The 72,089-nt window shown below is 42.8% G+C and overlaps 1 protein-coding gene across 1 annotated transcript; it reads right to left on the reverse strand.

The window, feature by feature from the left end:
- Positions 1–16,056: 16,056 nt before the first annotated feature.
- Positions 16,057–37,697, reverse strand: PLSCR5 (phospholipid scramblase family member 5). Its single transcript, XM_066347193.1, has 8 exons — positions 37,685–37,697; positions 31,988–32,151; positions 25,677–25,719; positions 24,145–24,365; positions 21,559–21,720; positions 19,274–19,435; positions 16,242–16,324; positions 16,057–16,158 (listed from the first exon to the last, which is right to left on the reverse strand). Exons 1-7 carry the CDS (start codon positions 37,695–37,697, stop codon positions 16,286–16,288), a joined length of 804 nt encoding a protein of 267 aa, XP_066203290.1. The 3' UTR covers positions 16,057–16,158; positions 16,242–16,285.
- Between the last annotated feature and the right edge of the window lie 34,392 nt (positions 37,698–72,089).

Genomic DNA, 72,089 nt, shown 5'->3' on the forward strand with positions numbered 1-72,089 from the left:
TCCCCTGTTCTTCCTGAGTACATGTATATATTTTTCAAATTCCTCAATATACATTGGAATTTCATTTTTCGAGTTCTTTTCTGTTTCCCTAGCTTATTATATTTGTTTTTCCATTTGTCAGTACTTTTTTTTATTTACCTTGAGTCATCTGGTTTACCGCACACCTGGCGGTCTTAGTTTGTTCATATTTAAGAACAGAAGACTGGTGACTGTCGTCCCCCTTCTCCACGCTTGTCTGCCTGTCTGTATGCCATCTCTCTCCCACCTGGAGGACCAGGACTGGAGGTCAGAGATGAACAGTGCTTCTCATCGTGAAGGTGAACAGATGGGGAAACCACTCTTGGAATGCTAAAATGGGGAGAGCATTACTCTGTAGCACTGGAAGCCATTGCAGCAACATCAAAACCTTATACTCGTGCCTGACCAGGCGGAGGTGCAGTGGATAGAGTGTGGGACTGAGATGCGGAGGGCCCAGGTTCGTGACCCCAAGGTCGCCAGCTTGAGCGCTGGATCATCTGCTTTGAGCAAAAGCTCACCAGCTTGAACCCAAGGTCACTGGCTTGAGCAAGGGGTTACTCTGTCTGCTGTAGCGCCTCCCCCCATCAAGGCACATATGAAAAAGCAATCAATGAACAACTAAGGTGTCACAATGAAAAAACTGATGATTGATGCTTCTCGTCTCTCTCCATTCCTGTCTGTCTGTCCCTATCTATCCCTCTCTCTGACTCTCTCTCTCTCTCTGTCTCTTTAAAAAAAAAAACACCTTATACTCATGCAGTTCATTTCTTCAGGAGTGCTATTTTGGGATGCCCGGGATATGAGGCTGGCCTGCGATGGTCAGTGCACATGGAGATAAGGAAGGGGCTGGAGATGAAATCAGTGTAGGGCACTAGACAACACAGTATTTCAGTGGACAGACTTTCAATAACTCGGGTTGGAAACATTCTTCCTAGTCTCACGCTGCACGACAGTTGTCTCTGAGCCAGGTGCCTCCATGGGGCCAGGGCGGTTTTTCATTAGAGACTGTTATATAAATATTGGACTGCCTTTTGCTGGTCCTGTTTTATTCATCATCCTATTCATTTGTATAACTTAATGAGGGACTTAGCAGAAAGGGAAGGTACATTTTATTTTTAGTTGTTTTCAACTGGAAGAGACATTTCTGAGGCACTTGTTTTAAAAAGTGATTGCATTGATTACATGGAAAATAGATTGTAGGAAGGAGAGACTGGTTTTAGCGACGTAAGTAATTGGGTTCAGAAATAGGATAGTGGCCGCAGAAATGGAGATGAAGAAAGAGAAGTAAGTAAAAAGAAGGTGAAATTTGTAGCATTTGGTGACTATTTTGTCATTGGTAGTTGTGTAGACACAGGAAAAAATAAATGCCTCCTTTTGCATGACCAATAGACATAATTATAATATAAAAAAATATGGAAAGCTCCAGGCTGCATGTCTCTTCAGAATTACTTTCCACCTCTATAATTAGGTTTTAAGTAATTCCAATTTCATCTGCTGACTTTAATTGACAAATTATAATTTCTGGAATCTAATACGGAGCCATGATGTCTGGATTTACATGTAAACAAGTATGGAGCAATTCATTGAAAATTGGGAGAGGCATAATTCTATATCTAGTTCTTCCTTTTTCTTCATCTTTTTCTATCAGCCCATAAAATAATACCCGAGGCTCAACCTTTTAACTCAGATTAATCAAATGTATATGCTTCTGATTATGAGGGAGGGGGCGGCTGCATGTTTGTCTGAATAGCAGGTGTATCCACCTGTCTTTGGAATATTATGTCACCTGAACTCGCTGTAACATTGAGCATGACCGATCACCTCATAGCAACCTCTCCACTCTTCATTTCTATAGTGTCACGTTCTGTTCTTCTTACGTCTGGTCTCTAGGCAGCTCTTTTCTGTCCTTTGCGGACTCTTCTTTCTCTTTCAGTTTTAAGTGTGGTGGCCTGAGGGCTCCTTCTACTTTTGACACCCTTCGCTTTTCATGCAATACGACTTGGGGTGGTTAAGCCAGGAACTCATGGTTTTGATTATGAAATTTAAACCTTAAAAAATGCATTGGGTCATATGGTAGATCTCGGGAAACTTGGTAGATATTTATCGGATGGACATTATGATAAATAACTCAGCGGGAGACTTAAAATAGATCTTCATCAAGATGAACTCATTTAGAATACAATTTTAAAAACTGGGAGTAATCATAAAGACAAGAGTCATTATTTTTCTTAATATTTTTCTATAAATTCAAATTTTTCCCTTGAGGTAAATCTGAATAATTGTTTTTGAAGATAGTTTCACTTTAACCAGTGTGTGTGTGTGTGTGTGTGTGTGTGTGTGTGTGTGTGTGTGTGATAGGTTTATTGTTGAAACATGTCAGAAATATAAAATGTAGCTATTAATTCCTGCATTATGCCTGTTCCAACTGTGAAATAATCACTATTAAAATTTACTTATAGATTCTACCAGATTTTTAAATTTAAGACTATACTATAGACTGCATAATAGAATGTATATGCAACTTACTTACAAAAAAGAATTGCAGTTCTTCATGCTTCTGCAAAGTCACTTGATACTCCTTTACCTACTGAGTATAGATATTTCCCTCCTCCCTCCCCCCGTCCCTCCCTCCCTTTTTTCTCTTTTAAATGCCTATGAGTCTAACTAATTATAAGAAAATGAAATTCTCTTTTCTGTATCAACAATTATTTATTAAATAATCCATATTCAACTAACATTTAGGATGTCTATTTTATTGTGAATATTAAAACAACGTTGCAACTAACGCCTTGGTACATACATCTTTGAAATAAGTTTTTGCATTTATTTAACATATTTATAGGATAAAGCCCCAAAACACAAAGTTACTTGCTCAACTAATATACACATGTAAATTTTTTACACCTAATACCAAATTTTCCTTTTGATTAATATCAACTTACTTTTCCATCAAGAGTGAATGGATAATGCCGCTTTTTTGAATGCTTAATAACAATGAATAATTCAAACTTTTGAATCTTTTCTAATCTGATTTATTTCCTTAATAGAAAATTGAACATAATTGTAGTTCTTCTATTATTATTTCCTTTTAAGGTGGATTTTATGTTTATTGCTATACCTGTTTTCTTTTAAAATATTTGTCTCACATATTGGTAGAAGCTCTTTGCTCAATATGAGTAAGCACTTTTCTTCTTTCGTCTTGGTCCACGTTGTTTTGCATAACAGAAAATTTGACTCTTCTAGAATTTTATGGTTTCTTTCCTTATATACCTTTCTGTGCGAGTGTGACCCTAAAACGTATTTTAATTTTTCTGAGTGGTTGTATCAAATAGCAATATTTTCAGCTTCATGTTACAATCTACTAGGGGACTAGTGGCTTAAGTGCTCAATGATTTCTTAACACATGTGTGATCTCACTTAAGAATTTTGAAGACAGGACGTCCAGGGACAGGTACAACGCTCTAATATGTCACCAGAGACCTGCTGTATTTCCCCATGTATAAGACACACCCTTTTCCGAAAAATCTGGGGTCTAAACACTGGGTGTGTCTTATACAGTGGTTATAGATATTTTTACTTGCATTTCCCACTTTTCACGCTTGTTGTTTTTGTGCTCATTGTTTCACACCTGTTACCAGTGATTTGTCATCAGACACAGATGAGGACAAGCTGATGGATGGGCGATTTGACAGTGATGAGCAGTTGTATAAATTTTATGATGAAGAAAACTGGAGTTCAAGAATTTTATTAATACATTTTTTTTTTTCCAAATTTCAGGCCCCCAAATTAAGGTGTGCCTTATGAATAGGAGCGTCTTATACATGAGACAATATGGTATATTGCTTCTATTCTTTGAGTTGTCATCTTTAGACTACTGGCTTACTGACTTATTAAGATCGCTGCTGTATCTCCTGACATCAATCATGTTCCAAGGAGGAAGTGGGCGGGACAAAAGAGCTGGCCACTTCCGCTCTTTTTAATAGGAAAGTGCTTTACTGGAAGTCCTAAGAGATGTCTGGTATGCTTCATTGATGAGAGCCCAGTCACATGGCAACCGCTCGATACAAAGAAGCTGAGACAACAGTAAGTTTTAAAATGACATGGATTTGTACAATAGACCTATTTTCTGGCTGTCTTACTTTTCAACATATATCTAAAAGCATTTTCTAGGGCTTTCATAATTATATGCCTGTGCTCCTGCTATATATTAGAAATAAGAAATTGAACCTCAAAAAATATTTTAACCTTTGCACTTCTCTCTCTTCTCTTTTTATACACACCCCATAAATAATTATTTTTGATTTTACAAGAAGTGATCCTATTCTGCATACTTTTGCAAAGTAACTTTGTTTTTCCTTTACCTGCTGTGATAAAGATATTTTCTATCTCCTTCGCCTGTATATTTATGTAGTGTGTCTATAATCTATCTGATTTAAAATCTAATTTTAAGAAAAATTAATTTTATTCTATGTGCAGACCATAATTTATCATCTATTTACCATTGTTGATGATTTTACAAATTTTTAAACTGTTGTTGTTTTTTAATGTAAACTCTGGTATGGTTAAAAAAAAAAAAAAAAAAAAAAAGGCCTGTGGACAGGAAGTAGAAGAAAATCATTCCATTTTCCGGCTTCTCATTTTCTAGAACTTGAATATATGGAGATTGTACCCGGTCACCTCTGAGGTTATGTTCCACTGAAACCCTCTGCTTTCTTGTGAGGCCTTGTGCACGGAACTGCTCTGAAGTACTCTATTGAAACGCACCAATGACGAGACGATGCCCCTGCTCTTACTGAAATGTCACAGTCACCCCCGCGCATTGAAATCTCGGGTTCAAGACAATCATCCACTAGGGACTTGCACAGGGTCCTCGAGGGACATGACTACACTTTCATGGGGTCTGACCACCAGGAAGTTTATAGAAGCAAAACCACAGCCAGCAGATTACTGAAGCTTTTCAAAGCCAAATTTGGATTTAGACTTAAAAATGCCGTTTATACTATTTTTTCAGCATTCAGTAGAAAGTTAATTACCCCACTGGCTGCCTATTTATATTACTGGGAAATCTTTAATAAAGAACTCAGTGGCCCAGGAGGCGTGGCTAAAGATTTTGACTTAATTTCCCCACAAATGGTATTTTTCAGATGTGATTTAAACGTATCACCTGGGTTGAAAAGTTACCCATACAAGATAAAATTGATTTCTCTTATATTTTACACGGCATTCCCCCTACTTCTGCTTCTCTCCTCCCCCCAGCTTTCTGACTTTCATATTCATTCTGGTTTTGGTGTTCCTATCACTTTACTATTTTAAAATGGTGGGGCATTTCCACCCGTGATCAGACCCACTTACCCTTGCTGGATGGCCTGGAATCACCAAAATCGGGAAGAAATTTGACTCCACACGTGTACTGCGGCTTTGCCTACGCATTTCCTGTGAAGATGGTCAAGATGCAATAGGCAAGTGACCAGAGCGAAGATATTTCCTGCATGATTCTAGATCATTTTAGTTTTTGTTGATTGACTATTTCGCTCCTTAATGAGGAACAGCAAATCAGCTTTGGGAATCTTACTTTCCATTGTACATCCAATTTTTACGGTTGCCTCTACCTAATATTCGATAAGAAATGGTTACTCAGTCTTTTTGGAAAAATAGGAAGCTATGCATTCGCTGAATTGATTGGAATTGGATGCAGTCTGGTCTTCGAAACCAGTGATTACTAAACCTTTATGTTGTGTATCATGGATCCATAAAAATGATCTGTTTTCTTGTTTGATAACCAATATAACATTAAATTCACCTTCCTACATACAAAATCAGCACGTTTGTTTTATTGCAGATTACAAAAAAGCAAAATGACTATTCCGTAGAAATTTGTATTTGCTCGCGTCTGCTGGTGCCCTTGCGCGAGCGGACCATGTCGCTGTTGTGTATGGCGTGAAGAACACTACAGGTGTGTTACCTACACACAACACTGGCTTGTGAGCAGCTCGGCTTATTTTTAAAAATAAGAACTGTTTAGTTTCTCTATTAGTCTATGTATTTTCTACAGTTAGCTTTAAGCATACTGAAAACTATAGTAGGGTGAGAACATTCAAAGTGCTTGTGAACGATATAGGTGCCAAAGGCAATACTGAGATGCTATTTATGATTTGATTATGCTGAAATTGATTTTGAAAAACTAATTATGTAGTTGAATAAAAAAAATCTTTATGATTTACTGATACAAGAAAATGTTTTATAAATATTTTTTGTTTGACCATTAAAAATAAACTCCAATAACATTTAAATTTTTTTCTCAAAAAATATTTTCCTTCAGGCTATTTCCCAATTAATCTGTGATATAGAATAGTAATTATACAAATACCCATGAAAATGACACCAAAGATATAATCAGTCAGTGGCTGAGATGTTTTTAGTTGTTTATATGTTGCTTTTCCTAAAAGAGAGAGTGATCACATTGATGAGAATATTACTCATTCAGGCCTAAAGGGGAACAATTCTCTCTTGTCCTTCTGAATTCTCATTCTATGTATTTTAAAAGTTATTTTTCCATTTCCTGTCCACTCATCTTCTCATTGTAAGAGGTAGCCCTAATAGCTCTGTAAAATTGGGTGAGTTACTTTAAGCCTCCTGAGCATTGGAGGGTTGTGAGCATCTGTGCTTGTAAGCTAATAATAATAATCATTTTGTTATGTTGTATTGACATTAGAAGAGAATTGTATGTGAGAAGCCTAGCATAATGTCTATAATGTGCTCGCTGATGTTAGCTTTTATATATTCATGGAACAAATAATTTCATCATGTCTTGTTTAGTTTCAGGCAAAATACCAGATTTTTATATTTGAAATGTCTTATGTTTCTATTGCAACTGATCTTAAAAACCAGATATTTATAATTAATTAGTAAATGCTCAGAAAATGCATTTCAGTTATTTTGATAATACCTTTTTTTGAAAGATAGTCATAAAATACTGGCTCAGTCCACAAAACCCAATAAAAGGGTTTCTCCTTTTTTTCTAGCAAAATTTTAATTGCTTTACTTTTTCTTTTTAAAATAAGCCATAGATTCCATAAATTATTTTATATAAATTCCTGAAATCTGTGATGCCTAAATTTAACACCTGGACAGTTGGATGAACTATAATACATGCCACTAAGTACAATGTTCACAATTCAATTTTTATTGCAAAAAAAAGTATTAGTACAAGTGGACAAAACCATTTGCATTTAGACAGTTTTTATTAAAAATATTTTAATCTAAAATAATCCACAGATTCCAAAACAACACGTTATAAGAAAAAAAATCAAAGTTTATATAAAGAAAAAATTGCTGAACTTGAGAACTCAAAATATTACAAATAATTTATTTTCCTCCAAATTTTAACAATTAAAGAAACTGTGTCAGAACTGTAAAAATAAGAATAAGAGGCCTGACCAGGCAGTGGCACAGTGGATAGAGCAATGAACTGGGACACGGAGGACCCAGGTTTGAGACCCCGAGGTCGCCAGCTTGAGCACGGGCTCATCTGCTTTGAACAAGGCTCACCAGCTTGAACCTAAGGTCGCTGGCTTGAGCAAGGGGCCACTCGGTCTGCTGTAGCCCCCCAGTCAAGGCACATAAGAGGAAGCAATCAATGACCAATTAAGGTGCAGCAATGAAAAATTTATGCTTCTTATTTCTCTCCCTTACTTTCTGTCTGTCCCTCGTTCTGTCTCTCTGTCACAAAAAAAAGAAAAGAAAAGAATAAGAGGCCTGACTGGTCGTGGTACAGTGGATTGAGCCTTGTCCTGTGATGCTGAAGACCCTGGTTTGAAACCCCAAGGTCATTGGATAGAGCGCAGGCTCATCTGCTTGTATGCGGGTTTGCCAGTTTGAGTGTGGGATTATCAACATGATCGTAAGGTCACTGGCTTGAGCCCTAAGATCATTGGTTTAAAGCCCAAGGCCACTGGCTTGAGTAATGGGTCATTGGGTCAGCTTGAGTCCCCCAGTAAAGGCACATATGAGAAGCAATCAATACACAACTAAAGTGGAGCAAATATGAGTTGATGCTTCTCATTTCTCTCCTTTCCTTCTTTCTCCCTTCCTGATTCTCTCTTTAAAAAAAAAGAAAAAGAGCAAATTGTGAAGTATTAAAAATTTATGTTATTTTCTTAGGTTTATTCTTATCTTGATTTAAAAAATCTAAAATAAACATATATAGGCTGCTAATTAAGGCTCAGATGAATCAAATTTTAGCCAACTGCCTGGGCGATACTCTTATTCTTCAGATCACAGCCATTCTTCTGGAGGAAAGCATGGGTGACTTACCGAACAGGTTTTAGTTCCTTTCCTCTAGGTTATTATAAATACATTCTCAAATATAAATATTTGAACAAACAATACCTGATGTTTGTTCACTGGTAGAACTTAATGCTTGACATGAGCACCTAGCATGTAATATGAACCTCACAAATATTTGTTGAATGCATCTTTAGAGTAGGAATTTCTCAGGGAAATATATTCAAGTTTATTCATTTCTTTTTTCCAATACCTGTCGGTTTCCTCAGAATCAGTTACTGAGTTCAATCTAGTTTCTAAATAAATTTCAAAGTACCAAGTCCATACGTCCAGGAGAAGAAGCTATTCACTGAATCACGATGTAGCGCTCCCACTCGGAGGAGACGATGTAGCGCTCCCACTCGGAGGAGACGATGTAGTGCTCCCACTCGGAGGACACGATGTAGCGCTCCCACTCGGAGGACACCATGTAGTGCTCCCACTCGGGGGAGACGATGTAGTGCTCCCACTCGGAGGAGACGATGTAGTGTTCCCACTCGGAGGACACCATGTAGTGCTCCCACTCGGAGGACACCATGTAGCGCTCCCACTCGGGGGAGACGATGTAGCGCTCCCACTCGGAGGACACCATGTAGTGTTCCCACTCAGAGGAGACAATGTAGTGCTCCCACTCGGAGGAGATGATGTAGTGCTTCGCTTCTGCTCAGAGGACATCATGTAGCGCTCCCACTCGGGGACACGATGTAGCGCTCTCACTCAGGGGACACGATGTAGCGCTCTCACTTGGGGACACGATGTAGCGCTCCCAATCAAGGGACACGATGTTGCGCTCCCACTCGGGGACACGATGTAGCGCTCCCACTCAGGGGACACGATGTAGTGCTCCCACTTGGGGACACGATGTAGCGCTCCCACTCGGGGACACGATGTAGCACTCCCAAACAGGAGACACGATGTAGCGCTCCCACTCGGGGACACGATGTAGCACTCTCACTCAGGGGACACGATGTAGCACTCTCACTTGGGGACACGATGTAGGGCTCCCAATCAAGGGACATAATGTAGCGCTCCCACTCGGGGACACGATGTAGCGCTCCCACTCGGGGACACGATGTAGCGCTCCCACTCAGGGGACACGATGTAGCGCTCCCACTCGGGGACACGATGTAGCGCTCTCACTCAGGGGACACGATGTAGCGCTCTCACTTGGGGACACGATGTAGCGCTCCCAATCAAGGGACACGATGTAGCGCTCCCACTCGAGGACACGATGTAGCGCTCCTACTCGGAGGACATGATGTAGCGCTCCCACTCCGGGACACGATGTAGCGCTCCCACTCACGGGACACGATGTAGTGCTCCTACTCGGAGGACATGATGTAGCGCTCCCACTCGGGGACACGATGTAGCGCTCCCACTCACGGGACACGATGTAGCGCTCCTACTCGGAGGACATGATGTAGCGCTCCCACTCGGGGACACGATGTAGCGCTCCCACTCACGGGACACGATGTAGCGCTCCCACTCGGAGGAGTTGATGTAGCGCTCCCACTCGGAGGAGATGATGTAGTGCTTCTGCTCAGAGGACACGATGTAGCGCTCCCAATTAGGGGACATGATGTAGCGCTCCCACTTGGGGGACATGATGTAGCGCTCCCACTCAGAGGACACCATGTAGCGCTCCCACTCAGAGGACACCATGTAGTGCTCCCACTCAGAGGACACGATGTAGCGCTCCCACTCAGGGGACACGATGTAGCGCTCCTACTCGGAGGACATGATGTAGCATTCCTACTTGGAGGACAGCTGGGGCACAGGTGCTGAATGCTCCAGAAGAGAGTCTGAACTCAGAGGCTCATCCTGAACCTGTGGGGTTTCTTCATTCGTGGTGCTAACTGTGATGATTCTCACCTCGATGCCCTTGTGCTGTGGGTGCTCTTGGCTGGGAATGTTCTCCCTACCATACATTTTCTGCTTTGACCCCATCTGGCCTGGGAGACACACTCTCATCTCACGTGTTACCTCCTCTCTCAGGGTTCTAATCTCCCACCTTAAATGCATTGAATGCTAACTCTCCTTGTGTCTTGGTGTCCTTTCTTTTGTCCTAGCAGCTGTCACACTGGATCACACCTGTTTTGGGGAGTGGCATGCCCACACTTTCAGGTTCCTACAGCGGAAACTAGAGCTTGAATTCCTAATGTCTCTGACATCCGACGTTCTATCAAGTGCCGGGATCGATTCCTCTTCCGATCTTACCTTGCAAGACTACATCTGCTCTGGCCCCTGGCCACTCTTCCTGCTACAACGCAAGCCTCTCTTCCTCTCGTCACTCTCCTCTGGCTTCCTCTTTCACAAACCGCCCATTACTCAGAGCCTTTGCACTTCCTTTCCCGGCCGCCTTTCCGCAATGTTGTATAAATTGCTGCTTCCCCCCTGCCACCCCTGCACTGACCTAACAGCATCTCCATTTCTATTTCTTTATCTTAAATTGCTTTTCTTTATAGTTTTGGGAAAACAAAGTTCTCATGCCCCTAGGAGAGAATCGATTGCTTTCTAGTAGAGCAGTGAGTAACGATCAAAACCAGCTTTAAACGGGTTTAATCAATCAGTGGTTGATTACGAAAGGGCACATGCTTCTGAATGGAAAGAAGGGATATTCCCTGCCATCAACATCAAAGTGTCAGAAAATCAGCAACAGCTTCAGTTCAGAGAACAGATTACAGGGCCAGCTGGGCTGCCACACACTCGCTGCCGTGGCCAATGTCAACACCTGTTGTTTGTTCACTGCTAGAACTTGATGCTCGACCTGGGCGCTTTGCACATAATATGAACATCATCAATATTTGTTGAGTGCATCTTTAGAGTAGAAATATAATTGCCACTAAGCATGGTATCCCTACTGCCTGTCACTGTGCCTAGAACATAGAAGTAATTTTATAAAACATTAGGTAATGAGCGAATGAATTTATATTGTCCATGCATGTTTTAAAATATTTGTTAGGGACATCCTTGAAGTAAACCAGTGGTTATTCAGCTACTCAGATCTCTGTGGGTTCATGTCGTTCTTATAAACTCTCTTCAGAAAAAAATTAGATGTAGCAGTGCTCACCTGCTTATTTGGAAGGGTTAAAGGCATTTTGTATTTAGTGTGTTTAAAATTGAACTCATGCTCTGCCCTGGCCAGATTGCTCAGTGGTAGAGCTTCGGCCCAGCATGTGGAAGTCCCAGGTTTGATTCCTGGCCAGGGCACACAGGAGAAGCACCCATTGCTCCTCCACATCTCCTCTTCTTCTTCCTCTCTGTCTCTCTCTTCTCCTCCCACAGCCAAGGCTCCATTGGAGCAAAGTTGGCCCCGGGTGCTGAGGATGGTTCCATGGCCTCTGCCTCAGGCGCTAGAATGGCTCCAGCCATAATGGAGCGTCACCCTAGATAGGCAGAGCATCGCCCCCTGGTGGGCATGCTGGGTGGAAGCCAGTTAGGCGCATGCAGGAGTCTGTCTCTCTGCCTCCACCCAGCTTCTCACTTCAGAAAAATACAAAAAACAAATGAACAAACAAAACAAAACAGAAAACCTGAACCCACGCTCTTTGCCCCTGAGCCAGACCCTCCTCTAACATTCTCTCTCTCAGTAAACGAGACGGGTCAGACATTCCCTTTCTCCCTTGAATCTCCGTTTTCAACTCAACTTCAAGTAATGATGATTTTACCTCCTAAATGTATCTTGAATTTGCTCACTTCTAGCTCTTTCCACGAGGGACACCTTACTCCAAGCTACCACTAGTTGTCACCTCAACTACTTTGCTAACCTACTAATTGGTCCGTGGGCATCCTCTCCTGCTCTCTCGCTGAGCTTTAATCAGTCAACTCTCTCCTTGTAAACTTTTTTTAGATGCTTGACTGACAAGACAGAGTCTAAGATCTTAACCAGGGTCCACAAGCCCCGAGGACCACATTCTACCTCCCTGTCTGAACTTCCATCACTGTCCTTCTTCCAGTCACTTGAGATTGTCACGTCTCCATTCCGGCCCTGCCAATGTCCCTCAGCCTGTGACATCCTTCCTTCTGCTCCTATTCTTTATTCACAGCTCCACATCCCTCCCTCATTCCCTGACCATGTTGAACATCCCTACCTTGCTTAGATCTTTGTCTTTTTCCTATAAATGCTTCTCATGCTTGAAATCTAACTTCTGTTTGTGTCATTACTGTGTTAGCGTAAAGGGCTTCAAGTCACTGTGGATGGGTAGAAGCTTTGTGCACTCACTTGAATCTTTGTGTTGTTGCCTAAGGAACACAGGACTCCTCTCGCTGGTAGTTCCCAGCTCCCGCACGCTGCGACCTAACTAACTGCATGCTCTGTGACCAATCCCTAACCTCCCTAGATCATATAAACAGGCCAGGCCGCCGAGATTGTTCCGGCAGCTGTTTGGACCTGAAGTCCCTGCCTTCCCAGGTTGCTATCGAGTTGATTCAAGACACTCAATCCACTCAGTTCTCCTCTCTGTGATTGGCTCGATGGGGATGGGCAACTCAAACCCTGGCTTCTTCTGGTAACATGAATTGCTATCTTTTTAACTAAACTGTAAGCTCCATGGGGGGGGGTATTTTTGTCATCTAGAAGGGACTCTATAAATATTAAATTAGTAAAACAGTGAATGAGTGACTAAATGAACGGAGGGCATTCGAATCTGGTCAGATCTCCCCAGCACCTCGCAGAGGGAACAGAGTTAGACCCTCTGTTCCGAGAGGTCCGTGGGGCCCAGGGAAGGCCATGATGCACAGAGGACCCCCCTCATTCTAGAAGAGCCGCTTTCTTGTCATTGAAAATTTCAGCCGTTGGCCTGGTGTGCGGGGGACCCGGGTTCGATTCCCGGCCAGGGCACATAGGAGAAGCGCCCATCTGCTTCTCCACCCCCACCCCCTCCTTCCTCTCTGTCTCTCTCTTCCCCTCCCACAGCCAAGGCTCCATTGGAGCAAAGATGGCCCGGGCGCTGGGGATGGCTCCTTGGCCTCTGCCCCAGGTGCTAGAGTGGCTCTGGTCGCAAAAGAGTGATGCCCCGGAGGGGCAGAGCATCGCCCCCTGGTGGGCAGAGCGTCGCCCCTGGTGGGCGTGCCGGGTGGATCCCGGTCGGGCGCATGCGGGAGTCTGTCTGACTGTCTCTCCCCGTTTTCAGCTTCAGAAAATTCCAAAAAAAAACAAAAAAGAAAGAAAAAAAAAAGAGAAAATTTCAGCCGGGTCTGTGGTGGCGCAGTGGATAAATTGTCCACCTGGAATGCTGAGGTCACCGATTCGAAACCCTGGGCTTGCGTGGTCAAGGCACATATGGGAGTTGATGCTTCCTGTACCTTTCTCCTCTCTCTCTCTTTCTCTCTCCCCTCCCATCTCTTCTCTAAACTGAATAAATAAAATCTAAAAAACAACAACAAAAAAAGAACATTTCACTGAAGAGTGAAAGTCTCTCTAGTTTCCCCCGGACTCATGTCCGGCGGGGAAGGGAAAAGGGGAATGTAAAAGCCACATCCAGGTGAATCTCACCTTCCCTGAGGAAGAGGAGACCAGTCGTAGTGTGGCGAGTCGAGAACAGAAAGAAGGCTTTGCGTCTTCCGGGCGTCTCTCTACCGCTAGGTGTTAAGTAGCGCTGTTCACTAGGTTTAGGGTGCCTCTGAACAGTGTTTCCAGAATCCGAGAGAGTTTGTCACAGTAAAAGGCAGCGTTCGTCAATGGTGTTTTCTTTCTCCAATTCTTGCCTCGCCGCACGTCTCGCTCGCGGCTGTTATGACCTCGGTTACAAAAGTATTTCATTCTAGAACTCCAACGTACAAGGCGAGCAAGAGCTAGGAGAGCAAGGTCGTCCCCCGGAGGGACCATGGGGCCACGAGTGGGCCTTCCACCCGCTGCCTGATTTTCCTGTGTTAGTCCCTCCCTCAGCTAGGCCACCTGGAACTAATTCATCGGCAGCACGGCGCCTGGCGGGTAACAAGCCCTCCGAAAATGTTAGCTATTTTCTCCCCTTTGGTTCGTGAATTCACATCAGCTTAGAGAAAAAACAACAACAACACAAAAATAAAAACAAAAAGGCCATCTCCCTTAGCCTGCTAGAAATGACTATACATCAGTCACTCACACTTCAGTTAGAGTAGATAAAGGGGAAAGGGAGGAATATTGTATTTGTGCTCCTCAACCGGACACACAGCTCTGCAAGGTGTCCCAACAGGGGACCCACGGAGGGGCAGACAGACCGCGTGGGGAGCTGAGGGAGGCCTGGCCGGCACACAGGTGACGCCCACGAGGTGCAGGACCCGAGTCCCGGCCCCCGACGACATTGTTCCCGAGTGCCCACGATCCCAGTTACACTGATGGAATGGACGGCCCGAGGGGGGAGAGGCTGCCTGAGATTCTGAAGCACGATGCTCTTCGGGTGGTCAGCGCTCGCTCTAGCCCCGCCCCACCCGGGGACCTTCCACCGTGGACTGAGGCCTGTGAGAGTTTCAGCGTACTGAGGGAGGGGCCCTCAGACCTCAGACGTGACGTAAAGTGAGGATGCAGAACGCGGAAGGGAACACCCGGGACACAGAGGCGAGACTTTCCCTGTCCATCTTACACAGCCTGAGGCCCAGAACCCAGAACCCGGAGCCCAGTGGGTATGAACGGACTCTTTGGGAAACTGAACGACCCGGTAGAATGTCATTTCTGGGCGATAGATTCCTAAGTCCACCCGACTCACTTAGGCACAGACGCCTGGACACACACATTCCCTCAATCAAGTGGGAGACGCCTGAAGTTTCTCTAAACGTCTATCACATCCGGATGGAAGTTTGCGTGGCAGTTGTGTAATTCTACCGTAGGGGGCTACGTGGCTACCTGGCCCTTTCCTTAAAGCAAATCGTTTTCCTCATCCTCAAAAGGGGGGAAGAACGATCGCGATGCGTAAAAAAGACATTTTCCTCTTGTGTGGACTCCGGAAATGTGTGGCTAAGTAGACGTAATAATCGGGAGGACTCTTAAAACATGACGGGGCAAGGCATCAAATGGACTTGACCATGCTCCTTGACTTCTGCATTTGCCACATTGATTCAAGTTTTAAACTTGCTTGTTTGGTCTACTTGTTCTGAAGTCACTGAGTTGTCCATTTTTCAGAGCCTTACAGTTTGGTTTGGTTTTTAACTGAAATTTCACTGCAAATAGATAAAGTTACAGCTCTATTCACTGGTTGTTGTTGTGTTTTCTGTTTGTTTGTTTTCTTTCTGATTTACAGGTCTATTAGTATGTTATTTAAATCTCTATCATGAGCGTGTTTTTCAAGTATACTTTGGCTCGTCAATCTTAGCGTCCTGGTGGAATGTCAGTGCGCCTTGTGCCCCGAGAGAAAATTGATTTAATCTATCTTCCTTCTCATCTCCAAACGTATTATTTCGCCAACTTTAACTTTCCCCGTTATAAAGTAAAAATGTCTGACTACAATGAGCAGACTAATAAAGTAAAAAAAAAAATGAAAAGAGTACTTATGAAAAAAATATTTTTAGAAATTCGGTTCTTTTGATTAGGAACCAGCCTTGGTGCCAGAAAAACTTCAAAGTGCTATCTAAACATTGAATTTCCATCAGTGACGCTGCGAGCCTCAGTCCGCCCCTTTCATGCTTAGCCATGCAACCACTTCAAAAGAATGAGAAGGAAGAATGATACTCTCTCAAAGCAACCTGCGCTCGGGCCCGTAATCTGGTTTTTAGCTGTCATGCATTCACGACCAAATCGTTGCCTCATGACAGCGTGCTTTATTAAATATATATAATAATTAGCATTTTGTTACACATGAGTAAATACCCAAACCATTCGGAGATGAAATCCAAGCCCAACGGTGTCTAGAAGGAAATGAAAAAGAATGAGCATCGAGCATCAACCTCTTCGAGGGAGAGAGATCATTTAAACTCGCCTTTCTACTTACTGAAATGTGTTCTGCATATTTTATTGTTTGTGTCATCTTGCTTGTTACAATCCAGCCAGCGAATGTTCAAAGAACATAAAATCCTGCAGATAAGTAAACGGCATATGAGTGAATTTACAGAAGGGCACGGATGTAAGATCAAGAGGCTCACATGGCGTCTTCAGTTACATAAAGCAATTATCTTTCCCCCGCGGTGTTCCAGCAGCATGTGACTCATCAGTGGGAGAAACAATATTTTAAAAAAAATTTGTATGTTTCATGACACTTGTGGTTCTCATTTTCAGAGCACAAGTAACTAGAAAACTTTATCTGAATCTGAACATGGTATCATCAGTCAAATTTTGGGTGAGTAAGATTTTGTAGCATTAGACTTAGGGGGGGCATTTGGGGCAGTGTAGGAAGATAACACAGACACTGACCTTTGAGCACGAAATAGATACATCACCACAGACACTGTGGTTAGTGACTCGTTAGTCATCTGAGGAAGTACTGAAAATTATACCAGTGGGAACTTGAGAGGCAAGAGGTCAGAGCTGTGGGCTGTGGCGCGGTAGCTTTGAACCACAGAACAAAAATTAGGATCTGCTGATATGAACTGTGTTATTTGCATCAGGGAATGTCCTCACACCAGTAGCTTCTTAAGGTCTCTTATGGTAAGGTAATAAAATGGAGACAGTGTTTAAATATTAAGAATGTAATTCTTCCTCTCAATTTAAATATGCAGGTAATTTATGTTGGCAATACGTGTGAGAAATTGTTTTAAAAGTTATGTTGGCAAAAAATGAAAGGGAAAATGTTTTATAAATTATAGTAAAAGGAAAAAAAAATAAACGGATGGGAGCCATTAGACAATTTCAGTGAGAATGTTTCTCCAGTAGACATTGGAGTTAAAAGGTATCATTCTGACTTGGAAGGTATTGGCTAGGTCAGTGCCTCTCCAACTTATAGGGTGCAGCAATAGCGGACAGTTCATCTCTGCTAACAGTCTGTCCCAGGAAAAAGGTGGGTAGGGCAGATTAAAGATGAGCTCTTTTTTAATATTAACATTAAGTATAAACACTATCAATAAGGCCAAATTAAAGTTTTGGGAAGAGGATGTGGGTGTGTCTGTGTGTCTCTGTGTATGCACATACATGTCTTACTCAGCAGGATTAGTGTGGAAGTTCAGAATGATCAAAATGGAAAAGGGGAGCAGAAGTTGCAGTTTTTTTTTTTTGTTTGTTTGTTTAGAGAGAGGCAGGGAGAGAGAGACAGAGAGACAGAAACATTGAGCTGTTCCTGTATGTGCCCCAACAGGAGATCGAACTGGCAACCTCCTCGTTTCTGGATGGGGTTCCAACCCGCAGAGCTATCCAGTGAGGGCTTAGAAATGGCAAATTAAAAGCCCTATCAGGTGGGTAGAGGAGAATAGAGAATGGAAGAGGTATTAGGTGACAGGAAGATTGACTGGAATTGGTTATATTTGTAGATGAAAAGAGGAATTGAGGGTAGGTGACTCCTTAGTAAGGATGAAAACCTTACTTTATATGTAACACTCTACACTTCTACCTTCTACCAATGATAGGAGATTGATATATTAAAAGAATTCCTTTTAAATTCTGAAGAAATAACCTTCCTCTTTCCATATATATATACATGTGTGTGTGTGTGTGTGTGTACTCATATATGTATAGTACATATATATATGTATGTGTGTATATATTATATATACACACACATATATGTGATATATATATGTGTGATATATAGATATACACACACACAATTATTTATTGTGCATTAAACTCTCAGTATCCATCATTGATGTCACCAGGGTACTCTTCCTGGTTAATATAGTTCCCAAGCATCTTTTCAAAGACTGAGTACAGAGGGCCTGTTCTTCCTCCCGCGGCAGCACCCAGCAATATAACCGTAAGATTTAGGATCTTAAAACCCTGCAAAGCAACAAGTAGTATGAGAGGCAGAAAGTAGGTTTGTTGTAAAATCCCATGGACGTTTGTGAGTGCGTTGACAGCGCTGGGCACCGAGGGAGAGACTGAAGGGGCCTTTGGGCACACGTGACAGCCAGTCCTTCCGCACAGGTATTACTAGACTTCGGTCCCGCCCCCAATCTCCACATCAAGGGAGGAAACGTTTGTAATGAAGATGGAAGTCGGAAAGGAAGGACAAAGACGAAATATCTTTGCAACAGGGAAACTGGTCCGTATTAATGCACATCCTTCACCTCCTGCATCTGTGAATGTATCAGATGAGCACAGGAAGGACATTGTGCGCATTCTGAACGTTAGGTTCAAGGAAGTGTGCTGTGGCTGCCAGAGTCTAACTCTTAGAAAAAAAAGAACAGGGAAGTGCTGACAAGGTCCCTGTGAGGCTGAGAACAAAGAAGGTCAGAGACCCTTATCAGAAGTTTATGTTTGAAATTCTCCACTGAGCTATACCCCACCCCTGTTGCTATGCCGGGCCCTGTTGCTATGCTGCGCAGGACCTCCCCAACCAATAGCTAACAGCCACATTTGCTTCTGTATAACGCTTGCTCAGCCTAGAGAGCCACCCTATAAAAAGGAGCCATTTTAGAAGCTCGGGGCTGCAGTGCTCCTTTGCGTGGGTTGCCTGCAGTCCCTGCGCAAGTCTGCAATAAAACTTATAAAATTCACTTTGGGTTTGCTGTGGCCTGTCTCCTGGGATGTAACACTGAACATCACTTCCCTGGCTGACCGTTAGGCAATGACACTGCCCCGCACTCTGTCCAGGATAAAATAACTGGGATATTTATGTTCACTTTTTTTTTTTTTCCAGTAAAAATAAAAATAAGCCAAAAATCTAAATTGCAGTTGAAAGAGCAGGGACCCACGCAGGTGTTGAGGCCATGATGAGAAGGGGAGGTTTGAGTCTCCCTCCTGAGGAACGGCTGGTCCCAAACCAACCCCCCCTCTGCCACACTCTTTAGGGGGAACACGGTGTGCTTGCAGCTGACAACAGAAAAGGAAAAGGAGAGGGGCCCCCCCGGCCACCCGCGCTGAGACCCCACTCACGAAGAGAAAGCAGGCACCGATCAGTGCGGCTTTGACCGTCACGTCCAAATCCGCCGGCACGTGGATGCCGAAGTTGTCCGCGTTGGTGAAAACGTTGTTGACGAACCCGGACCAGTACTTGGAGATCTTCCCAATGGTAAGCTTTTCATTAATGGTCGTCACCTTTAAAAAGTAAAAGAAGAGATCTGAAATCGGAAGGGGAAACAAGATGGTGTCAGATTTCTTGGTACGGACGTCGGCTTCCTGAGAGAGAGGAATTACAATACTTTGACCGCCATCTCTCGAGAGCAAGATGACTTCCTTCCTTCCTGTACATAAGCGTCAGGTGGCAGATGTGCCTGTCCAGTTCGCTCTTCAGAGATTCTGCTTTTCTGACAGGTTTCTAATACAGCATAATTCTTTATTTGTATTTATTTATATTTTTTATTATTATTATTATTATTTGGTATACAGATGGAGAATATAACAGCAATCCATGATCAAGGCCAGCCCACCACAAGATGGCAGCAAATTCATAGTCTCAATGATGCCGTCTAACCAGGAAGGTAATTCTTTTACTGAAGGTGTAGAATTTAAACCTCCATCTTCACTGAAACAAACAAACAAACAAACAAACAGGCAAGCAAACAACCACAACAAAACAAAGAAAGAGAGAAAATGTCTTAAGAAAGGTTTTACCCCTAGGTACAATTTGTTAACTTAAAAAAGTGGGTTTTTGTTTGTTTGTTTTTGTTTTGTTTTTTTTTGCTGAGGTTTTATAATTAGAAACACATATAAATATTTTTAGTCATTGCCGAATCTCCTTTTTATGTTAGATGTTTACTAGCTCATTCCTTTATAACCAACCCTAAGTCCTATGTTTTACATTAAGAATCCCTAATATACCCCACAGGAAATTCAGATTTATAGGCTATCGAAGCTCTGCGGTCCTCCTCAGCCTGAAGGAGTCCACAGTTAAATGTTACCAGTCACTCATTTGCTTCCCCTGTTTCCCATTCAAAGGCTGAAAGTGATTCAATATAAACCTTCACTTCCGGTACGTCAGTGGAAGATAGAGAATAGAGACAATGACTTAGGACACCCCTACACCGGGAATACTGAAACTCTTATGTCTAAGTTCTCCTTGATCTTAGGACATATATATTTTTTTTTTCTGAAGCTGGAAACAGGGAGAGACAGTCAGACAGACTCCCGCATGCGCCCGACCGGGATCCACCTGGCACGCCCACCAGGGGGCGACGCTCTGCCCACCAGGGGGCGATGCTCTGTCCATCCTGGGCTTCGCCATGTTGCGACCAGAGCCACTCTAGTGCCTGAGGCAGAGGCCGCAGAGCCATCCCCAGCGCCTGGGCCATCTTTGCTCCAATGGAGCCTTGGCTGCGGGAGGGGAAGAGAGAGAGAGAGAGAGAGAGAGAGAGAGAGAGAGAGAGAAGAAAGCGCGGCGGAGGGGTGGAGAAGCAAATGGGCGCTTCTCCTGTGTGCCCTGGCCGGGAATCGAACCCGGTTCCTCCTCACGCTAGGCCGATGCTCTACCGCTGAGCCAACCGGCCAGGGCAGGACATATTTTTATATTTTATTCTTTGGTGCACCATTCCAAGTCTTCCTGAGGTAGGGTCGAGTTAGGACAGCTCATTTTGCAAAACTTACATTGTACTCTATGTGGGTGGTGTTGCTTCAAGTCCCCACAAACTGAATGTTCTAAGCTAAGTGGATACACATGAATAAATGAATGAAAAATATACAATTTAAATCGTCTCCTCCAACTAAGATATACTTATCTAGGAGAAACCATTAAGACAGTTCACATTGATACAGATTGAATTTACAGCTACTTCTTTCCTTAACATTCAACTTACACACAGACATTTATGTGAGAGTAGACTGTTTAATGAAACAAAGTTTAGCGAGTCTTAAGAACATAACTTTTATATCAGTGATATTTTAATGGAAAGTGCTTGTGAGATCTGAACTGAGGTATGTCACCACCAGGGCACAGATACAGACGTGTTACATGACCCTAAACTACATATATTTGCTTTACACCATGGGTGCTATACTTCCACATAAATCCAGTTTTTGTAGGATACCCTTGGAATTCAGATTTCCAAAATTATCAGTCACTATCGGCACGTACAATATTGGCTTATTACATTACTTCACAGACGTACTATTTTCTAAATGTATGCCAAAGATATTTCATGATTTGAACATGCAAAAAAAAAAATTGAATTATGTTGCAAAAATCAGGACCTAAGTAAGAACTCCCTTCATCTTGTCAGTCATACCTCAAAATCCACATCGCCAAAACAGCCACAAGTCCCACAAGGACCGACAATTCTCAAAACGTCTTCTTTGTTTGCAGTTTGGATTGTGAACTTAGGCAGGAAGGGGTCCCACTTCTGTGCAACGTAACCCACTACAGTACCGGGTGGGGCTTGGATTTCTAACTGGAAGAAGAGAGAATAATGAAATAAGATTTTTCTCAGGTTACTGTATTTTAATTTTATTGTCATATAAATCAACTTTGCAACAATATATTTTTATGAAATTATTTTCATAGTCTACAAATCACCTGAAGTATCTTCTTCTAAGGGAGAGAAGCAAGATTTTTTTTCTTTTTTTTTTTGTATTTTTCTGAAGCTGGAAACGGGGAGAGACAGTCAGACAGACTCCTGCATGTGCCCGACCGGGATCCACCCGGCGCGCCCACCAGGGGGCGACGCTCTGCCCACCAGGGGGCGATGCTCTGCCCCTCCGGGGTGTCGCTCTGTTGCAACCAGAGCCACTCTAGCGCCTGGGGCAGAGGCCAAGGAGCCATCCCCAGCGCCCGGGCCATCTTTGCTCCAATGGAGCCTCGGCTGCGGGAGGGGAAGAGAGAGACAGAGAGGAAGGAGAGGGGGAGGGGTGGAGAAGCAGATGGGCGCTTCTCCTATGTGCCCTGGCCAGGAATTGAACCCGGGACTTCTGCACACCAGGCCGACGCTCTACCACTGAGCCAACCGGCCAGGGCCTTTTTTTCTATTTTATAGAAACTACGAAATTCACTCGTGAGATCCATGTTGGGCTCTCTGCACTGAAAGTCCATGACTTTGTTTTCACTTCCCTGAAGAGAATCTGTCTGAGAACTGTCTTCTGACCCCGGGAAGCTGGCTTCTTTGCCATTTTGTTCCAGGTACAGTAGGTTACGTATGGGAGCTGTTTCCTAGGAGGGACTTAATAACTGCTCTGTTTCAGTCGTTGCTACAACACACATTGTTTTTCTAATCCTCATTTCTCAATTAGGTATGCATAAAATTTTTTCTCTTCAGCTTGTTGACTTCCAGCTTCTCTGTTTCAAAGTAAACGCTTCTGCCGGGTTACCATTGTTTCACACCGATATAATCACTGTTAACTTCTTCCAGAGTGCTTAAGACGAGCGATTTCATTTTCAAACTGTAATATTTGCCCATTCACCCTTCATTCTAATTTTTTTCTTTCCCATCATGTTGTATTTTAATAAATTTATGTAGCCATATTAAATCCTTTGTAAAATAAGATGGAAGTGAGTGCAAAAAATGAAAATTGTTTGCATTTTAATCAAACTAGCTCTCCATCACCAGATCTCTCTTTATTTTCTTACTTATGAAGTTCATAGTTTTATGTGTATGTCTACAGTGTTCCTGGATAGACTTTTCAACAAGACTGCTTAGAATTATATAGAATTGTTCTGGGGTTACTTTTAAAATTACTAGTTTGATTGTGACCAAATTTTAAAAATCATTAATGGGTATCAAGACTCATCTTATGTTTAATTTATGTTTTACTGGCCACCATAAAATTAAACGTCAATTATCACAAATATTCAAATAGGCATATATTCTTTGATTGGGCTGACTGTGCCATGTTGGGGAATGTTAGACCTAAAGTATCTTCAGTAGGAGAATGGAAATTCTTGGGCTCCATGGATGAGTACCCTAGCCACCTCATCACTCAGACAGGTGGTTAGCTACAAATAGTTGGAGAATTCATTGGAGAATAAACTTCCCTAATTATCCTCCTTCCATTAATATTTATTTTCATCATGCTAAGTAGAGTACTTATACACAGGTCCTTCATAGAAAACCTTGGGCTTGAGTAAGAACACCTGGATCAAGTCCCGTTGATGATGTTACCCAGATATGTGATCGTAGGTAAGTCACCTCCCCTCTCCACTGCAAAAAATGTGGACAGTAAAACCTATTCTCTCTACCTCATGGAGACGTCATGATATCAAAGACATCAAAGTCACCAAACATTCTTTACCACCTGTATTATGTCCATGAAAGTTTATTATTACATGTCCACGAAACAGTAATGGAATCTATTATATATTAAAATAAACTAATTTAACGACTCCCTCTGGAACAATGACATTCCTTTTCCAACCCTTGATGTTTGTCATAAACGAGTGCATGCCATGTGACATTCTGCACTAAGTAATACAACCTAACCAAGAGAGCAGACCTTACAAGGGTTTAGTAGCGGTTAGCACTTCTTGAACTTTGCAAGACAAAGCGGCAAAGGGTAGATTTAGTTCACGGTGGAACTCGTAGTATTACGATTACAGGATAACACCAAGATTCAGGAAGATGTGTCTCATTCCCATGATACCTGAGTTGTCTTCACCAGTGAACATCGCAGAAGCCACTATCAATTATGGTTGGAAAGGGAAAAAAAAATAGTGAATGACCAAAATCCTCAAGCTGTTCTGATTCTAAAGGAGCAAACGTACTCATTCAAACAACGGGAAGCTTCATGGCCTCCGCAGCTCCAGGTGAAGGTCATTTATTACAGAAATCACTGCTCCTCTTTCCAAAGGGAGGGGAGAAAGCTCCCCAGAGGCGAGGACTGACCTCTTGGAGGTAGCAGGGGCACCAGCAGCTGTTGCACCTCAGGGGCCGGTGCACTGTCATCACCTCTCGCCCCGCGTTGTCTGAGATCCTCAGAGTGCAGGCCCGCAGCGTGGAGCAGAAAGTCCGGTTGAAGCAGACGCTCTCCTCCACGGCGAAGTATATTCTCTGTCCCAGGCCGTTTTTAATCTCATATTTGTTCGAGGTCTCAGTGCCAAGGATCACTGATGGAGCAAAAAGGAAAAGTCACGAGAATCATGCGAGTGCTTACTATCATACTTGTAAATAAGTAAAAAGGACCATCTTATTAAAAAAAACAAACTGACATAGTGACAGATCAGTTAGGAAGACTATGGTATCTGCTTCACACAAATCTACTTCCGTGATCTAAAAGTTGAGGACTTCTCCATGGAAATCCAAGTGAACATTAATACATTTTGATATCTAGCTATACGATCTACTTGGAAACATGCAAGACCACTTTTCAACTCAGAAAGCAATGATGTCAAGAATAATCTAATACTCAATACTTCTGTTACATTAGTTTGAAATTTATTGGGACAACTCATATGATAGTTAAGAATTTGTCTGATATCTCTGGTAATATATCTACAGCTGCGCCTGCTATTTGAATTTTTACATATTTTAGAAACAATATATTGATGACAAAAATAATCCCTGGCCAGTTGGCTCAGCGGTAGAGCATTGGCCCGGTGTGTGGAAGTCCCGAGTTTGATTTCCAGCCAGGGCACACAGGAGAAGTGCCCATCTGCTTCTCCACCCTTCCCCCTTTTCTTTCTCTCTTTCTCTCTCTCTTCCCCTCCAGCAGCCAAGGCTCCATTGGAGCAAAGTTGGCCCGGGCGCTGAGGATGGCTCCATGGCCTTTGCCTCAGGTGCTGGAATGACTCTGTTTACAATGGAGCAAAGGCTCCAGATGGGCAGAGCATCGCCCCCTGAGGGGCATGCCAGGTGGATCCCGGTCGGGCGCATGTGGGAGTCTGTCTCTCTGCCTCCCCGCTTTTCACTTCAGAGAAATACAAACAACAACAAAAACACAAAATAAATACTCAAGTAATTTGCAGTTAGTCATACTTGTAAATTTGTTTATTGTTAAATGATTTGCCTATTTGATGAATCACTGATGAAATGATAAAACAGTAGAATTTTGTTTTTTTGGATTTTTAAAGTTTAGTCTCAAACTTGATTTCCGTTTCTGGAATGATTAAGAAAATGTAAAGTATTAGCAATCATGAGAATGATTCCATATTTTTTATTATTTTAAGATTAAAAATAATAGATTCCTAATGGCAATAGCACCAAAGACTTGGAGATTTTTATACTTTTAGGTTTATTTTTCATCAGGTTAATTATATTACTTTCAATGTTTATTTTTTAAAAAATAAAATAAAATAGTGCTATTTTGACCAAAAGCTATTTTAAACATTTCCTTGATTCTTTATAAAATGCTTAGCTATAAAGAAACTTCTAAAACCCAAAATATTTCTAACGTTTTAATAAGTAGAGAATACACTTACTTCCCAGGAGCTCCACCTGCTGGTGTATAATTATCAGGTCTAACTGTGAAAGGAGGACAGAAAAGAAATTTAAAACATTGTATCACAACACTTTCAAACAATTATGGAGATATTATTAAGCTGCTTACTCAACTCTATGCAGTTAGATGATTTCCATGTTCTCTATTATCGAAAGAGTTGAGTGCAGCTCATATTTTATATTGGAAAAGAAACTGAAAATTAAAATAAAAAGTACAAGAACGCTGAAAACTCCGAGGCAGAATTGCCCAGAATACCAATAGAAACAGCAGCTCACTCTGTGCTCCGTCTGTGGTCATGGGATACATGGCGTGACTGTTGGAAACAGCACTTGGAGGGAATTTGTAAACAATCTCGGAATAATCATGCCTATGAAATTTTAAAAGTCATGCTCTCTTCTTCTCCTATTTTTTTTTTTAAGAAAATGCAAACAAGGAGGATCTGGGCATCGGGCCCCTCCCCTCACCCTGCCTGACCTGACTCCCCCTTTTCATGCAGCAAGTCATTCCCCAGAGTGATGTCTCTGTGACAGCTGAGAGGGCCAATTCTGGCAAATTTTCTCATTCACACCTTCCTTCGCTCTAGAAAAAAAGAAGACCCGGAAACCCTGCCGAGGTTGACGATACATCCATTTAAGCAGAACAAGAGTTCCGCGGCTAAATGCATGACAACAAAACCTGCCTTAGGTAATTAGGACGGAAGCTAATTTACAGGAAGAAAGAGTCCGCACCATCCAGAAACGACTCATGAAAAAGCAGACACTAACAAATGGTTTTTTAAAGAAAATGTTTTTAAAAATGTCTTGTGAGAATTAATTAGATTTGTGTGCATTTTAAAATTGACCCCCAGGACTTGACGTCACAAACGTCAAATGGCCACGCTGCTCATTTCCTTTTCTGATGCTTAAGAGTTTCTATCTCGCCTTTCAATTTCCTTTACTCTCCTTCCATCTCAGTAAACGGACCAGCACCCGCTCAGCTGAAGCGGTCGTCACTAATATTTGGCGTGGACTGGACATAAAAAACCCAGAGAATCGGCGGATACGTGGTCCCTTTCTTTCGCTTTGTATGTACTGCTGTGCAGGTAAACTAATATTATCTCTTTGATTCAAATCTTGTTATTGATCACAGAGTGCACGTGGCCTCTTAAGCTTCACGAAAAGATATCTTTCAAAAATAATTTATGATTTCAGATATCCTAAAACCTATTTTAATGACTACGGCAATTAAAAAAAAAATAGAACCAACCTGGTGGGAGAAGATGGTTGCAAATCAAAGCTCCACAGGGGATTAATGTACAAAATATATAAGGAACTCATACAACTCAACAATAAAACACCAAACATACGATTAAAAATATGGGCAGGAGACCCAAGAAGACGTAAAAATAGTCAACAGATACGTGAAAAGACGCTGAACTTCACTAACTAGTAGAGAACTTCACTAACTACCACACCCTGGTAGAATGGCTGTTATTAACCAGACAGGCGATAACAAGTGTTGGAGAGACTGTGGAGGAAAAGGAACCCTCACTCACTGCCGACAGAAATGTAAACTGGTACAGCCACTTATGGAAATCAGTATGGGGTTTCCCCCCAAATGTGAGAATAGGATTACCATATGACCCAGCAACGCCTCTTCTGAATATGTACCTGAAAATTTTTGAAAACATTTATTCTCAAAGATATCTGTACTGCTGTGTTCATTGCAGCATTATTCACCGTAGCCAAGACATGGAAACAACTCAACAGGTGCCTGGATAAAGAAGACGTGGTACCTACATACGATGGGATACTACTCGGCCATAAGAAAAGATGAAAGACTGCCATCTGTGACCGCATGGATAGGTCCTGAGAGTATCATGCTAAGCCAAATCAATCAGATGGAAGATGTGAAGAATGATACGATTTCACTCATATGTGAGATGTAAAACTGAAAGCAACATATGAACAGATAAGACAAACAGACACACAAACACACTTAGGCACAGGCAACAGTCTGGTGGTCCCCAGAGGGAGGGAGGTAGGGCATTATTAGTAAAGGGTGGAGGGCGTGGACTCTATGGTGATGTAAGGAGATTTGACTCTGGGTGATGGCCAAACAATGCAATCTACAGATGACGTATCATAGAATGGAAACCTATCTACTTTCGTTAACCAATGTCACCCTTAATAAATTTAATGCAAACATTAGAATGACTGTTTTGTCGTGGACTGTTGTTGGTTCTGGTCTCCTCTTTCGAGAAAGATAAAGGGTTTTGGGGGAGGAGAAGACATCAGCCTTGTGGAAGCTGTCCACGGTGATGTCGCAGGCGGATCTGTGGAGAAGTAACTTAGAGATGGAGAAGAACCGCGGGGGTAAGACTAAGGTTTGAGTTTAGAACTTGGGACATTCGTGTCATGGATCAAGTTTTAGCTGTGAAATCGAGAAACTATCAATTAACATCACCCCCACAATGGAAAAGGAAACTGTATCTCTGTAAGGTTTAAGAACAGCAGCTGTTTATTTTAATGAGGACACTGAGGTAGTCACTGGGCCAGATATTTTGACATAGTGTCTGATTTAGTTCTCACAAGAACTCAGAGAGAGGTACCACTATGTTTTACATGTAAGGAGACAATCCCAGGTAGATGAAGCACTTTGCCCAAGAATTGCAGTTTGTGAACGGGTAGGCTCGGACTTGAATCCAGGCTGTAGTGTAACCAGCATTGAGCTTTCCATTCTTGTGTACCGCCCTCACTAAACTCATCTTAGAAACTAGGAGACACAATTCTTGAGTGATACGATGGAACTTCTGAATATCTTCTCTACTTTGTATTCACCCCCATCCTCTGTGATAACAATCAATTTGATTCGACCTATCTCTGTGAGACACCCGCCTGCATTTGAGGGTCTTGGTATTTGCTTGTTCTTGTAGTTTCACTTTATTCTTAAACCATTTCTCAACCGCGGTCCAAAGGAGCCCTTTGCACCCATTGCTATGAATCGATGAACTGGGAATTGTTGACAAGTTTTAAACTTTAAACTTTATCTAATCATATATTCAGGTGTCCGGACGAGGAAAGCGCCCCTGAAGCCGTAAAAGCTAAATGGATATCTAATGACAACGTTGGACATATAGCTTAATACTAAATTCTTCTGCATAATTTGTCAGGTTTACAGGGATCAGTAATTGCATTTAAGATACGTACAGTTGACTCTTGAACAAGTCAAGTTTAAATTGCATGGGTCCACTTACGTGCTGATATTTTTCAGTAAATACTGTAAATATGTTTTCTTCTTATAATTTTCTTAATAACATTTCTTCTTAGCTAGCTTACTTTCTTGTAAAAATGCAGTATATTGTACATAGAACATACAAGATTTGTGCTAATTGACTATGTTATCAGTCAGGCTTCCAGTCGATAGTAAACTGTTACTAGTTATGCTTTGGGAAAGCCAGAAGTTACATGTAGATTTCCGATTGTCCTTAACTTCTGGGTTGTGGAAGGGTCAACTCTACTTCAAAATAAACTAAACCTCTACATGGTTTTTGTAGACTTTAACTCACTACTCTTATCTATAGACAACTAAGTTATAGTAATTATCTTCTGACACTTGTGGAATAGAACGTTATTGATTGACTGTTGTGAACGTGTTTGTCTAATCTGGAAAGAGAAGCAATTAGTTTTATTCTTAGATTTTAACATACACACAGAAAACACACACACACATATATATACACATATGTAGATACACACACAAACATATACATTTATATATGAATATATATATTTACATACACCCCTGAGAATTTATGTACAAATTATTAATGGAAAAAAGATATTCAACAGTGATTGGACAGACCTGACTAAAAGAGACGCAATGATTTTTTAAAATTTTACTTCTATTTTTTTAATGTAGAGAATTTTATATATTTTTGTGTATTTTTGTTTACTGAAGAATGTACTATTTCCAACAGTTCATCATTTTCCGTAACTCTATGGTTTTTAGGTAACAGTTAAGGTATAAAACTTCACTCCATCTATGTCTCTTCCAGACTGGTGGGTATAAAGTTTTTCAAATGATCCCTCATCCTGTTACACGTGCTCCGCTCTCAAACGAACACGTGTTCTTTTCAGTATAAAGCAAATCAATGATGTACCTTTGAAGCAAACTATTCACCGATTTGAGGCCTAGCTGTGCCTCCTGTAAAAGATTACCAAAGGTCTGTTTTTGGAAAACTGACTTTGCCTTAGCACCGAAGTCAGCGCGTTCGTTTCTCTATTCATTGACTGTGGTGGTGGAAGGGAGGGGAGGTGTATTCCCGTCCAGCATCTGGCTCGGGGCGCGTCATCCTTCACGGGTGGAAGAAGACCATGTGATGACCCTATGGGATCCTCGAACCTCCGCCCTCCGGCACCGGGTATCGCTCCTCGGAGCAATCTTGTCTGACAAGGTTCCCAAACAGCTTGCGGCGGTTAATCAACCCCCGCCAGCTGCCACAGCCAAGCCTTTCGGCAGATGGAGGACGCTGGGTCGGCATTCCCAGTGCTGTTGACCCGTCTCCCCGAGCTCCCTGGTCTCCGAAGCCCGTGTGTCTGCCCGCGCGTTCCTGGAGGAGGCGTCTGCAATTCTCAGCGTTTTCCCAGGAACCTGTGCGGCGCGCAGCTCCCGCCCTGCCGGGCACAACAGGAATCTCTGGTACCTTCGGGGGACGAAACCCAGAGATTTGATTTTGATAAAGGAGAGAGAGACTGGAGGGTTTGCAAGGATGTCCAACAAGCCGGACCGGGCGGCCGATGTGCTGACGCCTCAATGTTAGTGTAAGTGGATTTCTCATCTGTGATGGGAGAAGATGCCGCAGCAGCGATCATAGACAAGCGGTGGAATCGCTGTTCCCGTGTCCCCGCCACGTGGAGGAGGATGTTTGGAGGATGTTTCCTGGTTGGGTTAGGGTGCGGCTGGAGGCACTGCGCACCTACCCACTCAGAACGACTCGTGACTGGATCTAAGGACGAGACGGGTGTCCAAATAAACTAGTCTTGGAGAGGCGACAGGGTCCTAGACAAGATCAGCAACTTGGCAGTCGGCTTTCCCTCTGATGTCCAGCCGCCTCCTGAGATGCAGGTGAAGACACGGGCCTCTCAGCTCAGGGCAGAAGTCCCTCACCGAGTCCGACGCCGTGGTCCCTCCGGACACCTGCCGGCACCCATGCCTGTCGCGGGCTTCTCGGGCTTTCAGACACAGCCCGGCACCCTGCGTCCACCCGTTCTGGTCTTTCCCGTTAGGTTGCAGAAGGTTTGGGTGAAAGGGACCAGGTTTTATGCTTTTTATATGCCTGGATTACAGCAAGTACACAGCAAGGATTCCTTAATTAAATAAATAGCTGTCGGTGTCTAGGCATAAGCACAAGAAGATTCTTTGAGGAGAAATTTGCTGACGCCTTGAGCACTGTGCAGAGAAAGAGGATGAATGGGCCAAGCAGCTCACTGAGAAAAGTTTAGTCCCGTTCTGCTGTCAAACAAATAAGGAAACCAGAAGGGCCATAAAAGTAAACATTCATTTCTTCCCCTAAAATAGAAATATATATATTATATATTGATATATTATATATATACACATTAATATATCAGTGTAATATATTATATATTTATATAATATATTACATTGCGTATATATATATATATATTTTTTTTTTTTTCTTTTTTGTATCTCTCTGAAGTTGGAAACAGGGAGGCAGTCAGACAGACTCCCACATGCACCCGACTGGGATACACCCGGCATGCCCACCAGGGGGCGATGCTCTACCCATCTGGGGCGTCGCTCTGTTCCAACCAGAGACATTCTAGCGCCTGAGGCAGAGGCCATGGAGCCATCCTCAGCGCCCGGGCTGACTTTGCTCCAATGGAGCCTTGGCTGCGGGAGGGGAAGAGAGAGACAGAGAGGAAGGAGAGGGGGAGGGGTGGAGAAGCAGATGGGCTCTTCTCCTGTGTGCCCTGGCCAGGAATCGAACCCGGACTCCCGCATGCCAGGCCGACGCTCTACCACTGAGCCAATGCATATATTATATATGAAAGTTTATAATATATTGTATATAAATATTTATATTAATATATATTAATATGAATATTTATTTATATATAATATATTTATATAATATATATTTATATAATACAGTATATATATATTAATATATATATTAACTTCAGCATGTTATTTGTTGAAGTCCTTCCACCTTGTTTGGAAACCAAAGAACCAAGTTTGTCTTTCCCGGAAGGGGAAACATGTTTAGAAACAGAGAAAGAAAAATACCTGGCTCAAATATTCCAGACCGGGCGGGGGGCTGCCTGGCGGAGGGCGCCCTGGCTGACACGCCTGGTTCTCGGGCCGGGAAGGCGAGGCACGCAGCCCGGGGGCCGGGGCCGTCGCCCTGGGCAGGAAACCGGGCACGCCTCCGCTTCTTCCGTTCTGCGCATCTGCGAAAGAAGGAGAAGCCAGCTGGTAGGTGGACTTAGGCCACGACATGTGGTTTTTCTTACAGTATTTATCACTTCTTAACTCGGTGGGTAGAGTCTCTCCTGCTGCCTTTTCGTTCTTTTTAACCCTGGTCACCGTCACCGCCGCTCCACCCCTGAACCCGAGGAAAGGGATGCGGATGATTGCTAGTAGTCGTCGTGTGAAAAAGGTACAATTCGGGAAAAATACATGATTTTAGAAAACATATTTTTTGAAGCCATGAAAAACTTCTGTTCAAAGAGCTAATCTATCTATATCTATATATATTGATATTGATATAGATATATATAGATATAGATACACTGCTCACAAAAATTAGGGGATATTTTATAGCTTCATATTCATTTTGAAATATCCCCTAATTTTTTTTTTGTGTGTGTGTATATATATATATATATAATATGTGTGTGTGTGTGTGTGTGTGTGTGTGTGTGTGTGTGTATAGTGAATTCTCAGGTGAGCTAACCCTGCCAGTCTGGTGATATAATTTGATCACTGACAGTTTTATTTTATACACTATGAGAATGTTCATAACTAATTCGTGAGCTTTGTAAGGGCAACACAACATTTAATTTAGCTGAGATTTCTCAGTATTTTGTATAAAATCATTCAAAAAACTTTTTTTGAAAATATGAGTCCTTCTGTAGCTTACCCAATATTACAAAGAGAATCATTACAGATTTCTATACTGTTTGGCGTTTTTTTTTTTTTTTTTTCAAAGAGACTGACCCATTTTGTATATTACTGCTGGGTAACAATGGTACTACCTCAGTGATCTCTTGGATTGAAGTTTGGAGATTTGCTATTTACCCTGCATTAGTCTGGAGCCAGTGTAAAATTATGCAAAAGCCCTAATAAGTGGTGCATGCAACTGTATTCTTCTCTGTTAAAGAATATAATTTACTCTTTCTACTATTATTTTTCCTTTTCCTTCTTACACGGCTGCCATTTCAATACCTCTCTCAAGATATACCTTTTTTTTCCTCAAAGACTATTAGTGTTTTTACCTCTTATCATTATCAGTCCATTAAATAGCAAGTTCTCACATGTGCATTCATTTAGTTTATCAACACTATGCAGTTTTAGAATGAGTGTAGGTGTGGACTAAGATTTGTGGCAGGTGTTTTCAGATATCAGAGAGGCCATGATAAAGAAAAAATAATTCAGACTATTCCAAAGACAGATGAATGGGAAAGACAAGGAAACTGGTTCTGGTTTACAATCAGAAGGAACTGTGTAACCATCACACAAAGATTTGAACAAGTACTCTTGTACATCTACTGAAGTTAGAATGACCTGTATATAATTCCCAATGAATTAGAACGGTCTCTCTTAAGCACTGACACTCAAATTCATGTAAGTTGTGTGTGTAGGGGGAGGAGTATTTTCCTGAAACTTTTAAATCCCTAAGAAATAAATTTAGAAATGAACTGAGTTGTCTTTGGAGATAGTAAGTTCCTGTTATTCAGAGAACCCAAAGATAGCTAGAAGGAGCACTTGGATAGAAGTTAAAACAAACAAGCAAACAAAACTGTCACTGGCCAGTGAGCTTAGCCAGTTAGAGGGTCATCCGAAAATAACAAGGTTTCAGGTTCTATCCCCGGTCAGGGCACACGAGGGAAACAAGCAATGAATGCATGACTGAGTGAAACAACAAATGAATGCTTCCTTTCTCCCTTCTTTCTCTCACACTTTTTTTTTTCTCTGTCTCTCTTAAAAGCAATCAATCAATAAAAATTAAGCCCTGGCTTGATTGGTTGGAGTGTTGTCCTGAAGCATAAGAGGTCGCTGGTTCGATCCCCAGTCAGGGCACATACAGGAACAGCTCAGTGTTGCTGTCTCTCTGTCTCTCTACCTTTTGCTAAAAAAACAAAACGAAACAAAGCAAAAGACTGGTGAGGGCACACAGGCATCCAAGGGATGGCCCTTTGGACACTGGCATGGGCTGTTTCTAGTGATGGTAGACTCGCTGAGGCTGAGTGTAGATGTTGCACACAAGAACACCGTCTTCAACTCCTCTCAGGTCTGGGCAGACCCAGAGGATACAGGCATTAGAACCAACTCCTGTTACTCTTGGGGAGGAGCCTGAATATCACCCCAAGAGGTGACCTGAAAGGAAGACAACGTAACACCAACGTCAGATTGGGGAGAGGAGCTCGTGGCCGGTAGAGCAAAAACAGCTGTAAAAGACTAACGTGCAACAAACATTTTTCCCCCTGCATTCGTGCCAAGAGCGCTGTGTCATTGACTTTCAGAGAAACACACAGGCACAATCGTGACCTAGGGAAAACTAGTTCATAAGGATAAAATTCAGAATAGTGCTTCTTTTTGGGAGTGGAGGTACGTGGTTATTGACCGGAGCGGGAACTTTCTGAGGTGTTCTATGTCTTGACCTTGGTGGGAGCTATGCAACTGCATCCTTATTTAAAAATCACAGGGCCGGCCCTGGCCGGTTGGCTCAGCGGTAGAGCGTCGGCCTGGCGTGCGGGGGACCCGGGTTCAATTCCTGGCCAGGGCACATAGGAGAAGCGCCCATTTGCTTCTCCACCCCCACCCCCTCTTTCCTCTCTGTCTCTCTCTTCCCCTCCCGCAGCCGAGGCTCCATTGGAGCAAAGATGGCCCAGGTGCTGGGGATGGCTCCTTGGCCTCTGCCCCAGGCGCTAGAGTGGCTCTGGTCACGGCAGAGCGACGCCCCGGAGGGGCAGAGCATCGCCCCTGGTGGGCGTGCCAGGTGGATCCCGGTCGGGCGCATGCAGGAGTCTGTCTGACTGTCTCTCCCCGTTTCCAGCTTCAGAAAAATACAAAAAAAAAAAAAAAAAAATCACAGGGCTGAAGTTGGTTGCTCATGATGCACCTTGCTGTTCCCATGTTATCCTTGAATTAAAAAAAAGAAACACACGTAGAAATCAATTTCCAATAATAGCTGACAAAGGAGTATTAGAGTCTCTCTCATCATCAATTTTAGTTTAAAAAAGATTCGCAACTCACTCCAATTTCACTGTGTCAGTGATGTCCGCCGTCACAAAATGCAGGAAGCTATTGCGTGTGTGGGAAGTGGCTCTATCTACATTCCTGACCCGGGTCTGGAGGTCCTGAGACCTCAGAGCAGGTCCAGAGGGATCCATCAATACACGTGGGGCCCACAGCCTCAGCAGGAGCGGACTCAGTCGGATCCCTGTTGGGATCCCCATTCTGAAGTCACTTCTCCTTCTGAGGATTTCTGTTCACATTGGAGCAGCCGGTAGAGATCGATCTTGTTCAGTTGTGATCACCCTGGGAACTCCTGTACTTTTCAAACTTTAAAACAACGTTTGAGCCTGACCTGTGGTGGCGCAGTGGGTAAAGCGTCTACCTGGAACACCGAGGTCGCCGGTTCGAAACCCTGGGCTTACCTGGTCAAGGCACATATGGGGGTTGATGCTTCCTGCTCCTCCCCCTGTTCTATCTCTTTCCTCTCTCTCTCTCTCTCACATACACACACACACACACTCACTGTCTCTCTCTTCTCTCTCTAAAAATGAATAAATAAAATCTAAAAACAAAACAAAACAGCATTTGATACCAATCTGGTCTTACATTGCGTTTGTTTACACTAAACCACACAAATATTTCTTCTGTCTTAATAGCCTCAGTATTCAGAATGCCCTTTGGTTTAGTGGCACCAGTCGAACAGCCTACATACACAACGTGTGAAGTGTCTGATAAATCTGTATTTCCTGGGGAAATGCTCATTGCCAATAGAGTGTCGTGGGACAGAGAGCATTCACAATGTGATCAAGTATGTCTTTGAATACAGCTAAAGAAAACAGTCCACAGAAATGTTTAAGGAAAGAACGATGATCATCTGACCTGTCCCCTCAAATGTGATTTCTAATTCAAAAGGTAGCGTTATTCTTGCTCGTTTTAAATACTGTACCGGGTCTCCGACAGATGTTTCACCCAGTTCATGTGTAATTTTGAGTGGGTTGCAGAAGGAGCGTTAGTTCTCCACCCAAAGTTTCACCTCTAAGTTTACTGTTGAACACTTATCATTAATGAACCTCACTGCTTTTTCGGTAGATTAATCAAATTTTGATCATAGTATTACTTTCTAGCCACAGGTTTCTTCAAAGCCTCAGACCACCACATAAAGAAGGAACTCCTTTGAATTTCCACCTGGCTTTGAATTTCTATCTACTATTTTAAAAATGTATAACCAGCTTATAAATATTTCAAGTTCTCTGCAACTCTTTACCTTACAGGCGATAGTTGCTCTGTAACTCTTATTTTATAGTGATGAAATGTTTTGAACTAAGTGTTAGTGTCAGTCTTAAATGAAAGGAAAGACTTGTCAAGCTTTTTTTGTTTGTCTTCAGTATAAAAATGAAGCACCCATATTAAAATGAATGATTTTGATGTTTCATATCTATATTTTATAATTTGTTTGAGCCTTTCTCAAGGAGACTCAGGGGCTGATCTACATGAAATGTTGATGAAAAAATGGAAAGTTACCTTGATCCTTTCATATTAAATAGCATCCAAAGAGTATTTTGATAAAAGGAGAAAATAAGCATGTGTATGTATCTGAATGGATCATTAATTTAATTTAGGATATTTTAAATTAGTGGACTCTATTATCCTATTTGAAATTAGGTTAGGTTTCTACTAATTATACTAATCATAATTCTTAATGATAAAACTTTTCATTATAGCTTAGAGTTTAATGGCTTGTTCTCGTAATGAAATTAAAACACATTATAATTTCATTTTATGTAATTTCACAAGTGCTTTTAGTCAGGTTGCAACCCAGTCCCTTAAAAAACAACCACATCTTCACGTCTGCAAAGTTCTTTAAAGTAAGAAAAGGAAGACACCAGTAATGCTACTTATGCTATTTCAGGGATTTGAGGAAAAACTTACCACCTCCCTTTGCCTCCCTAGTACCTAATTAATCTGCTTGCTTAAATTACTTTGTAAATTAGTTATTCAGTATCAAAGAAATTTTGAAAGATTTTTTTTTTTTTGCTTCATAGTTAAGAAATATTTATTTCTAGTCCATTACATGTTTAGGATTTACCAATAACATATGTTAAATTCATTACAATAAATGGCTACATCGCATATTTTAAACAACAAATGGAAAACTTTAAAATACTGAGCTTTTTAACTTACGTGCGAAAAATTTTCTTCAAGTCCCTTTAAACTTGGAAAGTCAACCCGTCCTTGTGTTTAGCAGTAAATATTCCATTCTAAATTTTTCTGTGCAGCTCTCCTTGTTCACTGACTGTTTATATTGATGCTAACTAAGCCATTGTTTACAGCTGAACTTTCACATTCTATCAGACAGGGTGTTGTTTTATTTTTTCACTCAGACGCAGCAACATGCTCCTTGGAGTTACAATGTAAAAATTCCAGGGTTCAAAGGAGACACATGACAGGTGTTAAAGTATCAACCTCACTGGCAGGAAGACCACTCCCACTCTCGGTTTTTAGTCGTCCTCCGGGTACTCTTACCTTTAGAGGCCATGCGGCTGTCCGGGTCTCCTCTTCAACGACAGCCAGGTTAAAAGAAGAGGCTTTTCCTGCGGCAGCGGGAGGAAACAGCACAAGTCCAACGTCAGAAGGCGCCTGTCTGCCCCGTGTCCGCGTGCAAATAACAGAGGACAAGAGAGCCTCGCTCAGTTTCCAGACGGCTGTATTGTGTCACTTTGGACAACAGGGGAAGACAAAGCTACCACCAAAGGTAAACGCCACTCAGAAAGTATCATCTCCCGTAGTGGCTGAAGGAAACATTTAAACATATACTAAAAACCAGAAAGGAAAACATGTAACACTCACTTTAAAGAAGCCTTTTTTCCACTTGGTTGTTTTTGTGTCGCTTGGATTACATACTCTTGCATCCCCTTTGCGTTTGACACAGTCTATTTTTCTAGGTTTCAGGAATCTCCTGGGCCAGTCTCTGATAAAATATTCTACCACGTGGAAGTCTCTGACTGTTCAAAACGCAATTTTTTATCTTTTGAAAATGCACCTACTTTCTTCTTTTTTTTTTTTCCTCTTGAGATTTCTACCCACTCTCCCCCGCCCCGAAACAAACAAATGAAAATGGAATGTATTCTCTACTATTTAGGGACATACGTACATCTTTATTTTCATCCTTAATGGCATTTGATGGATCAGAGGCATTTGAAAACACAAACCTTCGGCCACCTTGGGGCGTGTGGAAACGTGCAGGTGGTATTTAACTGCATTGCGTGCAGAGCCGGGAGAGCGCTGTAACCCTGACTAGACAGCTCGCATTTCCGAACGGCCGCAGCTGACCAGGTAACCATGGAGATTTTGCTCACCACGTCAATTGCCTGGGACCGCACGATTTGCAAGGACTGGACAGGCAGGCTGTGCCGCCTGAGCAGCAGCGGCTGACCACTTCTAAAAATAGTTCTGTGGCCCGAGAAGGCAGAAAGACCGATGACAAATGATGAAGCCATTGTCACAGGTGTTAGATCGCCAAAAGTTTAGCAATGCTTCTTATTTGGCAAAGAGAGATTTCTTTTTATCACTGTTGCTTTGCAGTGTTTGAGCTTGAGAAAGAGCGGCCATCATTTGAGTTGCAGGAAAGGTGTATAAACATAATTAGTATTTTTAAGTGAAATAATATGTTTGCTACATTTCTTACTGTTTGTCATGGGCATTTGAAAGGACTTTAAAGAAACTAATTTGTTGGCCCTGGCGGGTTGGTTCTGTCAGGTAAGAGTGTCATCCCCAAACGACAGGATTGTGGGTTCCATTGCTGGTCAGGGCACACCCAGGAAGCCACCAGGGCAGGCACGAATGCACGACTGAGTGGAGTGGCAAATGAATGTGTCCCTTCTCCCTCCCCACTCTCTCCCTTCCTCTCTCTGTCTCTGTAAAAATCAATCAATAAATGAACCCCAGGCCGGATCACTCCGTTGGCTGGAGCATTGTCCTGACATAGGAATTCCCCGGTCAGGGCACATACAGGAGCAGCTTGATGTCTCTCTCTCTCTCTCTCTCTCTCAATAAAGAAAGAAAGAGAGACAGAGAGAGAGAGAAAGGAAAGAAGGAAGAAAAAAAGGAAAGAACAAAAGAAAGAAAGAAAGAAAAAGAAAGAAAGGAAGGAAGGAAGGAAGGAAGGAAGGAAGGAAGGAAGGAAAGGAGGGAGGGAGGGAGGGAGGGAGGAAGGAAGGAAGGAAGGAAGGAAAGGAGGGAGGGAGGGAGGGAGGGAGGGAGGGAGGAAGGAAGGAAGGAAGGAAGGAAGGAAAGGAGGGAGGGAGGGAGGGAGGGAGGAAGGGAGGGAGGGAGGAAGGAAGGAAGGAAGGAAGGAAGGAAGGAAGGAAAGGAGGGAGGGAGGGAGGGAGGGAGGGAGGGAGGGAGGAAGGAAGGAAGGAAGGAAGGAGGGAAGGAAGAAAGGAAAGCAGGGAGGGAGGAAGGGAGGGAGGGAGGAAGGAAGGAAGGAAGGAAGGAAAGCAGGGAGGGAGGGAGGGAGGGAGGAAGGAAGGAAGGAAGGAAGAAACTAAGTTGTCAGAGCTGTCCAACCTGGTATTTTTAAATTGTGATCATAATAGACCAGTTAATTTTGACTTTCTGCAGAGCATTCATTTAAAAAAAAAAATCGAAATCAATGGAACATCTCTTTTGGCCTAAACCAAGCCAACCCATCTATGCATTGGGGCTGACCATTGGACTGGCTGAGGGAATCTTGGTGACTATTTCTCCGACAGCAGAGACCCCGGGCCATCTACCTTGGGCAAGCTTAGGCACTGCCCACGTCTTCCTCCTGCTTCCTCCCCCAGTGCTGCCGGAGGCCCGGCCGACATCAGCCTGAGGTCCCCTGTCCCCTGCCCCGCACTCCGTTCCCTCCGCCGCCTTTCTCCGGGGTCTCTCGGATGTATGCGTGTCCCCTCCGCGCGCCTGCACCTGCAGCCAGGGGCTGCTGCACGGGAGCCGCCCCGCCTCTCCCCCCTGCGGCTGTGGCTGCTGGGGTCACCTCCACAGCCCTCTGCTGGGGTCACCTCCACAGCCCTCTCTGCTGGGGTCACCTCCACAGCCCTCTGCTGGGGTCACCTCCACAGCCCTCTCTGCTGGGGTCACCTCCACAGCCCTCTGCTGGGGTCACCTCCACAGCCCTCTCTGCTGGGGTCACCTCCACAGCCCTCTCTGCTGGGGTCACCTCCACAGCCCTCTGCTGGGGTCACCTCCACAGCCCTCTCTGCTGGGGTCACCTCCACAGCCCTCTGGGGTCACCTCCACAGCCCTCTGCTGGGGTCACCTCCACAGCCCTCTCTGCTGGGGTCACCTCCACAGCCCTCTGCTGGGGTCACCTCCACAGCCCTCTCTGCTGGGGTCACCCCCACAGCCCTCTCTTCTGGGGTCACCCCCACAGCCCTCTCTGCTGGGGTCACCTCCACAACCCTCTGCTGGGGTCACCTCCACAGCCCTCTCTGCTGGGGTCACCTCCACAGCCCTCTCTGCTGGGGTCACCTCCACAGCCTTCTCTGCTGGGGTCACCTCCACAGCCCTCTGCTGGGGTCACCTCCACAGCCCTCTGGGGTCACCTCCACAGCCCTCTCTGCTGGGGTCACCTCCACAGCCCTCTGCTGGGGTCACCTCCACAGCCCTCTGGGGTCACCTCCACAGCCCTCTCTGCTGGGGTCACCTCCACAGCCCTCTCTGCTGGGGTCACCTCCACAGCCCTCTGCTGGGGTCACCTCCACAGCCCTCTGGGGTCACCTCCACAGCCCTCTCTGCTGGGGTCACCTCCACAGCCCTCTGCTGGGGTCACCTCCACAGCCCTCTCTGCTGGGGTCACCTCCACAGCCCTCTCTGCTGGGGTCACCTCCACAGCCCTCTGGGGTCACCTCCACAGCCCTCTCTGCCGGGGTCACCTCCACAGCCCTCTCTGCTGGGGTCACCTCCACGGCCCTCTGCCGGGGTCACCTCCACAGCCCTCTCTGCCGGGGTCACCCCCACAGCCCTCTCTGCTGGGGTCACCTCCACAGCCCTCTGGGGTCACCTCCACAGCCCTCTGCTGGGGTCACCTCCACAGCCCTCTGGGGTCACCTCCACAGCCCTCTCTGCTGGGGTCACCTCCACAGCCCTCTACTGGGGTCACCTCCACAGCCCTCTGCTGGGGTCACCTCCACAGCCCTCTGCTGGGGTCACCTCCACGGCCCTCTGCTGGGGTCACCTCCACAGCCCTCTCTGCTGGGGTCACCTCCACAGCCTTCTGCTGGGGTCACCTCCACGGCCCTCTGCTGGGGTCACCTCCACGGCCCTCTGCTGGGGTCACCTCCACAGCCCTCTCTGCTGGGGTCACCCCCACAACCCTCTGCTGGGGTCACCCCCACAGCCCTCTCTGCTGGGGTCACCCCCACAGCCCTCTCTGCTGGGGTCACCTCCACAGCCCTCTCTGCTGGGGTCACCCCCACAACCCTCTGCTGGGGTCACCCCCACAGCCCTCTCTGCTGGGGTCACCTCCACAACCCTCTGCTGGGGTCACCTCCACAGCCCTCTGCTGGGGTCACCTCCACAGCCCTCTCTGCTGGGGTCACCTCCACAGCCCTCTGCTGGGGTCACCTCCACAGCCCTCTCTGCCCGCCTCTCCTAACACCGGTTGTCCACGGAGGAGCCGGGACCGCCCTCGGTCACTCCACCTGCTCGCAGCGTCCTCCGCGTGCGCTACGAAGCCCCTGACCTTCGCTTCCCTTTGCCCTTCCACAGTTCGTGGGTTCCCGGTCGGCCCCCTGGATGCCAGGGGGCACAGCAGCGACACAAGGTGGTGTGTCCCACAGACATCACCCAGGGCCGACAGGGGTCACAGTGGGGACGCCGTATTGCACCGGGGACTTGCCCATGGGCAGCGGCACAGGGAGGTCCAGGGGCCAGGCCCTTGGGGGAAACTCGGCCAGTCCCCTGCCCGTGGAGCCTCGGCTCTGCTGCTCGGCCTGCTCACGACTCGGGAAGCGCAGCGTCGCCTGTCCTTGTCCCTCCTGAAAGAAGGGCCTCCCTCCGAGTCCTCGCTGGCTTCAGCTTTAGCCACGAGGACTGTCTGGCCTGGAGTCGTGGCCGTGCACCTGCAGGGTCTCATTGAATTCGGACACACGGAGAGGAAACAGTGGAGCCAGAAAAGGGTGGGCCGCCCCTGTATTTAAAGTCTTGCACCGGCCGAAGAGCAAACACACAGGGCTCCCAAAGCCACTGACACATTCTCCGACCCCACAACCAGGAGAACCTTCTCCGGTTTCTCCTGGAATCAGAGGCCCCAACAGTCTCAGCGGGGCTCGCAAAGCCCCTCAGCTCTGGTTCCCCATCGGCGCACCTTCTCTCTCTGCCAACATGTCTTCTGCCTCAGCACTCCGCATTCTCTCCGCTCTCCCTGCAAACATGGCGTCTTCTGCCTCTCCTTCTCTTCTCTTCAAACCTTTCTGGCCCGAAATTTGAATACCTCTCCTCCAGCACACATTAGCAAAAACAATGGCCCACCCCAAGCAGAAGAGTAATTTGCAATTTACAGGCCACAGACACCTGGTGCTACCCAGCGCCATTGTGCAACAATAAAAGTGAGCAAGCTCAAAGTTTACAAATGTTACAAAACTCATTTGCCCAACAAGGGCATTGAAAAAAACAGTGGCGTTGCGATCACACCACAGTCACCTCCTGCCCACGGCCCTTTTGCAGGACAAGTCACACCTAGTTCTGAAGGTCCATTCCATGGATATTACATAGTCATTCAGACCTCAACTTGCTATTTAATTATTCAACAGTTAGACGTTTGGCTTCTGTTTCCACGACTGACCTGATGAGGCTCACCAAAACAGTTTCTCTCAGTACAAAGGAAGAGACTGCCAAGATATTTACATCTGTACAGTGACAGAAATGCTTCTGGTTCTAAAATAACACAAAAAAACAGCAGGGGGTTCCCAATGGCACCCCCTGGGGCAAGGACCAGGAGCTGAGGGAGATGTTCCCTGCCTTACAGGTCTGGGGCAGGACTAAGGACCAGACACTGGGTGGACTGATTTCAGGAAGATTTAGATAGCTTTATGGTTATTATTCTGCCTTTGGTTTTTATTTTATTTTATTTTTATTTTTATTTTATTTATTCATTTTTAGAGAGGAGAGAGAAGGAGAGAGAGAGACAGAGAGAGAGACAGAGAGAGAGAGAAGGGGGGAGGAGCTGGAAGCATCAACTCCCATATGTACCTTGACCAGGCAAGCCCAGGGTTTCGGAACTGGCGACCTCAGCATTTCCAGGTTGACACTTTATCCACTGCGCCACCACAGGTCAGGCCTCTGCCTTTGGTTTTACACACATAAAATTATATGTCCTTAGAAATTATATATACATATACATACATATGTAAAATATATGGAATGAGAGATAATTATTTATATAAATAAATATTACTTAGCTTAAATTCTAAAAAAAAAAAAAAAGCATTTTATTCACTTAACATCCTAATTTTAAAATTCACGATAATGCGTAAAATCACATTTGTTTTATGGGTGTAGTGAATACAGTTTTTGGTCTTTGCCTTTTTAATGGACATTTAGGTTGTTTCCATCTGTAAGACAATGGTCCTTACACATGTGTGTGGCAGTCCCTTGAAGGCATATCTCTGGAAGTGAAAATGCTGGCTGGTGGGCTGTGAAGTTCTTCATTTTTACCAGGTATCGTTGACGAGATCCCCAACCTGCTTGCACCAGTGCACAAGTGACAGTAACGGATAAGCATCCCCTTTCCCACGCACCCCTTTCAAAACTGCCATGGTTAGTAGAGTGGAAAGTTAATAAGGGGTTTCCCATGTATTAACCTAGGAGAAGGCAGCGTCCAATGGTCTTACATGATCATCTGAGGAATGTAAACACCTTTGTGTGCATTTGTTTTCAGCTGTTCCTGTCACGCTGTGTCATGTAAGAATAACTAACAGTACATTTTATAAATAGCTGGTTAGAAAAGTGACAGACAGGTGGGAAGAGGCTTGCAAACACTACCATTTAGTGTTCAAATCGCTCCTTCCATTCAGTGAGTCTCGTGGAACGATCTTCTAAAATGTGAACCATGCGACCAAGCGGCACGGAGGCTGTGCATTTCGATGCATAAATCTCATCTCTAGATTTGTCATTGTCTGTAGTAAATTTGTTGTGAAGCAAAGCAGGGTGTATATAATCACACTAATGAAGAAAATAAAGCAAGTATGGGGAGAAAAATTTTTGTAAATGTTTTCTTTTTTCCCAGTCATTTGATTTGCAACTACGTTCTATAAACTATCCAATCCCTTACGTAAATGTGGTTGTTTCTTTTCTGGGAATGTGCGACTCCTGTTTAGGCAGACATTCATCACACTTGACCTACTTCCTATCACAATCACTTCTCTGCTATTTTATACAAGCCTGTTTGTGTGTGTGTGTGTGTGTGTGTGTGTGTGTGTGTGTGTGTGTGACAGAGACAGAGAGAAGGACAGATAGGGACAGACAGACAGGAAAGAAGAGAGATGAGAAGCATCTTTTCTTTGTTGCAGCACCTTAGTTGCTCATTGATTGCTTTCTCATATGTGCCTTGACCTGGGGGCTACAGCAGACCGAGTGACCCTTTGCTCAAGCCAGCGACCTTGGGCTCAAGCTGGTGAGCCTTGCTCAAACCAGATGAGCCTGCACTCAAGCCGGTGACCTCGGGGTTTCAAGCCTGGGTCCTCTGCATCCCAGTCCGATGCTCTATCCACTGCGTCACCACCTGGTCAGGCCAAGCCTGTTCGTTTGATATAGTGTTTCATCCATTCAGTAAACATTTATTAACTTTTCAATATGAGCATAGCTAATAGAGCACACAGCAAGGTAATGATACAAACTTCACCTGGAGGAACACAGACTCCAGGGGAGTGTGACAATCTACAGATGCAATATTATTTTTATTTTTCAAAATTAAAAGTAAGTTATCCCCTTCGAAGAATAAAATGATATCACATGTTCTCTCTCTATAAAGCAAAACTAATTAGTGTCCATAATGCATCATTCAAATGAGAGATTCTTTGTTTCACACATACATGGCTAATTTTCCTTTCCTCTGTTCCTTTAAAATCAAATACAAATCACTATTAAGATATTCTTTATTGTTTTTTTAATGTAAACATAGTAAACTGAATCATCTTTCTTAGCTGCTAATAAAAGATGAATTTCTTACCCTTCTTTTTTCTGCCTACTTAAAAAGATATTGATCTCCCCTCCCCCCAAATAGAAAACAACAACTGGGAAAAAAGGAAAAGAATCTTGGATACAAGGAAGAAGAATCTATACGAAACTAAGAGAAAGCTGGTTCTGAAGCAAATACATCTCCAGGGGTCCCCGTTTGCCAAGATGATATGGGAAAGACTCCTAATTTAGAGCGCTGTGCATACACCCCAGTGACAAATGGTGTCCCACAATCAGTGATTGTAAAGCCCAAGGCAGACGCAAAAGTTTAGTCTATGCATAAAAATTCTTTTTTAATTTTCAGCCTCGTCCATTTCCAGTAGGTAAGACTAAGTTAGGTTGAATGGAGTTCTTTGACGTAATCTGTCTTTACAGTGCTCTGTCTTCTGGCATTTGCCTCACCTGTTAGGTATACGCAAAGTGTTCATAGTTCATAATAGTATTCTTTCTCCTTTAAAGTGTCTACAAGTAGAGGGAGTAGTCTGAGAGGTTCTGGCTTATTCCGGGCTAGATTACTAGAAAAAGAGACAGAAATTCTTTGCAGGAAACTGGACAGATGTATGACCTATCGACACCTGTTTATTCAAATGTTCTTCAGGGTATATGCTTATGTGTATATCTGAGAAGGTGTGGGTTAGATTGTGTATTCGAGATTTCTCTTGTTTCTTGAGATAGACTTGCAACACCGTGGATTTCCCACTCAGGACTGCTTTGCCTGCATTCCACAGATTTTATGCTGTTGTGTGTTTATTTCATCTCAAAGTTACTTTTGATTTCTCCCTTGATCTCATTGTTAACCTATTCATTGTTTAGTAATATGTTATTTAGCCTCCATGTTTTTGAGTACATTTTAGCTCTTTTTTTTTTTTATTGTAATTGATTTCTGGTTTCATACTATTGTGGTCAGAGTAGGTGCTTGATAGGATTTCAATCTTCTTGAATTTATTAAGGCTTGTTTTGGGTCCTAACACGTGGTTTATTCTAGAGAATATTCTACATGCACTTTGAAAGAATGCACATTTTTCTGCTTTGGGGTGAAATGCTCTGAAGATACCAATTTAATCCATCTGGTCTAGTGTGTCATTTAAGACCGCTGTTACCTTGTTACTTTCTTGTCTGGAAGATCTATCCATTGATGTCAATTGGGTATTAAAATTTCCTACTATGTATTACTGTTTCTCTTTCCCATTATGACCATGACCATTTTGTTAATATATTTAGGTGCTCTTAGGTTGGGTGCACATATGTTTGCAAGGGTTATATCCTCTTGTTGGATTGATCCCTTTATGATTGTGTGAGTCCTTTTTCTCGTGCTATGGCCTTTGCTTTGAAGTTTATTTTGTCTGATATAAATTTTGCTCCAGCGGGGTTTCCTTTGTTTCCATTAGCAAGTAATATTTTTTTCTATCTCTTCACTTTCAGTCTGCCCGTATCTTTTGTTCTAAGGTTGTCTCTGTAGACAGCATGCATATGGGTCATGTTTCCTTATCCAGTCAGCTACCTTACATGTTTTGATTGAAGCATTTAATCCATTAATATTTAAGGTTATTATTGATAGGTAGCTATTTATTGCCACTTTTTTTCTTTATGCTTATGTTCCTCTCTTGCACCTTTTTTTCTTTTCTCTTCTTAAAGCAGACCTTTTAACATTTATTGCAATAGTGGTTTGGTGGTAATGAAGTCCTTTAGCTTTTTCATTTTTCCTTCTTTCTTCTTCTTCTTTTTTTTTTTTGGTCTGGGAAGCTCATTATTTCTTCTTCTATTTTAAATGATAGTAGGCTTGTTGGATAAAGTAGTCTTAGTTGTGTGTCCTTGCTTTTCATCACTTCGAATATTTCATGCCAATTCCTTCTGGCGTGACTTGTTTTTGTTGAGAAATCCGCTGATAATCTTATGGGGACTCCTTTGTTGGTATCTAATGGCTTTTCTTATGTAGCTTTTAAGATTCTCTGTCTTTGAACCATGATGTGTCTTCGTGCGGGCCTCTTTCGGTTCATCTTGACTGGAACCCTCCGTGCTTGCCGGACGGGTGTGTCTTTCTCCTTCCCCGAGTTAGGGGAGTTTTTGTCAGTAGTTCTTCAAGCAGGTTCTCGATGGCTTGCTCACTCTTTTTTCTTTCTGTTACTCTGGGGATGCAGATATTATTCCAGTTGGTGATTTCCCAGAGGTCCTTTAGAGCTTCTTCATTTTTTAAAAAATTCTTTATTTCTTTTTGATGCTTTGCTTGGGTGCTTACTGTTATCTTGTCTTCTACATGGCTCCTTTGTGTTCTCTTGTCTTCTTACATGCTCCTTTGATCCTGTGTTTTATTTCCCTTGACGTATTCTTCATTTCAGATATTGTAGTCTTCATTTCTGACTTGTTCTTTTTTGTGGTTTCTATATCCTTTTTTAATGCTCACTATCGCCTTGTTTACACTCTCACTGAAATGACCCATGCCTCCCCCAAGGTCCTTGCACATCAGTATAACCATTGTTTAAAACTTTGCATCTCTTATCTTGGTTGTTTCCAATTCATCTAATTCTTTTTCCGGGTATCTCTTACCTCACACATGTCTTACTTTCTTAGCCTGGATGACTAAAGAATTCTTGATTTATCCTTGAAGTTCAAGAAGTTCAATATCATGTTAGTTGGATGGCTTATTTGTTTTGTGAGACTTCTTTTAGAAGGAAATAATATTTTGATTCATACATTAACTCATTCTTTAACATAAAGGCATTTAAAAAAAAACCTTTTTATTTTTTCTGTTCGTTTAGTTGTCTTCTCTACTTCACATACATGGATTAGTCTAGGTTTTATCCTTATTACCGCTCTGTGTCTACTATCTTCTTTCTAATTGTTTTAATCACTTTGCCCCATTTCTTTACACTCATCTTTTTATCTCAAGACTCCCTATATTACCTTATCCATCTTATGCTACTTAGTATAATCTAGTCATCTGAGTTACCTGCAATTTTCATATTATATCATAGTTCTGTAATAGTGTTTTATGCTTTTAATTTGGTCTTTAGCTCTGTGTTTTTTTGTTTTAATTTGCTATTTGATTATTGCAAACTGAGTATAGTGATACCTTGGCTTTGCATTTTCTTTAAATTTTTCTTTGGGAAGAAAGTATGACATTTTTCCTAGGTAATTTTTTTCATGAGTTGATTTGTATTACACTTTCGTCTGCCATCATTTCCTCCTAGCTCCATGTCAGCCGACTTCTGTTCCTTTTGCCCTTCCTTTCATTTTTCCTCTTCTCTCCTTCATGCCTTCTTTTTTATTTCAATAGCATTCTTGCAGCATTAACATGCTTCTTAATTTCATCCGTCTCTATCAAAACTTTCTAATTCCTTTGATGTACTGTGAATACATTCTCCATTATTTCCTTTTCCAACTTGATATAAAATTCACAGAATTCCAGTTTAAATCTTGGGTTTTTCTACAACTTATTATTTTTAGGGTGCCCAAGACCAGGAAGGTCAACAGAAAAATTTTCTCTGAACTCTGTGATAATCCTCTTTAGGTCTTAATTCTATATTTCTTTTTCCATTTTCTTTGTGTGTGGAATATTTTGTATTATTTTCAATGTCCTAAAGTGACTGTGTGTATCCTGTTTCTGTTTGGGGTAGATTCACTTTGTATCCAAAGTGCAGTACAAATCCTAATCCCTCCTTAGCCGACGTAGATAATTAGCCTAGGGAGTTCTTTTAATGTATCTTCCAGACACTATTTCCACATTCTTTCCCAAGCACTGGGACAGAAACATATTAGAAACTATCGTTTAGCTCACAGAATTTTTAGATTGACTGGTCTACTGCGTGTGGGATGCAGGCGTCCCCAAACTATGGCCCGCGGGCTGCATGTGGCCCCCTGAGGCCATTTATCCGCCTCCCCCCCCCCCGCTGCACTCCCGGAATGGGCACCTCTTTCATTGGTGGTCAGTGAGAGGAGCACTGTATGTGGCAGCCCTCCAATGGTCTGAGGGACAGTGAACTGGCCCCCTGTGTAAAAAGTTTGGGGACCTCTGGCAGAGTGTGAGGGGTTGGGCCACTGTGTGGTTGAGGGTGCAGGACTGCTAATTGGGTGTCTAGACTTTTTCTCCTCTCTCAGAGACTCTGCCTTGCTTTTTAATTTCTTTCTCTTTGACTGCTTTGCTTTCCAACCAGAGATAGTTAACTCTGAACAAGATTGTTCAGTCTATCCTTCCTTTAAACATCTTTCCTGCTGGGAAAATTCAAATGAAGAGTCTTAGACATTTTTCTTGCTTCTCATGAGGCTCTGACGCAGTAGAAAGGGTCTAGATAGTGCTTTTGTCCATATTTTTCCAAGCTTGCCTACTCATCTCTTCAATTTGCTTCTCAAGTTGGGACAAAAATATTTTAAACTCATCGGATTCGAGGCAGAGCTCAGAAAGAGCCCTAAAAATCATGCATGACAGTGTTCACTAAGCAGTAGCTTAATAATTAGTTTCAGTGTTGTTTTTGACAGTAGGTACTGACAGTTGCTGAGCAAGAAGAAAAGCAAATTGTCAATAAAACGATAAGTATCAGCACGTGTAGCTAGATACATCCTCTGACTAAATTTCTTCATGTCCTGATTATTAAATTTCTATTACATCTTTTCTTTTTCCTTTTGCCGACTATACTCCATAAATGATACAGAGACATCAAAAATGCTTATTTTAATGTTTTAGGTCATTTAAGTTGTATAGCAAATTTTCAAGCTAAATTTTTAAAGTTACCTAAAAAAAAAGCTTCTAACATATTACGGCCACTTGATCAGGAGAGGTGATTTTGATTTGCAGACTCATGCTGTTATAAATTGAGATATTCAGTCCAATTTTCTATGAAGGAGCAAGGGGAGTTTCATTAAATTTCAAAGGCTTGCCTGTGTCTGACCATCAGCGTGCTATTATTACACTTAATGTCTCGTTTCTCATGAGGGACATCTTTTTATTTTTTTAACCCCTTGTCCCTCTCCAAATCATCATTTTTTAGACTCTGCCAATCAGAGGAAATGGTGATTCTTTGAGCCTCTCAGCTGTATTCTTTGCAACCATGGAAACCAAGCCAAACTGTTACCAAGGTAACGTCCCTAAAGCCATGATTTCTCCCTCATTATCAGTTTTTCCTAGGATTAATCAGTTCATTGCAAGTTTAACATTAATAATGCTGTATTTGTATATAGTGTGTGGATTAGTGCATAATTAATTTAATTCTCTCAAAAATTATCTATAACTGAATTGATTGTTCAAGATGGAGGGACAAGCAATGTCATGTGGAAATATTTTGAGCAACTAAGTATGTGCAAAATAATTAATTTGACCTTGATGCTGAGAATATTTTCTGTAGTGCTTCACACTCTGTAGCTTAAGATTACTTGCTTGTTTTATTTTTCTTACTCACCTTGGTTCTGCAACATTATATGCCATAATATTTATAATAAATGTTATTATTGATCTTCAATTTGCATACTCAACCAATGACTAGAAACACAGAGGGGATGGTTATCAATAAATAACAGAAGGTTCATTATAGAAACCTTAAATACACAAGAGCAACTCTATATCTTTGTAACACATGGTAAAAGTATGACTCTATTAAATATGATAGCTAACCTAATATTGTTGAGAGTCTATAGGTATTATGTAAATTGATAAGTCAAGAATCTGAAGCATAATCATATTTTAGAATGATCATCTTATAAATATTTTCATAGATTTGCAGTATTTAGATATTTGAATATTTTAAGATATCTTAAAATCCATCAAGATGCTTGCTGCAGGTCTCAGAACTCCACCATGAGAGCATTCCTTTGAATTTCATTTTCCACCAGCCCGATTTAGAATACTTATACCCCTGGTTGGGGGTAAAAAGAACAAATGATTCTTATTATAAGAATAATAACCTTAAGTAAAGATTTAAAATCTGGAGCATGACTAGAGTTCTTATTTCACCTAAAAGAAAAAAAGAAAGAAAAGGAAAAAAAGGGAGTACTTGGAAGAGGAAAAATGGAATAAAATTCACATGCCCTTACCATTTTTTTGCATCAGATACTATGAGAGAATTAAATCTATGTACTTAATTCAATTTAATCACAGCAAACTGATAACGTGAGCCACTTTGTTTTACAAGTGCTGGGCAAATCTTCTGCAGAAACTAGTTTCCATCACATTCTTTGATTGCGAGCCAGAGGCAGGTCCTTATGAGACATACAATAACCGAAGTTGGCCCAGAGAAAGAAGGCGAGAGGTCACAGACTGGAACAACGAACTGCAGAATGTGCTTGGAAAATCTGCACGTTTCAGGAAGAGGGTTTGGGGGGCTTCTGAGGTGTGAGGGGCCACCCAGGCTGGGGGGCCCAGCTGAGGGTGGGCAGGGCGAATGTTGGACCCCTTCTCTTCATCCAACAGAGAAACGCTGATTTGATCTACTTTCAGAACTTTCTTTAAAACGACTGCTCTAGAAATCCTAAGACTTGTATCATCAGTTTTCTAATGTTTTGTTGTTTGTTTGTTTGTTTTCAAACTTGCCCCAACCCAACCGTGCACGTGGCTCAAAGCTTTCCGAGGAGCTCACGTGGAGCAGGAGCAGAGCCGCGATCAGCGGCCTTGGTGCGGTCTGCTCTGTTCCGCAGAGGCTCCCTAACTCACGTCAGGCCAGGGACGTCATTCAACAAACATGCGACCAGGTACGAGCAGTTCTTTCAGAAAGTGACGGTGAGAAACAGCGCAGTGTGACTCCGCGCGGAGTATCCTTTTCCCTGTCCCTCTGCCGGAGCTGGTATCTGGCTCTTCTGCTGGGCTCTCTTTTTGGTTGTCCTCGAGGGAACCTTTCCCAGGAGAACAGCTTTGAGGAAAGCAGGGAAGAAGACGCAGCCGGAATACGTCCGTTCGCTGTGTGAGGGCATGGCCTGGAGGCCCACGCCGCGTCTAGAAGGCCTCTGGCATTTTGCCCAGGCCGGGGGAGGTAGGAACCGGGCCTATCCAGTTAAGCAAGAAGACTTCCTGGCCCTACCAGCAAGAGGTCTCCAGGAAGCAGGCAGTGAAGGAAAAAGAATTCAAAACAGGCGTTGTTGTTTTTTTCTCATATAACCATCTTTATTACATAGGGTGTTTTTTTTTTTTTAAATAGAAATATAATTGACATGGAACACTGTGCGCTTTTAAAGTGTACAAAGTGTCGATGTGATGCATTTATATATTGCAACATGATGACTGCCGTAGTGTTAGCTAACTCCTGGATCATGTCACAATAACCATCATTTTTTTTTGTGTGTGGTGGGGACAATTAAGATCTAGTGCCTTAGGGACTTTGAAGATGATCACGGTGCTGTTGACTGTTACCACTGTAGATCTGCAGAGCTGCTTGACCCACCTGTGGCAAATGTGGGCCCTTACACAACTGCTCCATCATTTCCCCCTCCCCCGGTCCCTGGTAGCCACCATCGTACTTTCTGTCTTTTTGGCCTTTGGCTTTTTTAGACTCCATATAGAAGTGATTGCATACAGTATTTTTTCTGTCTCTACCTGATTTATTTCACTTGGCCTAATATCTTCCAGGTCCATCCAAGTTGTTCCAAGTGGCAGCACTTCCAAACCCGTTTTTCTTTTGTTTGTAACTAAAACTAAAACAGAATTACCGAAGTAGAAGCCCCTGAGGGGATCTCACCTAAGACCACCCTGTTGTCTTCTTCGTGTGCGAGGGGAGAGGAAAACAGGCGACCATCGACTAGTTTAACATCATCCAGGACAAAGCCACATGTGAGAGTTTCAAAAATTGGTATATTTAGCAAAAAAAAAAAGTGGGGGTGAGAAAGAGGAATTCTTATCAATTTTATTTTTTGGCTGATTTAATTCATTTGTATTTGGATGTATTAGCATATAAGAGAACTCACAGAATGAATCTATTTTTTAACTTCATTTTTCCTAAGTGAGAAAGGGGGAGGCAGAGAGTCAGACTCCCACATGTGCCCTGACTGGGATCCACCTGGCAAGCCCCCTATGGGGCAATGCTCTGCCTAATTGGGGCTGTTGTTATTTTAGCATCTGAGGTAAGCCCATGGAGCCATCCTCAGCACCTGGGACCAACTTGGTCCAGTGGAGGAGCTATGGCTGCGGGAGGAGAAGAGAGAGAGAGAGAGAGAGAGAGAAAGGAGGAGGAGGAGGGAGAGAGGGGGTAGAGAATCAGATGTTTGCGCCTCCTGGGTGCCCTGATTGGGAATGGAACCCGGGACATCCACACGCTGGGCCAACGCTCCACCGCTGAGCTACCCAGCCAGGGCCCAAACTATTTAAGTCAAGTAGAAGAACACAAAACCACTGCAAAGAAGGAGTATGCTGATCGTATTAGAATTTGACTGCCAGTACTTGTAGACAAAGAAATGGAGATAAGGGCTCACATCACATCTGTGTTTGAATTTTTCTCCCCTCAGATTTTCTCTTCTCCATAGCCAAGAAAAACCGGAGCACTGAAGGGTCTAAGTGGCTCCTCAGGGGGCTCATTAAAGTAAGAAAAACAAATGATTTGTGGTGCAGGGTTCTGAGGCATCTCATCTCCAGGATTTAGGTGCTGTACCTCCCCGCCCCCCACCCCTTACCTGCCCCCGACACATTTTACAAGTAATTTGGGCAAATGAACCCAGAGGACAGGCGATCGCACAAACCATTTCTATTCATTCATCGTGATGTTTCATTGACCTCCCTTTGCTGGCAGCCGGTCCTGACGTCCCTGGGAAGAGCTTCGCGCAGCGCTTCCAATTTCACACGGAAGAAATTCTGCAGTAAAACGCCTCTCCTCAGTGTCTGGGCCCCTGTCTCCTCCCTCTGACTCGAGGCTTCCTGACACGGATGTCAATATATTTGCCTTCTCCGCTTCCCTCCGCCCACCCACCCTCTGCCGTTCCCTCCTTTTGACAGGCGCAACCTGGCTTCTGCTACCTAATTCAAAGGCTTCGCGCTTCTCTGAACCCGCGGTTTCCAAGGTAACATGTGACCCTCTGGTTTCCCAACCTAAAAGGGCTTTGAAATTCTTATTCTTTTGACCTCTCTCGGCCCTGGACCTGGCTGACAACTCTCTTGTTTTGGAACAATTTTCTTCTTTGACAAATTTGACATTATGTCTTTCTGGTTTTGCTTTTATGATTCTGAGGGCCTTTTTTCTTTCTTTTTCTTTTTTTTTTTGTATTTATCTAACTTTTAATTTTCATGTTACCTATGCTGCATCCTGGGTTCTCTCTCTCTCTCTCTTTTCTCTCTCCCATTTTATCCTCTCTTCTTGAATAATCTTATCCATATGGTGGCTCTAATCTCTATTAACTCCATCTCTCTCTCTCTCTCTGGTCTTTAGATTTGTACAATACAAATTTTATTTTAAAAATGTATAACTATTCATATTGGTAACTCAAAAAGCTCTGATATCCTATACATATGTACACAGCCAGCCAACATCAGCCTCAGCAACTTCATTATAAATCAAATTTTCTCTATTATTTGCCTTTCTTTTTTTTATTTTCTCTTTCTTTCTTTCTTTCTTTCTTTCTTTCTTTCTTTCTTTCTTTCTTTCTTTCTTTCTTTCATTCTTGCTTTCTCTCTCTCTTTTTTTAATAAAAGCCAGGAAGAGAAAGAGAAAGGGGAAGGAGAGAGATGAGAAGCATCAACTCATAGTTGCTTCACTTCTTGTTGTTCATTGATGGCTTCTCATATGTGCCTTAACCTTGGAGGCTCAAGTTGAGCCAGTGACCCCTTGCTCAAGCCAATGACCTTGGACTCAAGCCAATGACCTTGGGCTTAAGCCAGTGACCTTGGGCTCAAGCCAGAGACCTTGGGCTTCCAGCCAGAGACCTTAGGCTTCAAGCCAGTGACCTTTAAGCTCAAGCCAGTGACCTTGGGACTATGTGGATGATCCCATGCTCAAGTCAGCAACCCTACACGCAACCTGGCATGCTCACACTCAAACTGGTGACCCCGCGCTCAAGCTGGCAAACCCGTGCTCAAGCCCATGAGCCCACACTCTAGCTGGCGACTCTGAGGTTTTGAACCGGAGCCCTCAGCAACCTGGGTTGAAGCTCTATCAGTTGCGCCACCACTGATCAGACTATTATTTGCTGGACTTATGGCATCAAATCAAATCAAATACACACATGGCCCTCCAGGAATTCTGGGCCCAGTGACCCTGAGTTATCTCTTAGGTTTACCTCCCAGGGCCTACGGTGCCATCTTGGGTTATGTTCTTCTGTGCTGTACACCGCCTGTTTCCTCATACCCATCTCTCACGCAGTGTCAAAGGGACAGGGACTGTTTTTATTCTGTTTGTTTCTTTTTAGCAATATAAGATTTTCTTACTTAAATGGATGGGTCATCCTAAGAGCTGTATACCCACATATATAATATATATATATATATATAATATATATACCCACACATATATTATATACATTTCATGTAAAAAAAATTCTTATTTTTTCCTCTCGTGTTTCATTTTTATGCTTGTGTAACTAGTCTCCTAACACATCAACAACATTTCATTCATTATTTCAAAGAAGGTGCTTTATGTGTATGAGCAAAATGTGAGGCCTCATGCAAAAGGCAGGTGACTTTTGATGAATGTATGAAACAAAGAAATTTATTGAGAGAAATACAGCCTCAAACATTACAACTTAAAAAAAAAATCTGAAAATTATTTTGTACTATTCCATCTAAGATACAAAAAAAAAAAAAGTGACAATTTTACTGCATCTTTTTATTTAGAACATCTTACCATGTAATTTTACCGGGCTGATGATTGTAATAATAATTATAATGAAAAAACTTGTTTATTGGTATTAGCTTACACATCACAGTGAAAATTTTGATCATAATTTTTAAGGTCATTTACTTGTGTTAGGTATGGGGGAGGAAATCTATACTTCCTCCCACAATTTTAAATTCTTCTGGCTGGATTAATAATCAAATTAACATGAGACAGTTTACTACTAGAAAACATCCAATTTGTTACATATGGACATTTGAAGATTCTTTAAGAATATGAAACTATCTTGAGTTAGGGAAGGTGGGGTGGAAGACTGTGGTTTGGGATGTCAGAGGGAAGAGCCTGACCTGTGGTGGCGCAGTGGATAAAGCGTCGACCTGGAAATGCTGAGGTCGCCGGTTCAAAACCCTGGGCTTGCCTGGTCAAGGCACATATGGGAATTGATGCTTCCAGCTCCTCCCCCCTCCTCTCTCTCTGTCTTTCTTCTCTCTCTCTCTCTCTGTCTCTCCCTCTCCTCTCTAAAATGAATAAATAAAAAATTAAAAAAAAAAACCCACCTAGGGATGTCAGAGGGAAGATAGGCAATTTCCATGGAGATGGAAAAGAAAATGTTTGGTAAATAAAGGTTTGCTTGGCCATCTTCACCAAGGGGACACAGAGAGGTCTTTGATCCAATGGGCCTTGCTGGGTTTCTTCTTGTTGATGACTCTCAGTGAACATTAACCTAGTTATTGATAGTGATAGCTCTCTTCCTGGAACGGTTCTTCCATTTAAATTTTTTTAGGCATTTAGGGGAAAAGTCAAAGTTATTTTTCTGAGTCTGTCATTTCTTAAAAATAGCTTAAATTTGTCCGTATCCCAAAGAGGCATATTTTGGGAGAGGAATAGCAAGCTCTTTTCCCCCTCAAAGGTAAGGGTGCTCTGTCATCTCTGACACTGTATAAAAATGTTACTATATGTACATAAGTTAATTTTATGGGGTACGCTCTGCAACTTGAATTAAATTCTCAGAAGAGCCTGTTTGCTCCAAAATGTTGATAACCATCATGACATACACTTTGCTGTATTCTATACTTGAAAATAGTTAATGAGCAAGATGTTTTCAGAGAAAATGTCTAATAAATACCTTTAGCCAAAAACAACTCTTTTTTTGCCTTTTTGCAACTGACGCTACACAGAAATGCAAATTCTCTTGCCGCTGACCCTATGAGGGCATTTCTATTTGTATCTGAATAGATTCATTTCCAATTTGGAGAGTAGCCCATCTCCCATCACCACGGAGCCCACAACAGGCTCGAGATGGCTAATTAGGGTGCAAATTGTGGTGGTATTTCTGGTGACCTGGACATGTGTTCAATAGAAACAGAAATGAGCCCCTCAATTCATTTTACATGCTCCAGGAAACATCTGCCAGATGGTTATAGCTTTCAGTTACTATTAAATTGGCTCACATTCGAACAAATGGCTTAGATACATAGAGTGTTCAAGCAAATTCTGAAATTTCTAACGTATCCATGGAGATTAGTCTTAATGAAAAACTACATTAATCTACCTTCATGTACCGTGCTTAGCCTGAAATAGATAATTCCCTCACTTTCATCAAAGTCGAGCTAAAAATGCCTCTATCCACTTTCATATAATGCTAACACAACATCTGGGAGATTCATCAGTATAAGGGTATCTATTAGGACAGCAAAATTGATTTCAATTCTCTGAAGTATCTTATTTTAATTAACAAAATCATGATCCTCCTCTATTAATTAGCATGATAAAGGAGTAACTCTGAGATTAATTTAATTCTAAGAAAGCATTTATCTTCTAAAATAATAAAAAGGGCATTAACAATCTCAATCTGATCTGTTTTATACTTTTAATAACAGTCTTGACATTTCATCCAGAAAAGTAATATAACTAATATTTGTTATTTTAAACTTAAAGCTGTATTTTAAGTGTATATATTTCTTAGGAAAGTCTCATTATTAGTAGTGCCTTTGGCCTAACATGATGATATCTTTCAAAGATTACTAATGCAAACACAAATTCGTTTGATCTGCCATGCTATTAAACTTCCTGTTGAATATAAAACCTCATATTTATCTCACTCCCTCTGCTTTGCTCACCAACTTAATGAAATGTCTGGGTCTGCCATAGAGTATGACCAGGAGACAAGCTAGGTAGAATCTAATCTGTAAATAATTCTGCTCAACCCTATAATTTGCGTAGTCATATATTTAACGCTACAGTTCTATTATTGGTATAGCCTTGCATTTTACAGCTACTTTTAAATGCAGGTAAAACATTTTAAGCAACAATATAGTTAACAGGTTAGATTAACAGTGCCTCTGATAGCATGTGAAGAATGCGACTATAATGGAGCATGTTGGGTATTTGGAATAAATTTCTCTATGTCAGGCTGCAAAGGGGAGGTTCAGATGGTATAAGATGAAGGGAACCGGATTGCAAAAACCCAGACGGCGTCCTTCTGAAACTCCCCGTAGAACTCTTTCATTTACACTTTTGTTTTGGTGCACACACGCTTGTATTTGAAGGTGTCAGAGAATTGTTCTTGAATAGAACACTGGAAAGTGGGAGTATTTTCAATCAAAACCAAAATACAAAAAAAAAGAAAATCAAGATTTTTGTGTATGGTTTCCGCTTTTGAATTTTTCATGTTGATCACCTACACTATAAAGGATCAGCTAATAAAAATTTTAGGCTATTTTTGTGCAAGAGGCAAAATCAAGAATATTGCAGAGGCCGTTATACGACAAGTGAGAAAGTGGAACTCCACAAATCTTATTAGTGAAACTCAAGATATAATAATAGAGACAATTTTAATGAAAAAAAAAAAAAGAGAATATCCCTTTAGGGATTATATTTCATTTAACCTGGTCAGGGCACACAGGAGAAGTGACCCCCTTCTTTCCCTCTTCCCCTCACCCAGCCAGTGATTTGATTGGTTCGAGCATGGCCCTGGGTGCTGAGGATAGCTTGGTTGGTCTGAGTGTCAGCTTCAGGCACTAAAAATAGCTTGATACTTGACCATTGGCCCCAGTCGGGGTTGCTGGGTAGATCCTGGTTAGAGTACATGCAGAAGTCTGCCTCACTATTTTCCCTCCTGTCACCTAAAAAAACAAAAACAGAACCAAGAAAAGTCTTGGCAAAGCCAATGGGAAGTACTTGAGTCAAAGTCACTCATCAGAAGAGTTTCTTCTGTGTTCAATCTTTTTGGCAGGGAGCAGACTCTGGGTGGTGTGGCCATAGCACCGTGATGTTGGTAGATTTCAAACACAACAGCTGAGGCCACCAGTCAAGTCCTGTTTTTATTTCAGCAATGGATCTGAGTGGTGCATTTCTGTGGCTGCCACAGCCTACCACTTACTCCACACAGATTTACTTCTCCACCCTGACTTGGGGAGAAGCTACATGATGGTTCCCATGGCTCTGTCTTCCTGAGGGGAACCTGAAAAGAGAGAGACTCGTGGAACGAACGCCAGCCCCTGTCACTGTATCTGATCTTGTCTGCCACGGGCACTCACCCCTCTTCTCCCGTGCAATCCAGTTCTCGGCCTCAGCTCTCACCTCAGCATATCTGGATTACTAACCTGATGTTGGCACTCAGACCTTCATTCTTGAGGGTCTGAATGTTTGGTGCTCAGCCTTTGCCCAGGTCTGAGTTGCCGCGTGGAACTGTTCGGCGAGGCAGGGAAGGACCAGGGCATGCTCAAGTCAATGACGTGGGTTCCACAGGTGTTTCTCCCTGCCCCCACCACATCAAAAGCAGCCCTGCCCTCTCCTGCCACTCGATCAATGACCCGTGTTAGTACCAGGGTTACTACTCTTATCTGGTCGTCTTTGGATACAAGAAGTCCTGGGGCACAGCGTGCGATCGTGGGAGCAGACAATAAAGTGGGTATCCTTGCTGAGTCCCTTGGTCAGAGGGTAGCCTTTTGGGGTTTCAAGACCTCTGTCCCTGCACAGTGCAGGGGTTAGCACAGAATCCCCCCACTGGGTCTTTGGCCTTGATGGTACATAAGGTCACCCTACCTTTTAGGTCTCTAAGTTGTGTATTTTTACTATTAGGGACACATGATGGATTGAGGTCTCTTATTTAATTCCCATTCATACCTACAAAAAGCTGGCATATTATTCTTTCAGAAGACGGACTCTGAGCTAGTGCTGAAGCTTTAAAAAGCCTGTCAGCGTCCTGTGAGGTCAACCGCTGTAGGAGGGTTTGGTGTGTAACCACCGCTGGTGGGTGCCGTGGTCCTGGACCCACTCCATACCCTTTCTCTGCAAAGTAGGTCCCCTGGTCTGATGTGGCGCCATGTAAGAACCATGCCTATGGGTTAGGCATCCTCTAAATCTCCAGGTAGTGGTGCTGACGGCATCTATGCAAGCCAGAATGGCACGCCCATTCCCAGGATAGGCATTTATGCCTCTAAGAGGGATGGACTGACAGTCTTTTCAATACGGAAGGGGCTGATGTAGTCAACGTGTCCCTGAGTGGTCCACTGGTTTCCTTAACTACTAGGGTAACACTATCGTCAAGAACTGTGCTGGGCGCTTCCTCCTCCTCCCGCTGGTCCCAGAGAACCCCTCTGTGCAGCCGTCGTGCGCCCACAGGTGGGGTGGACAATGAAACGAGCCACGCGGCCACTGCAGACAGTGTCCTCACCTGAGTCTCAGAGGATCACAAGGCAACCGCAGGCATTCAGCAAGCAGAACAGGATTTAGATGCTCTCAGGACTCTGTCTAGATCAGGGGTCTCAAACTTGCGGCCCGCCGAACAATTTTGTGCGGGCCCGCAGACTAATCCACGAAGTTCAAAATATTGTGGATAAAATTAAGTAAGCCTAGGGGCCTCCTTGTATTTTTCATTTCTCTAGCATCCTCGCTAGATATTAGCTTAGTTAACAGCAGTTGTGACGCGAACTACAGTTTCTGGTCGTTTTGTGACACTGAGTAAACTGCATGTACGATTGTGTTTGTTGTACTGATTTTTTTTTTGTTTTCAACTGCAGTGAGAAAAGTGTTGCGTAACAGTTGCCTTTTGTAGACCTAGTGCGGCCCGCCGAACGGCTGTGATCTTGCTCTGCGGCCCACATGCTGAGTTGAGTTTGAGACCCCTGCTCTAGATTCTGGGTGTTCTGTGACATAAGACTTTCCTCCTTTAAGATGTGCCAAAAAAAAAGATATAACCGGCAAGGCTGTTGCTCTCTGGCCCTGATGTCCCTTTTTGATTCGAACCTGTGCCTCTGGCACCGCAGTGACCGAGAGGAGCGGCGCTAAAGGAGGAAGAGGAGCTGGTAAGCGCATCCGTGAGCAGGTGCGACCACAGCAACGGGAAGGTCCTGCCCAACGCTGTTTCTTCGGCTCCACGTGCACATGTGGGTATCGGCATGACTGCGTCTGTCCTGTCCGGAGGGAAGGGCCGGCAGCGTGACGCGTACGCTGGGAGCCCTGACAGCATGACGCAGGGGTCACAATGAACACGCACACGGGACGTGGCAGGGGCCGTCCACGGGGGAGTTGGGGTGAGCGTGCACCTGGGGTGCCCACGGGGTGGGCAGCAGCTTCCTTGTCCCAGAATGCAGCGGGAGCAGTCAGGAGAACTTCTCCCTCCCGAGGGATGCCACCCCGTAGCTCCATCAGTTTGTAGCTCTTGGGGGAAGAAGGCCTCAGGTTGCCAATCTTCTGATCTTTGAAAGAAGGTCAAGCTTAGTGTCATCTGCCCTCTTCCTTGACTGGGACATCCAGATTTTTACCCAAATCGTGAATGAAAGTGCTGGCCAAAGAGGCGAAGGACAACTCTTGGGTCTTGTCACTATAAACAAACAAACAACTAAATTATCTGCATTTTTAAATATTGAAAATAATTTGGCTCTCACCAGTTGGCTCAGCGGTAGAGCATCGGCCCGGCATGTGGAAGTCTCAGTTTCGATTCCAGGTCAGGGCACACAGGAGAAGTGACCATCTGCTTCTCCTCCTTCTTTCTCTTTCTCTTTCTCTTTCTCTTTCTCTTTCTCTTTCTCTTTCTCTTTTTCTTTCTCTTTCTCTTTCTCTTTCTCTCTCTCCCCCTCCTGCATCCATAGCTTGAATGGTTCAAGCTAGTTTGCCCTGGGCACTGAAGATGGCTCCATGGCCTCTCCTCAGGTGCTAAAATAGCTCAGTTGCTGAGCAACAGAGCAGTAGCCCCAGATGGACCGAGCATCCCCCGTCCATATGGGGCTTACCAGGTGGATCTTAGTTGAAATGCATGCAGGAGCCTGTCTGTCTTCTTCCCCATTTCTCACTTAATAAAAAATTAAGAAAGAAAGAAAAAAAAGGAAAACGATTTAATTTTGTTTTTGTGTTATGCAATGAAAGGAATTATACCTGGATACTGGATACTGCCACAGGCAGTTTGGTTTGTAACGTTTTCTTTAGCATCAGCCAAACCTTGGTTAATTCTTCTTTTGTAACTAGTTACACAGATCTTGGGCAAGTTTCTTAACCTCTTAGAGTCGTTGTTTCTGCACATTTGAATTGGTAATAATGACAGCCACATCACAGTTGTTCTAAGGATAAAATATGATTATGAAAAACCCTTAGCACAGCACCTAGCACATAGTAAGTCTCCAAAGCAGATCAGTAGCAGCAGTAGAAAGGTTTAATTCTTGTACTAAGAATTCCAGTAAGATACATTATTTATAGTTAGATTATTAAAACATAACTGTTACAGTTTTTGGAGAAAGAGAATTTACACATTTTTTTTTCACAAGGCAAAATGAGGCAAAACAAACAAGAAAAGAAGAAAAAATATCCACCTGAATTAAAAAAACAGAACACAAAACCCTGCGTCTTTGCCTGGTATCATCACACCATATATATATACACACACACACACACACATATATATATATTTAATATGTTAAATCTTTTATAAAACCCACGATTTGGTAAACGGATAGTAAATCTGACATTTATTAAGACAGAGAACTTTTTTCTATTTATTGATAATTCTACTTTGAATGCCATAATGTGAATCTATACGGCTGCAGGATGGATAGGGCTATGAGCTTAAAAGGAAGACCTTCCTGGGAAGAAGAGCAGTGTCCCTATTTATGACCATAAAAGCCATAATCGCATGATTCACTCTAATATAGAGTGCCACACGAGAGCTAATGACATGGTTTTGAAAACCTTTTCGGATTCTGAAAAACGAAGTGACCTTTAGGACTCTCATGAACACAGATTATTTCAGTGTTCAACCCTTGCAGACATATATCATTGACTGCATTTTGCTTAAATAGCGATCCATATGGGATTTTAAAAAAAAGCTCTAAGTATGTTAAATAAATATTTGCACTGGGACCAGGAAATATAATATCAAAATCTATTTTGAGCTTCTATTCTTGGTAAACCATTTTGAAATTTCTTGAAAACCCTAGTTGGCTATTTCAGTCCATTCTCCTAGCAAATTATTTTAAATTGTAGGCTTCAGGGTAAGCAAAGGCCACACTTCATAAACAGAATGATCTTTCTAACAGAAAGCTCTCTTGGCAATTCATGCATTAGTCACCTCCCTGGGACTTTCTTCTTCAATCCACACAGTCCTGGATAAAACCAAGATTGTATTATGTCTGTTTTCTGCTTGAAACATTGCAATAGTTTATAGATGCTCTTAGAATAATGTCCAAAATCTTTACTATGGTCTTCAAAGTCTTGCCAGTTCTTTCTCTTCCCGAGCTCCCAAATTTATCCTTTCTTTTTTCTCTAAGAATCCTCTAAAATATAGCTACTATTTGTAATGAAACACACACACACACACACACACACACACACACAACTGGAAATAACCAAGTATCTATCACTCAGGAATTGATTGAATAAACTATGGAATACACACATACATTTGAGTACTATATAGCTATAAAACTCTTCTCTCTCTCTCATACCATTATATATGTATAATATATAATATCTATCTATCATCTATCTATCTATCTAATCTATATCATCAATCTATCCGGATATGAGTAGGGTGGAAGGAATAGGGTGGCAATTAGACTTCACTGAATATACATCTGACCATTTACCCACCTCTATATTACAGTAACTCTAAAACAAAATTAAATTTGACCCTTCCATTCCTAAAAAAAAATCAAACTCAAAATACGCGAATTTGTGTATTTATCGGTGGCATAACCACACAGAGAGTAGAAAGGTCATTGCTTCCCGAAGGACTGAGACTTTTCTTTAGCCTCTATCTTATAGGATAATTCAAAGTTGTTGTTTCCCTCTTTCTGGATTCTTTTGACAATAATTCACATCCTACCACATGGGAAATTTTCCATGTGGCCTCCTGCTGGATTTTTAACTTGCACAGAGCTCCCACTGAGAATCGGACGCCAGCTCCAGCAGTAGGAGAGCACCCCCAGAAACCCGGGTCGAGTTCTCAGAGTGGTTGTGTTGAAGCCCTTGTCTGGAGACGGGTAAGGAACACATTTCCTGCTCCTCAGAAGGCCGGGCGATTGCTTGGCCCTCTGGCAGTTCTCTCAGGAAACGCGTTCTCTCCGGCAGTTCTCATCTCTGACCCGCTCCCCTCGCCGCCTTGGCGAGAGCGTCTTGCGGGTGAGGGCCCAAGGCGTGCGTCTGTTTTGGGGCCACCACTTGGCAAGTCTGGCGTAGCTGCTCTGATGCCCTGTTATCCTCGGGTGCTGGGCAGCCTGGGAGCTTCGACTGAAAGCCAGAGCTCAGGTGTTACCGGCAAACGACAGAACGGCCCTGGTCAAATTTCCACAACCCTCGCAGCCGACCGGATGGCAGACCCTCGACGCTCCATCAGACTGCTGTCGCGGGGCTACTCGGCCACCTCCATGACTAACGACCTAACAGAGGACTTGAGGCTGCATGGCGAGAAAGCCGTCCATCCTCTTGGTGAAGTGCCAGTCAAAGACCAGTGTAGATTTTAGCAGAATGGCATGGAAAATGTCCTTACCGCTTGTCAGGTCCCCACATTCCCCGGAGTCAGTAGAATAGGAAGAGACGGAAAATGCCTGATTCTTAGTTTAACCACTAGGGTTAAAAAAAAAAAAGATACTACCCATAATGTTAGCAAAAAGTCAGGAAGTAGATATCCAAGTATGTAAATTAAAAGCATAATAAATTACAAAAAAATACCGAAAAAGAGGGAAGAGATTGGAGCTGACTCTCGCTGGGGAGTGATGAAGGGGGGGTGTATTCTTGGACAGTATAGAGAAGAAAGGAAGTGGGTTTTCTCCTTTCTTTCAAATAGTCTAGATAGTTATTTTAAACGGCTCACCATCAGCATCATCTTGCTCTTAAGTTTACATAATGAAATTAACCTAAAACAAATGGGGAAAGTAAAAATTAGCCTAAGAAGCTGTTCCAAGTGCCATCATGACTGTGCAGCAAGTAAATATTTGGGTTAGAAATTTCAGTTCACTGTTGATGAGCAAACGTTATAGGAAGAAATAGTAGATGTCATCGGGGGACAAAAAGGGAATGAAAAAATAGGACCGGTGTTCATTGTGGGTGAGCGTGTGAACCAGCCGGACCCCGGACACTGGGCCATGCCTCTCAGAACTCATGTTCACCTCACATAGGTTCTTTATTTTCTGAATACCCTGCGAATGACTAACCTCCTTCCACACCATCTAGCGTGGGGCACAAAAAAGTTCAACTAGAAAGAATGGTTCACTTAACATCTGAATTATTGGGAAAATACCTGCATACACGTTAATCCAGGGGTCTCCAAACTTTTTACACAGGGGGCCAGTTCACTGTCCCTCAGACCATTGGAGGGCTGCCAAATACAGTGGTCCTCTCACTGACCACCAATGAAAGAGGTGCCCCTTCCAGAAGTGCAGTGGGTGCTGGATAAATGGCCTCAGGGGGCCGCATTGCGGCCCGCGGGCCGTAGTTTGGGGACGCCTGCATTAATCCATGCTACCTGTGTGGAGTAGAATTAAATGCATGGGCAACTTTGACAGGTAAATATTTTCTTCGTGTTTATTCATCACATCAGGCGCGTATTTTGTCCATATCGTGGAAGAACGTGCTCAGGAATTGAAGGCAACCTTTTCACTGAGAAGAACAATCGTTCGTAGGGAAGCCCTTTTCTAAACCGAAGCGTGTGAAAATGTGTGGACTCAGAAGTGCGACCGGCAGCCCTGGGGACGAGCCAGCACGCGGTGATTCCGGCCAGGCGGTGTATTTATCTATTCCGGCCGAGTCCACACACACACACACACACACACACACACACACACACACACACACACACACGCACACACACACACACCGGAGCTGCCACGCTGTTTGTCACTTAAAGGAGACGCTTGAGAGGCCACCGCGGAGAGCCTCCTGCTCCTCTTCCCAGCGTGGGGTCGCTGGGGCAGGCGCGCTGCAGTCATTCCCCTGGGGACAGAAGCTGGTTCAGAGATGGGCACGCGACCTAAGTGGCCTTCCTGGTCCAATGAAATGGAATTGTGTTGGGCTCTGAGACCAGGGGGGTTTCCTTTCTCTTGGGCTGGCCGTGGATAAGGAAACACGTGGGTATAATTGGCCCCGGTAACTATCTTACAACCAAAAGATTGAGAACTGCCGTAGGTAGGGGCCGCTGGGGGCAGCAGGACTTGGTAGAAGAGACAGTGACTCAACCCTGGACTGTCTGCTTTGGAGGCCAATACATACCCCTCCCCCACCCCCACCCCCACCCCACCCTTTTTTTTTTTTTTTTTTTTTTTTTTTGCTTAGGTCACGATAATTTGGCTTCCTTGTAACCTGGAGCCGAAATTATCCTAATGGATTTGTCACGAAGTTAAAAGCTTGGCTCTCTTTATATGAAGTCGTGGTCAGGGAACAGTTAGCTAGTATTCATTACACTAAAATACATGCTGTGTATTTATGTATGTGCTGTGCTGATCGACTTCCTTTTTCTTGCATAAATAAATTTTATCTAGTTATGCCATATTTACGGGGAAAATACAAAAATGACTGGTTCTATTGAGTGTACTGGTATACAATGGGTTGCAACTGCATCGTAATACTTAATAACATTCTTTTTATAAGGTGTATTCTATATCAGAATAAATCAGGGCCCTACTTTTTAACATAAAAATCAATCTACAGTTATCTAGTGCTTAACATAAGATCTTAACAAATATTATAGAGTTGTACACTTGAAACTTAGATTAACCAATGTCACCCCAATGAATTCAATAAGTTTAAAAAAATGACTTCATTCATCCAGAAAGACTAAGGTCAATACCTTCAAGCAAAAATCTGTCAGAAAGTAGCTACTGACTTTGACTTTTCTATTTTTGCTTTTTCATATGATACCCTGAAAAGAACTCTAAATATTTATAATTTAAAATCTAAGGTGGGGGCTGTTTATAACAGAGCCACCTACTGGTAAAAGGCTTGTTATAGAGACAAAAGGTACCTGTATTACGTATTCTGAGATTGCAGAGCAATTTTATAAAACACTGTAATATTAAAGAGATCATTTTAGTTTTATAAGATATAATTAATACAAATTATAAGTTATACAGTTATAATTATTTGGAAATATATATGATGAATAATATACATATTCAATATATATTTAATCTATAGTATATATTCATGTAATACCAGTAAATGATAAAAGTACCAATATCTATTTATTTATCTTTTTTTACAGAGACAGAGAGAGAATCAGAGAGAGGGATAGATAGGGACAGACAGGAATGGAGAGAGATGAGAAGCATCAATCATTAGTTTTTTGCTGCGACACCTTAGTTGTTCATTGAATGCTTTCTCATATGTGCCTTAACTGTGGGGCTGTTACAGCACACTGAGAAACCCCTTGCTCGAGCCAGCGACCTTGGGTCCAAGCTGGTGAGCTTTGCTCAAACCAGATAAGCCCACGCTCAAGCTGGTGACCTCGGGGTCTCTAACCTGAGTCCTCCGCATCCCAGTCCGACGCTCTATCCACTGCGCCACCGCCTGGTCAAGCAACAAAAATACCAATGTTTATGTGTGTGCTACTTCCTGCTAAACAAATTTCCCCATACAAAGTTTTTATAATCATTCCCCCATCTTCTCCCTACAACAGGTCAGCAGCATGACACGCACCGTTCTCTTCCTTACATCTTAAATGTCTTGCATGCGTTTAGGAGATTCCACAGGTCACTGACCTTTGAAAAAGTTCGTTTTGCTCTATGCAGTGTCACTTAAATTCAGTTTCTAAGAACCTATCAATAACATTAAGTTAGAACAGTACGAAAATCTTGGTTAATTTCTAAGCATATTCCATGTTCGACCCGGTCTATATGCTAATGAGAAGCAAATTTATCCCCTATTATTGTCTAGATGGATCAGGGCACCAACAACTACTATATGATTTAAGAGAGTTCAGAACATGGGTTTCTTTCTTTCTCTCTCTCTTTCTTTCTTTTTTAACTTCCACTGTATATCAACTTAGTAGAAAAGTATATCACTTGTTTGATCTTTATTGCAGTACTTATTAAAAGATTACCTTTTGGTTCTTTTAAATGTGGTAGACCTAATTGTTTCATTGTCAGTAAATATCAGAGGCAACCGAATAATTCTCTTAGGAAACCTCTCCAGACTCCGCGATCAGGGCTCTTGTTTACCGACTGCAGGTGCTCTCACTAAAACTTAATCAGCTTCGCCCCAACCAGACGGCTATTTGCGGTTCGAATGCCAGGAACAGCTGTGGAGTCCAGAAGGCTTCAGGAGGGCTCTCCCTCCAGGAGGGGGCTTCGGAAGGGGTTGCTCTCTAGAGTACGGATTTGAAATAATTCAATAGACTAAGGAAATAACGCTGCTGTAAATGGTCTCAATGAAACATAACCGTTCCAAGGCAAAATCACACACATACAACAACAAAGAAACAAACAACCAAAACAAATAAATGCCTCACACCTTGAAAATTAAATTTAATAAAATATTTAAAAGCTTGAGATAAAATATACATCTTATGTAAACCAGATTATATGTGGGAACTGACATACTCCACCACAAAATACAATTGGTGTCTCCACACTATAAGGCTTCAATAGAAACACGAGGTAAGATATTAGGCAATATTTACTTTACTAAAGAGCAAATAAAAGCGTTAAAGTGCTCAAGAGAGCGTGGGCCTTTATTGACTCGATATTATTTTAAGCACTTTTTTTTTTAAAAGGGATTTCGACTCTAAAATGCCGGCTTGTTTGCATTTACATGGTAAACATTGCCATCTTGTGGCCTGTTTATCTATTACACCTTTTCCTCTGAGATAACCTTTTTTTTTTTTTTTTCTTTCCAGTTTTTATATGTTACTTGAGTATTTGGGGCAGATATTATATCTAGATATATTTGGGGACATGATTTTAATTAAACAACAAACATTTAAGCATGTTAGTTTAAAATAGAATTAAAATAAGTTTACTGTTATTGTCATACATGGGTCTTTAGTTTGTATCTTCTGGAGCTCGTAGAGAATTTCCCATTTTTGTGGGCAGATGATTCAAATTAAAAATTCGAGGCCGTGTGATTTTTTAAATTGTTTGTAGCTGCTCTGAAATTCTCCACAAGTCATCAAAAGGACCATACATATGTATGTAATTTGAGAATCATTTTTGGTGCATAACCCATTTTAAACAGTAGGGGGCATTATGGTGTCATGCTTTGGTTTTCTTTAGGATGGCAGGCGTCTTATTTCACATTAGAACCTTGAGTTTACTTCTTAATAAGAACAGTTTTCTCAATTCAAAAGCCCATTTGTTGTATTTTAACAGTACTGGCAGTGAATATGAGCGCCATTATATATCCTTCAGGTATATACTTTTTAAAAGAGAAGATACTGTATAGTTTTTCTTTGCTTCAATATATGCTCATATTTCTCAATTTATATAAAATCCAAAACAGTTTATATTTCATTTCATTGTAATAGTTTTAAAACATAAATGCTTACTCATTAAACTGAGAAATGTAGCCATTTTTAAATGTTTATTAATCAATTTCATTATGTATTATTATGGATGCAAACTTTTTCAAAGTGAGACATTAGAAAAAGTAAAAGAAGTTATGAAACTATGTTCTTAGCATTGTAAACGTTTGAGGTATAAAGATAGCTTGGGTGAAAATTGTTAAAACAAAAATATTTTCAAAATTAGTCATTTTCTAAAGTTAATTAAAATGTTCTTTTAATGTATAGCATTTGGGTGTTTTATCTTTCCAGGGTTAATTAACATGGTATCAGATTGAATATAGAATGAAACGGGATTTAGCGGATTCAATGCTTAAATCCAAACTTCTACGTTTTGGAAGGGAGGATATGTGTATATTTCAAGAGAAGCATTTCTATTATGTTTTATCAAGCAGATATAAGGAAACGATAAAACAACATTTTAAGACCATGATTTCTGTCTCCATTCAAGAATGTGTAACAACTGTCAATACTTTCTTTTGAGTTGTATTGAAATTACACACACACACACACACACACACACACACACACACACACACAGATATTACATTACTACATTCTCTTTTTCTCTTTATAAAAAATTAAAACATTAAGTAATAGTCTATAGTCAACTTTTAATTTCCTTCTTCAATCTCAGTTCCCTTCATTAGATAAAGGAAATTGTCACTCTGAATTTGTTATATATACTGAATTTTTTATGATTCAGGTAAAGGTAACTGTGATACATCTTTTTTTTTTTTTTTTTTTTGCACATTTCTAGGCATTAAGAGTCATATTAAACAAAATTTTTATATTCTTTTTTTTTTTTTAAATTTCACATTGATAGCTCTAAACAAATCCTGATGGGAGTTTTTACACTGTGGAAATAAGTAAATTCCACAAATCTGGGTTTTATCTATTTTCCCCCCAAAGAGCTTGTCCAATGGGTGTTTTTTGTTGTTGTTTTTCTTTACTTGGGTCGACTACTGTGTTTTGGTTAGAGCAAGTCTCCTTGCCCAAAGTTTTCCTCCCCATTGCCGAAGGTTGAGCAGTTTTTGGTTCCTACCCATTAAATACGGAAAAAGCAAACCCTGGTCACTGAAACCACAGGAGGAATGAGGAAGCAGAGCAGCAGTGCAGTGACGAAGCATGCACACAGCTATAAATTCCCAGGGCAGCGTTAGGCACAAACGTGCTGTTGTAACACGTCAGGCTTAGGAAAAAAAACAAAAACAAAAACAAAAAAACAACTGGGACTGAGTGACAAAGGGATTTAAATGATCGCCTACATTCTTTAACTTCCTGGTCACGTTGTTGGTCTGCTTGATGATGGGAGCGGATTGCGGAGAGATGGCAGACGAGGACACCAGTCAGGAAGCTGCGGTATGTCCTGCTGTTCAGCCACCCAGTGGCCTTCTTCGTCTCCTGAGAGCATCGCACCTCAGTGCCTTCTCGTCTCTAGGGCTGCGCTGCCCAGTCTGGTGGGCGTCGGCCCGCGGCATTGCGCACACGGCGGGAGGCTGGTGCAGTGGAGGAACTGGGCTTTTAATTAAATTGATCTATGTATATTAGAAGGGCAAAATGTGTACATGATTTTGAAAACTTACTCAAAATATGTAGAACATTTTAGGTTCTGACATTTTCTTGGTTTCACACCTGCTCTGGGGGCGGGCAGTGCTCGAGGCCCCCCCCCCCCCCAGAACACCGTGTCTCCTGCTCTGGGGGCAGGCAGTGCTCGAGGCCCCCCCCCCCAGAACACCGTGTCTCCTGCTCTGGGGGCAGGCAGTGCTCTAGGCCGCCCCCCCCCCCCCAGAACACCGTGTCTCCTGCTCTGGAGGCAGGCAGTGCTCTAGGCCGGTTCCCCCCCCCCCAGAACCCCGTGTCTCCTGCTCTGGGGGCAGGCAGTGCTCGAGCCCCCCCCCCCAGAACCCCGTGTCTCCTGCTCTGGGGGCAGGCAGTGCTCTAGGCCCCCCCCCCCCAGAACACCGTGTCTCCTGCTCTGGGGGCAGGC

Source organism: Saccopteryx leptura, chromosome 8, assembly GCF_036850995.1.
Source record: "Saccopteryx leptura isolate mSacLep1 chromosome 8, mSacLep1_pri_phased_curated, whole genome shotgun sequence".
NCBI classification, from domain to species: Eukaryota; Metazoa; Chordata; class Mammalia; order Chiroptera; family Emballonuridae; genus Saccopteryx; species Saccopteryx leptura.

Bases quoted from the DNA above. Each gene is read 5' to 3' on its own strand.
- PLSCR5 (XM_066347193.1), bottom strand. The intron at 25,720-31,987 runs GTATTTTTCTTT...CTCCTTTCACAG, and splicing joins GTCTGGAATATTTGAGCCAG to TTAGACCTGATAATTATACA. The intron at 19,436-21,558 runs GTATGACTGACA...TACTTTTTAAAG, and splicing joins TTGGCGATGTGGATTTTGAG to GTGACGACCATTAATGAAAA.